Here is a 66,557-nt window from a genome sequence, read left to right on the forward strand (position 1 = left end):
CAGAGCTTTTCCCAATAGTTCTCCTAAGGGTAACGGGACACAAACTAGCGTCCTCCCGTCACCCAAAGCTCAGTATACCACAAGCTACAGCTCGCGGTATACTGAGACGCCGCAGCCGGAACGGATCCCGACAATGTCTGGATCCACCCAGCTGCGTCAGTGCCAGCTGGCTCTGCCTATCTAGAAGCAGAGCCAGCTGTACCCGCCCCCACTCCTGTCCGTTCCGCCAGTCAGCGCTGGAGGATCGGACGGGGGGAATCCCTGCAGGGAGCCGTGAATGACGGTCACTCTCTCTGCAGGGATAGATCGAGAAGTGAGCAAGCGCCGGTATGTGTTTGCTCACTTCCCGATCTATTGAGCCGAATGAAAATCACTCGCCTCATAATTCTCCTTTAAGCCATCAAAATTGTCAGAGTGCACTAAACCATGAATGTAGTAGCATCTTAGTTGTTGCATTTATGGTTCTGAAAAGCAAGTATGAAGGAAAATCATGAAAAACAGCACATGTTAATTTAGGGCCCATTAACACCAGAGTTGCAATTAATGCGTGATAATGCCCAGCGTACATAGTGTGCAGTCACATGCACTAGACGCATTGCCATTTTAATGGTATGCCAACACACCTGGTTGCCCTGCATTGCAACCCGATGCAGTGTATTGTAATAACATGCGTCACAGTGAAAAAAGTAGTGCAATGAAAATCAGCCAGTTAGTGTTGCTGACGAACCTTAATTGTGCACTACATTGATCTGTGTATGATGGGCTAGTTCAGGGGTAGGCAACCTCGCCTCTCCAGCTGTGCTGAACTACAAATCCTATAAGGCATTGCAACCCACATGCATGACTCCCAGAGGCAGAATCATGATGGGATTTGTAGTTTCAGCACAGCTGGAGAGCCAAGGTTGCCTACCCCCTGTGCTAGTTGAACAAAAATTGAACGAGAGTGAGGAACAAAAAAGTTGTACAATGGTTGTAAGGTGTATGGCCACCTTGCTCGGATTACAGTATGCATGTAAATTCTAATTTGTACATGCCTACAGCATAAAATACACTCCATATGCAGATCATTCCACTTTGATTTTGCGGGTCTGAACACATGCAAGGGCCCATAGAAGACACTACACCTGCATTCAGATCCATAAAAACAAGTTATTCACTGAAGCTGGCCATACACCTATAGATTATCTGCAGATTTTCTATGGTCAGATGGAAAAAGTGCATCAGATTCCACCATTTACGCTAAACTGTGTGGATGGAGGAATCTCCCGCTGGGCCAAGCTTCAGTATCTTACTAGTCGGCCCCGCTGGCTCTCAAAATACCTGAACATTCTGATTGGATGCAGGCATTGTTCAGATATTTTGAGAGCCAGTGCCGACTAGCAAGATACAGAAGCTTGGCCCAGTGGGAGATTCCTCCATCCACACAAATTAGTGTACCAGAAAAATGCACACCACAACGCTCAGCAGACTCCCAATGATATTCACCACCAACAATTATTTGCAGGCTGCCGTCATCAAATGTCCACTGGGAAGTATTCCTCACAAAACATGCCAAACAAACAAGACAGTGCCTTGTCCTCGTGTAATACCGTTTAATAATCAATGGACATACAAGCTGTCATAAAATACTACTCACATGGTAATCATTGAATGAATAGTACAAGGCAGACCCCACACAAAGCTGCCTTGCTGCTGCCACGTTTCAGAAATTATACCCCCTTTCTCAGAGCTTGCAAATGTAAAATGAAATACAAATAAATAGACTGGGTGAGCACCATGTGACCCCAAACCCACTCAATCGGATGCAGCTGATCACCATCTCCTCATTATTGGGAAATGCACAGAGTATGGTAGCAGTAGAAAGTGCTGATTTAATACAGTGAAGGGATAGTTAGCTGAATAGTGTACTGATCACTCACCCACTGTTTGATGTACAGCACCATACATTGCCAACATTAAAATTGCCTGCCAAATCGGCAGTATACGTGGGCACATCATCAGCCCGCAATGTTGTGAGCTTCACCTGGTCGTTACATACATGTAGCAAAGGCACCCGATGGCATAATAAACCTGCTATAAAAGCCAGCTCCGTCTCTCAATTCAACGCAGGCAGGCTCAAGCCAAACATCATCGCTCCCATGACCATAGTGATGGTCGTTTGGTTTGAGCTTTTTATGTCAGCTTGTATGTTCATAAATTAATTAACGGTATTACATGAGGACAAGGCGCTGTTTGTTTTACACAGTTTAGTGTAGATGGAGGAATCTGTTGCACTTTTTCCATCTGACCATAGAAAATCTGCAGATAATCTATAGGTGTATGGCCAACTTGAGCTGCCAGAGGATTTAGCCGAATGTTTGGCAAATGCTTTGGCTGCAGAAACCCTTCGGAGGGGCTGCTGTACGAGCTATTCACAATAGCTCATACAGCAGCCAAAGTAACAGGCCAAGCCGAACACACAGCCGGAGCGGGGAGAATGGTCTGCTGAATCCCATTGCAAGTTGTAAAAAAAGAGCGTGGGGTCTCCTTCCCAACACACAGGTCTGGTAGAAATGTTAGGAGGGACCCCCGATGTAAAAAAAAAATATGCATGGGGTCTCCCCTAAAATTCCAAACCAGACCCTTAATCCGAGCAGTAGTCTGGCGGTTGGGCACGCACGCACGCACATCCCCTCCCTGCACCACACCAGGCCACATGACCTCGGCATTGGGAGGGTGCCGATGAGGACAAGGGCCTCTTCCCAACAACCCTGGCCCAGTGTTTGTGGGGATCTGTGGGCCGTGATTTTTACTTAACCCCTTTCTCATTCACAACACCGTGAGAAAATCCTTTAATTGAACTAAAAAACAAAATACATTTTTTAACCAGTCCTTTATTTAAAAAAAAAAAAGGCTCCACCCATGTAACCTTAATCACAACGAACGACGCCTGTCGACTCGCAGAGATCATTTTTCACAGGAGTCGCGCAGCCCGTTTGTTTACATGTCATTTGAGGATGAGCCAAGTGAGTGGTAACATTACGACTCGCTCCGCCCATTTGTTTACATTCAGGCCACACCTGTCATTTTGTGACGGGAATTCAACGGTAGTGGACAGGTCGGCAGGACTTTTTTTTCAATTTGAGCTAGTCGGAGAGCATAGTTCATTGTGATTGATGCTGGATTACAGTGCTGGACGACGTGATTAACGATGAAATAGTGTTGGACGATTTTTTATTTTTACAATAAAGGGATCATAAACCATCTTGTTTTTTTGTACAATTAAAAGGACTTTGTATTATTATACAGGATTTATATAGCGCCAACAGTTTGCGCAGGTGTTGTCTATTTACTTACCCCTACCAGATGTTGCATCGGCTGAAACAAAACAGGTTCTTCCCTTCGTTCAGCCGAACCGAAGGGAGGTGAAGCAGGGGCAAAATGCAGCCGATATATGGCTCAAAATAGTCGTACAGGGCTGCAGTGAATAGCCGAAGAAGATTTGGTTATTCCTTCAGCAGCTTAGTGAATAACCCCCTAAATCATTTGTTCTCTAAGGTACCCCTCGGTCTCATCTCGGAAAATAAGGAGGTGTATAAAACCTCCATAAATAAAGTTTAAAGTAACTCTGTCCCTTAACTACTTCATCCGCTTGAAGTGGTTATACCAACAACATGGCTGCACCTACAGCAGGTGATTGCTGTTTATGTGCAAGCAATCCGGTGTCTGTGCGGTGCTGTCTGCCCCCCATCAATATGGTTATTTGGAGTGGGATAGAACCGATGGCAATTCATTACATATTTATTTTTTTTAAGTTTTTGACCATAGATACCCTTTAATATTTGCCTCCCTTTAGATCTCACTGTGACGGTAATGAGGTCTGGATGGGGACATCCTTAAAACCCTGTATGAACTAGCAGACCACAACTCCACCCTTGAGGTGGATTTTGAGTCCCTCATGAATCCTGACATTATTCACACTCCCCTCAGACCCAAATCCACTTTTTTTCCTGTCCAATCGAAAGGTCAGTTTATTGACACTTTCTATCATGTGGCTTATTCGGATCTCCTTAAGGTATGCAGCAATGCAAAACACCACCCCAATTTAACTCCCAAAGAGAATAAGGCTGTCAATGATCTAGTTTCCAACCATGATATTATTAATCAAGCTGACAGAGATCGTCATCCAAAATCGCCCCTCCTACATTACAAAAGGTGCTAGATTACTTTTTGATACACTCACGTACCAACACCTTCCACTTGATCCATTGCCAACTTTTACGAAAGAACTTGACAATCTCATCACGGATGCTTATAACAGGGGTATTATCAACAAGAAAGAAGAGGTCCTTTCTACACCCCAGATTTCACAGCACTCCATATTTTTACCACCTGCCTAAAATTCATAAAGATAGTATTAAGTACTAGCAGTCTCACCAGTGGTCTGTCTATGTACATCAACCAATTTCTCCAACCCATTGTGACAACACTTCCTTCATACATTAAAGATTCCGGTCACCTCATTCAAATTGTATCAACCTATCAATGGGACTCCTCCTATTGTTGGGTCTCACTTGACATTTGTTCTCTTTATACGCCCTTTCCCCACTCAGTTGGCCTCAATGCCCTACAATTGTATCTATCCAACTCTTGATTAACCACAGCCAAGCGCAGTTCATCATGAACTGCACTGAATTCACCCTCACACACAATTATTTTTCGTTCCTGGATAGATTCTATTTACAGATTAAAGGGACAGCGATGGGCGCCAATTATGCTCCCAGTTATGCAAACCTCACTATGGGGCACTGGGAGGCTTTACATATATGCAAGAACAACCCCTTTGCCAAGCAACTAGTTTTTTACGGGAGATATATTGATTATATAGTGATCATCTGGGATGGCCCTCCCGATAGTGTGTCCAATTTCCTTTCCCACTGTAACAGTAACAACTTTGGACTTTCTTTCACCCATGAAGTCAACCGCACTAAATTGGTTTTTCTGTATTTGGAACTTTACTCTATAGAAAATCACATTATCACCAAAAATCATGTCAAACCCACGGGTGGAAACTCCTATCTTCATTATAACAGTTGCCACCATCCTAGATGGAAAAATAACATCCCCAAAAGCCAATTCTGTAGATTGAAAATGAATTGCACCATAAACACAGACTATACCACATCGAGTCATCTTCTCTTGGAGAGAGAGAAAGAATACCCTGAAGACCTCATTACAGAGGCTTATTCCACCTATCTAGGACAGAACGGACCCACAGCTCCCAAAGACAACCCCACCCCCAACAATGAAAATAAAGTTAGATTGGTCACAAAGCCAGAGGGTGGTACAGAAAAACTGGCATATCCTATTAAAAGATTCAAAGTTAGGTCCCACATTACCATCCAAGCCAATAATCAACTTCAGGAAAACAAGGAGCATTAAGAATATGGTGGGACCAAGCAAGTTATCCCAGGCCCCTGCGACTAGTCCAGGTCAGACCCTGTTTCATGATCACCTTAAAAACTCTTATAACATCAAACAATTTATCACTTGTGCCCATGACCACGTTATATATGGGCTCACATGCCCATGTGGCATGATCTTAGCCGGCTGCACTATATGCCCCTTACGTACAAGAATTGGGGATCACAGGAGATTAATTGGAAAAGGGGATTTAAATCATAGTGTTCCGAGACATTTCAAACTAAAACATCATTTTAGGACCTCTGGGTCTTCGCCATAGAATACATATAACCACATCTCACTCCATCTGAACGTTTCCAACTTCTGTGCAAAAGAGAGACTTTCTGGATATATAAACTCAACACCTTGACACCAATAGGTCTCAATGAAGAAATAGAAATACACACGAACTTATAAATCATCACTTTTAAGTCACATCCCTTGGTGAGACAGTGTGTTTAGAAATAAAATTGGTATTAAAATATAGAACATAAAGTTCATAAAACCTTTTTAAGAATACCTTTTTTACACAATCTACTAGTTGCTTTATTTGGCTCATTTTAGAATCTTGATCCTCCATTCCCCATACTTCCTGGTTGCAGGGGAGGATACTGGCGGCACAGGAGCCATAGGCTCCTTCTGCCATCAATCAGAGAGAAGGGGTGTGGCCTGACTATGGACACACACACAGAAGGGCTGTGACCCACTTGAAAACTAAGAATTTTAAGATTTTAAAGAAAAACATAAGGCAAAAGATGGGCATCCTTATAGCAAATATAAAAAAAAGGAAAGGTTTAATATTGCTTTAAATGAAATTCTCTTATCACGTCATTGCCGATTATTCGCCATACCTTGACAGTCAGGTAATTTACTGTTGGTTGCTGTGCTTCTAAAAGCACATTCACAGCCTGAACATTCACATTGTTCACTGGTAAGCATAGGTATTGGTAGCATTCAAGTGTTAGCTGCTGGGTCCTAGCTGTCATTTTACATTAACATGCTCAGGTAGGGCAAATCATACGTTATTTTAAAGATTTGTCTATTTCTATAATGGGTCTACCACCCTCCTTCACACTCACTCCCTTGCAATCATCTGCTGTACACATTTGCCAGGAAGATAGTAGATTTAATCGAAGATTTCCACCTGAATGAGCAGGTGAATGAAGGAAAATCTGCGCCCCAGGGATGTACATAGATTATCCTGCCATTGATAGATTTGCCCTTTGGAGTTATAACATATTTATAATATTAATATCATAATACGATTATGATAATTGCCAGCCTGAAAAGCTTAAGCTAACATACTAATATTTTATATACGACGGTAATTGCAGAGATCTGATGTAGACACTTTTTAAAATCAGCCCTGGTATCACAAACCTGTATTTAATATATTTAAGCTAAGCATATAATTACAAAATTGCATAAGAGTTACCATCCCTGAAAGCGACATGTCCAAGTGAGTATGAACAAGCAAGGAAAAAAAGAGAAAGAGAGCTACAACCTAGTGTGATGGTGTGTGTGTGCTGGTGCAGATGGATGGACAAAGGATTGATTAAAGGTGTCTGTGAAGGTTCTCATTTATCCAGGCCATGGTATATTTGTAAAACTGGTAAAAGTCAAGGCAACTGGACTTGCTGTATTTTTCTTGAAGATGTTTCACTGGTCATCCGACCAGCTTTCTCAAATCAGAATGGCTTGTACAAACATTCTCTGGGAATAAATATTAATAAATATTCCCAGAGAATGTTTGTACAAGTCATTCTGAATTGAGAAAGCTGGTCAGATGACCAGTTGCCTTGACATATTTTACAAATATTGATTAAAGGTGTTAGGCACTCGCAGTTGGTGGGATGGGTCCTGTGGGGTTTGTCTCCTGGTTTGGTCGTACTGTTGCGGTGGAGGAGCAGATGAGTTTTGCGAGTCCCCAGAGGAAACGGAGTGTGACGATCGATGTGGAAAACAATTGTGAGACTTTCTGAATATAGGTTAGGAAAAAAGTGAATTCTTAACTCACCAACTGTGAGTGCCTAACTCTTTTAATCAATCCTTTGTCCAAACATCTACACCGCCACACACACACCAGCTTGTGGCACTCCATCTCCTTTTTTTTCCTTGCTTGTTCATTATCACAAATATTAGACACCTCGGTCTAATACCTTTAGGAGCCACACACCAGCCCTGAGACACCCCTCCCCCACACCAGAAGTGTACTAGAAATATTGAACTTCATTGTTTGCATGATGATAGCCTACTCACTTGGACATAGAAAGTTATGAGGCATGCATAAGGGGGAGTACCGCATCCTAATCAATATTATACAAAAGAGAAGAAAAAAAAGGTACTTCAAGGATCACAATATAGTATTTGCATAAAATATAACACATTTTATTTGAACATATGTAAAACACATGCTTTAAAATGATAAACACAAAAAAGATAAAGCGCACTCCTGTGGGGTGGGCAAACTTCAATCAGTGGCTGTTGTGTGTAGGTGTGCAAAGCTCCTCAATTTAAGAACATTGGATGTAGTCGCATCTTAGTGTTAGCAATACTGTTCACAGTATGTTACATATCAGTTTTCTTTTCATGGTGCAATCCAGTGGGAGGACGACAATTAATTTCTCTCTATGCGTTTCACGGAGACCCGCTTCTTCAGGAGTAGGCTATTCTCTCTCTCTCTGTGTCAGTACATTTATTGGTCATTACACTTCATCAGATTAAATAGATTTACAATAGTCTCTTAAAATGGCAGTATCACTGATATCCATAGGCACGCACGGATAGAGAGGGACAAAGGGGAGTCAACAGGACCCCGGAGAGCGAGAGACATTCAGATAAAGCCATATATTGTATTGGGTAATAACACATCAAGATCTTCCTTATATCATATAAGCCAGACCTATAGATACATGCCCTTCTCATGTGGCCCTAAAGACCACAATGTATTCCATTACCTGATGGTGTCCTTTTAAATCATCACTGCATTGTCTATAGTGAGCAATTTTAGCTTCAAACAAGCCCTACAGGTAAAAACATTATATATTAGCCCAGTGTCTTATTTTCAACAAATACCTTGTCTTACACAGTTATAAGGTATAGTAATTCTATTTGTCTAACAATAATCTCTTTTTTTTGTGGTGCCCACATATAGTGTATAGAGCTTCTCTACATAAGTGTATCCAAACAAAAAAATGGACAATACATACATATACATGCTATATTTATTAACCTGTTATCAAAGTTAACGATTAAAACTTTTAAAGTGAAAGTTCTGCTCAAGAGCAGAAAGTTGCCTGACATTATCCTAATTGGCCAGGAAAGCCTCTGTGTGCCCTTTTGATCCAGGTTTCAGTTTGTTACTAAAGGCTTGCTCTCACGGATGTCAGAATAGCCAGTGAATATTTGTCTCTTCTAGTATGTGTTGTGCAGAGTACTTTGTATTAAGTCTGGTGGTGTCTGTGGTTACCATGTGGTATGGAGGGGGTGTCTACGGTCAGGCTGTAGGGGAGAATTTTATCCGTGGTCAGACAGTGGGGAGGGGGTGCCTGTGGTCAGCTTCTGAAATGTGGTCACTGGTCAGGCTGCATTTTGTATAATGTCTTGCTGAGGTTTATAGTCCTCTATACAGTGGCGGAACTACCATGGTCACAGCGGCAACCAGGCTCTGGTGTTCCGCCACTTGGGGGAGTAGATAGGAGAAAGAGGGCCCCCGGTAACTGCTGACATTGCTGGTTACCGGGTCCTCTTAAAAAAAAAAAAAGAAATTAAATAAATATCTAAATGAATTTTTCTTCATTTTTGAATCTTCTGTGGCGGGAAAACTGTTACTGGCTATCCTACATGGGTGGGATTTATTTGCATCCTCACTGGTGATATGCCTATATATGTGGGTTTCACTGCACATTGTGCCATTCTGAGCCTGATGACGGGGACCCTGCGAGGCCCTGAAAGTACTTGCTATTGGATGACATTGTCTGAATTTACAGTTTGGTGTGTTGGTGACATCTTTTACAATTTCGTATTTTGGCATGGCGCCCCTGTGGTCACTGCGAGCACCCATTCATACCATTTTTTAAGAAATCCGGTAAGGAGTGCAGCAAGATACTTTTACTTTCTGCATGTTTTGGCAAATTATTGCATGCTCCTCCGGTTGCGATTTATATTGCTCCCTCCCGTCCATAGCATCAGGATATCGTCTATGTACCTGTGCCAAGAAAGTATGTGGCACAGGTACATAGACAAGTCCTCTCTAGCCCAAAGATCCTGTTCCCATCCACCCGAATATACTGCTGTATTAGGTCCCAACCCTTTGACTTCGTGTCTTCACTGCAGTAATGCCTATTATATGCAGAATTAATGTATATATGGTTTACATTTCATGCCTATATCTAATATAATGTACTTTTTTGCTTCTGTATATTGTTTTACCACACATCTGCATAATTGATACACAGTGGTGACCTTAATATATATATTTTTTGTGTTTAACAAATGTGAATGATTATATAGCGTCATTAGCGGCACACAAATCCGATATGGGGATTCCAATAAAATGTTACATAGTTACATAGTATTTGAGGTTGAATAAAGACATTAGTCCATCAAGTCCAGTTAATTGAACTAATCAATGAGCGATATAAATCACTCCTGTTTAAGGGATGAGTTCACACCCCTCTGAAGAAAATACGTGGCATAAATCTATTTATTTATTATGGATAAATAAATAAATTGCATGTTATTATCATTACATCAGTTACCTCCTATCCCCTGAGGAAGCAAATATAGCAAAACGCACAGTAGCTCGTGGTAGGGCAGTTAGTGTAGGGTCCTGCTCAAAAGAGTACCTTGTCGTGGTGTGAAAAATTAAGAGTTGCCCCGTCGTGAAGTGCTTCTCCAAGGGGGTTTTTTTTAAGGGGTTGAGTGGGCAGGGGGAATAATCCAATTTTTTGTGCAAAAATCAGGAAGGGGAAAAAGAAAGGACAGTTAGGTGTCTTGTGCTAGTGTGCGGCTTCCGTTGTATCCGGACCGGGGTGTCCGACGTGTGTGCTGAAAAACAAAGTAGAAAATGACTGTGATTTCTTCAACGACAATCTTAATAAGAGGTGGTAATGGGTAGCTGAATTTGGAACCAACAAATGGTTAGAAGTATTAACCCCTTCGTGACTGACGACGTACAGTGTACGTCGCCAGCATCAAAGAGAAAGGAAATTACAAAATACCAAAAATAGATGAAATAAATACTAACATCTCCAACAAATACGGGCACCACACGTCTCTTCCCCAAATGGTCATCCACTCTAACCAGGAATCAAACCAAAAATGGAAATATCATTTTGCATACTAAATCCAAAAAATTGCACAGAGATCTAACAGATTATGCAGAAGGCAGAGTGTTTGTTTGGAAAAGCTCAACATGTTCCAACCCACCACATCCACTACCACTCATGTCACTATTACTTCACCCTTTCAATCACATTACCAGACTGGTGTGGGACGAGTCCCAAACCAAGTATATTTCACCACCATCACCTCCACACTCACCACAACCACCCGCCTTACTCCACAATTGCACCAAACCCACCATTACCCACGCTTGCGCCCAACCCTCAACTCCGGTTGTTCCACTAGCCACAGAACACTCTAAATCCACCCCCGTTAAGGCAGTCACCTCATCGATAACAGCACCACCCCCGCACCTCTACCCCCCAACCGCAATGATGAAGACTCCACATCCGGCTCACTCCCTGACTAGGTCACACTCCATCCCACCACCCCTGGCCTGAACCTACCCCTTTCACAGCATTTTTTAGAGGTGGGCCCCCCAAAAAGAAAAAAAAAACGAGGAGGGGCAGAAGAGGAGGAAAACTTTTGACTCATTACAAAGAGAGAAAGACAGACCCCAAACGTTCAACAATAAAGATTTTCAATCTTTCTAATCACATCCTGACCCCTAATGAAGAATCACTACTCAAGAAAGGGTTTGAATTTTGCACCCGATATCAAACCTAACTCCTTTACCCTGTTCAAAGACTTGAATAGATTTATCCGCAACCTTACCCTAAAAGACACCACAACAAACTTGCACCCCTGGACACCCAAACCACACCACCTATTGCCAACCCGCCCCCACCCAAGTCCCCGGACATTGGACCAGACACGGACGATCAGACCCCATCTACCCCCCGGAGTTCATATTAGAAAATCTATCCAGCCCTAGGTACACACACACACACACACCCTTCACACCCCCTTCTCCAGTTTCTACCGGCAGAAGTCCAAAAGGACCCTATATCGAGACTTTCTACCAAGTCACAAACACAGATTTTGTCAAATTATGCGACACCCCACAGACCACCACGTTAGCAACCACCAATAGCCAGTTGAAGTACTCCAACAAAACAAACTTAACCAAGGCGGAACACCAAGCATTAAAAGAACTGACTAAAAACAAACAGATTTCCATATGTCAAGCTGACAAGGGCGGTGGTATAGTCATCCAGGACCGTGATGACTATATTGAAGAGGCCTCACGTCTATTGTCTGACACTACTACTTACCTAAGATTACCCACAGACCCATTACCCCAGTTCCTCATCACCTTAAAATCTCTGACAGAAAAAGCCTTTGAAGATAAGATCACAAAAAAAGAAAAATTAGTTCTATGCCCCCCAGTACCAAGAACACTGTTTTTTTTACCACCTTCCCAAGATTCACAAAAATGTCACACATCCCCCCAATCATTTCCAGTATTGACAGCCTCACTAGTGGCCTTTCCCGTTATGTCGATCACTTACAGCCCATTGTAATCACCCTACCATCCTGCTTAAGAGACTCTGGACATCTCATTGAAATGCTACGTCACTACTTATGGGAACCTACATACCACTCCTTAGATGTATGCTTACTCTACACCTCCATTCCCCACGAAATAGGCTTACAAGCATTACAGCAAAGCTATAGTGGCGAATTATGCCCCCAGCTATGCTAACCTAACCATGGGTTTCTGGGAAGAATTTCACATTTGGCACAACAACCCCTTTGCCAGCCACCTCATCTATTATGGCCGTTCACCGATCAGTTCCATTTGGTCTTCTTAGACCTTGAACTCACACACTCTGAAGGGGCAATCATCACCAAAACACATTTTAAACCCACCGCTGGTAACTCCTACCTTCATTTCAAACGCTGCCACCATCCCCGCTGGAAACACAACGTCCCAAAAGGTCAATTTTGGAGAATCAACAAAAATTGTACCAACAAAGAGGATTATATCCAACAAAGCCATCTCCTGAAAGAAAAATTCCTGGAAAAGGGCTACCCTAGGCAGCTCGTCACCAAGGCTCGTGATCAATTTATCACAACCGTTCCAAAACCGCTCCTCAATAAACCTGATCACCATCACCCCATTCAACATAGGTACAAGACAATCAACGCCATTCTCAGGAAGAATTGGCACCTACTACTCTGCGACCCCAATTTAAGCCCCCCACTCCCACCCATACCCTCTGTTATCTTAAAAAAAGCATGCAGTATCAAAAACATAGTGGCACCCAGCAAAGTAACCACCTCTAAACCCAAACAAACATTCCTGTTCAGTAACAGGATTGGTGTACATAAATGCAAGAAGCGGAAATGCCTCACCTGCCAATTTATTTCCCATGGCCAATACTCCTTTCAAGACAGCTCCGGTAACAACAATTTATCCGATGCGCCCACGTTATCTACGGTGTCCAATGCTCCTGCAACCTCCTGTACATAGGCCGTACCATTCGCCCCCTCTGCAAACGTATTGGGGAACACAGGAGGTTCATTGAAGGGCTGTATCGAACACAGTGTCCCACGCCACATCCTCTTATACATCAGAAAAATAGTGCACCCCCCCCCAAAAAAAGATTCCATCTTCTTTGTAAACTGGAAACCTATTGGATTTTTAAACTAAACACATTGTCACCACATGGTTTAAACAAAGAATTAGAAATCAACACCATCATCTGGTTACTCTTCAAATTGCGTCGCTATCAGGACTTTGGTATTAGAATTTGAGTGTTTGACACTCCTCCCTGCTGTCAGGTTCGTGCGGCCGCTATTTCCCACACACCACGCTCCACGTTTCATCCCACCAGCGCTTGTCTACCACAACACCCACCTGCTCCCGGCGGACTAAGCCCCTCTGCATGGCTGAGTGCCCTGACAGCTTCTTCACCTCACAGGACGCCCGGCCCCCACACGGACAGAGGACACTTCTTGAGCAGCCGAACACCAACACACCACGGCAGCTCCTCTGCCCATCCGCCCCTTCGTCTCCTGGCAACGAGACTGCCATACTTCAGGGTCCCGCAGCACCGCCACACAAGCCGTCTGGTGCCCACCAGTGGAGACTTCAGCCTCCCTTCCTCCTCCACAAACATTTTCTTCATCAGGATCGTCCACCAGGATCTCTGCATAGACCAATCCAGGAGACCACTTGCTGTACCATCACCAGCCCCACACCGCATTTCCGTCGATGATAACGCATCTTCACCAACCTAAAAGGTGAGTTACAGAAGTCGATTTTTGTTTGTGCCTCCCTCCAGTCTCACCACCTTTGTCATTCCTTTTCCACCCATTGCATCTCGGTCCATCACGCGGCCGCCCAATAAGAAAGGATACGGCCTTATCGCTCTACATCATCACATCACGCTCTTCTCCTCTGCATGTTGAAGCGAGTGCTCACCCCTATAAAAGGTGAGTCCAACACCTTGTTGTGGTGGCAGGCTTCCTATCTGTTGGCCAAAATATTTTCCTTACTCTCAAATATTTAATGCACAGGTGACTTGGAATACACATTTCAACTTCATTAAGTTATAAAAGTGAGTGCACTGAAGGACCCGGAGGGATAGCCAGTAGGCAGGCCTGCGGAGTGTTGGTAGGGGGCCAAGCCTAAAGCTGTGTAAGGGGCTCCAAAATTTCTGATAGCTGCCCTGTTTGGTGTGAATAGGGCTTTAGAGCTGTCAATGATGGCCCTAGAATTATTTCAGGGGGAGCCTTCCATATCCAGCAGGTGAACTTTAAAACAACCTCAACTGTGAGTTTGATCAGAGAGGCCAGCCATCACATTACAAGACCAATAGGTGAAAAAGGAGCCATGCCTAGAGCTATAAGGGTGCAGCATTTACTGTATTTTTCGGTCACACCTTGTACATGCCTTCACATATTTATACGCATCTAAACCCAATCACTGTAATGATCATTAATGCAGGAACTTTTGTGCCGGAAAAAAACTTGTATATGATCAATACAACTCTTACAGCCTTGTGCTTAAAACTATAGGTTTTGAGGGGTTCTTCCATGGTTTTTTTTTTTATCTTGGTGCTAGGTAAAGGGAGGATGAAAGATCCAGCTTTTCTTGTTTTGCTCCCCTGATGTTGTTGGTTATTTTACAGCCACTGAACTTTTGACAGCTCACTGTTTACATACGGATATGTGGCTTGTTCTGAAGAGTGCTTCCCTTGGGCTCCCCAACACTGGACAGCTCAGTTGGTTGCCATTATCTGTCCTTCTTCGCGCCTATTGATGGGCTTGTACATTACCTCAACCTGCACGCTGATGAATGTGCCCCAAAACATGTTAGTGGAGATACTACTTTTTTTCCAGGGTACTAGTCTTGTCCTATTTTTGACAATTTTGTACATGCTGGTAAATTTACACCTCATGCTCTTGTGTAGTCCACTCAAAAGATTATCACCCCTGCCGGCATCTCACTATGGCTGACTACCTAGTGAGAATGTTTGTCTGTGTCCTGTTGGTGTGATCTGCAATTTTAACAATTTGTATTTATTAAAAGGTGTTTTTAGCTGCACAATCCAGTGTGCTCTGTTTTGTATTTCCTTTTTTACATATTTATATGGCCTCTGGATGTATACAGAGCTAGCAAGGATCAGTGGATTCCATCTGAAGCGCAGTACATTTGAAGACTCCACAATCTCAAATGCACCACAATGGGGTTGATTTACTAAAGCAGTAAAGCATGTTCACTCATGGTCGACCAGAACCTGAAGCTCATCTCTGCTGCCTAAATTTAATAAGGAATCAAAGTTGTTAGCCAATAACTAAAGAACTGAAATTGAAATTTTATGGTTGGAAAACCATATTAGGGGTTTCTAAAGGACCACATACAACAGTTTCTGCTAGAAAACAATATCATAAACTATAGCCAGTATGAATTAATCAAATTCCACATTGGTTGAACAAATCTCCTTTCTTTTTTAAAGGAAAAAAGCAAAGTCTTAGGCAAGGGCTGAGGATGTAGCTTGGACTTTAGCCGTTTGTGGGACCTCTATAGGAAAGAAACAATTTAGCAAAGTCTTAAAAAAATTTAATCTGTAAAAATAAAGAAAACTAGCTTTACAGAATAATGATTCATACTCTAAATGGTCGAAGATTATTAGTGGCATACTAATCATACTTACATAACTGTTCCATTTATTGTTTAATAAGTAAGATTTTTAGCGCAGACAAGGGATTAAAGGAGGGACATTTTTAGTGTTAATCCAAATTTGTGTACACATTGAGGTGTGTCTGCTTTACACCATCTTAATGTAGGTGGGTCTTCTATAGTGATATACATATTATATATGTATATAGTGTAGGGTTTTGCTTTCCATTTCTTTCAACAAAGGCTCTCAAGGAATACGTCCTCCGCGATCTTTGAATTTTCTTCACATCAGCAGTAAGTTACAAACAGATCTCCCCATGTTATATTGTTTTGTTTTTTTTACACATTTAAATATTGTTTCCATTAATAGCTACTGCTATTGAAAAATGTTAAGCTCTATTTTACAAATATGTGTTATTGTTATGCATTACATAATTGTCATACAATGGTTTTATATTGATTTTATAGCTGTTTTATAAACTTTTGACTACTGATTTACGTTTCTCAAAGCTAATATGGAAGTGGGCAATCAGATCACAGTCATTGGTAGAGATGGCTGGTTCATAGAAATGAATGAATCATTTAATTCATTGCTCAGTTTTGTCTAATACAAAATATGGGTTTTAGTACAGAGTTGGCTGGTTCATATAGATGAACAAATCATTGATTAATTGCTCAGTTTTGTCTAATACAAAATATGGGTTTTAGTCCAGCATCTTTAGAGATGCTGAATTAGTTATTTTTTCCCCACCCTAGGTGTATTTCTTTTTTTTTTTTTTACAATTTTGTATAGCAGAGCAAGATGGGGAAGGGGGTTCTTACTGGATATGCAGACCGTGCATTAAATGCAAGGTCTGCTTTAACAGTACAATGGCTTGGTATACAAGTAATTGCATAATTTGTGCTCATTCCTTCACTTCTAAAACAATGATGTTAATGTACATATAGAAAAAGGAGCAAAGTAGCAACCAAAATATAGCAACATGCCTCTGTCTCCATGGGGTTTGGGCTACATAAAAATACTTTGTACGTACCACCATATTTCTTAAAGACAAAAAGAAAGCATTGACCTCAAATCTTAAGGAATTGTGCATGAGCGGTACCAACTTGTATGACTGACTTTACTTAAAGCTGGCGATCAAGAAGCTAGATTTTTCTTGGCTTGATTCATTGTATTTGGACATTTGTACAACTCAGGTTCAACAAGCTGTCAAATTTCAAAGTTTCAGTGCTACATATGGGTGTAGATATGAAGGCACCTTGGATTGTTGCTACTCTGTAGAAACAATGATTCAAAAAATAATTTATAATGGGAAGAGAAGATGCTGAATATACTAATGTTACCTTATGAGTTTATGTCAAATCGTCATAAGACATATGTATATAGTTTTATTTTTGTTTTTAAATATTCCACATGAGGTGATGGAAGCTTGCAATTAAATATGTTCTTTGTTGTGGGTTATCACTGTTCAGGGGAGTTGCATACCAATGAATTGTAAATGTAATTATGAATCTGTCCAGGTGTAGCCTGTTATTGGGTAAATGGTCAAGACAAGAGACAATGAGATCCATGAACACTTCGGAGCCGAGACCCTTGATTCTTACAATAGGTACATACTTTCTTTTGTCTCTGGCCAATATCTTCAAAGGTTTCCTCGTAGGTAGTAAAACAACCAGATTGTCCCCCTGGTATAGATAAATCATGACCTGTGGTTAGCCTCGGGACACCTGACCACCTGGAATGTTCCCAGCATAAAAGTTGAATAACAGAGTGCAATTAAAGATTCAAATAGAAAGGGGTTGGAAGTTCTAACAAAGGGTATTTGGAAATATCCAATCCCCAGAGAAGAATTCTAATCTGATTAAATTAAGCATTGGGAAGGCATCAATCAATGGCTCTCAATGCGTCCCTATGAATCATTTTCGTCTTTGGAGAGAAAGTTAGTCTTTTAGACCACCAGAATGGGGCCCTCGTGATGATTAAGGGCGTACTCACACCAGATGCAGTCCGTTGCATTTTTGAGCTGCATCAAAAACGCAGCACAATGATTTCCAATGGAATTCTGTTGTTCTGTTCACACCAGAATTGTCCGTTCCGATGCAGCCATAAAAAGTACTGCTTGCACTATTTTAGCTGCATTGGAACGCATCAAAAACATATGTGAATGCAACACAACTAAAAAAAACCACAGATTTAGTGATGTCATCTTCTGGGGACTTCCTGTGAGTTGGTAGAGGATATTAGGAAGAGAACAGCTCTGAAAACATGGCAGACATGGATGCTGACCTAATAATCAAATATGTCGAGGAGTTTCCCCTCCGCTACGACCCTAAACACCCCCTTTATAAAAACAACAGGCAAAAAATGGTCAAATGGAGGGAGATCGCTGGCAAACTTCATCCTGATTTCTACACTATGCACATGGTTCAAAAAGATAATTGTGGTAAGTTATTTATCTGCTTTATTTTTATATACTACTCCGTTACAGTTGGAAACTATCCATATATGCAGAACAACCCCACCCCCCTTCCCACATCAACACTCCTCACATGTTTGTGTAGAACAATGTCTTTCACTTTGCAGAATCCTCAATAAGCACCCCCTTGTCCTTCTAGGCATGCTGCTGTTGATACCCATGGACTGTCCTATTTTATTTTTGTTCACATAATGGTAGTTATTTTACCCAAATGATGCCCTCATAATGTTGCTATGTACATTAGCATTAAACTAAATGTTAAAGTTGTGCACATAACTCTTATGAATTCTAGAGAATGTCAGTCACACTTCCATACCCCCCTTCCTGGGCAATCCTACACATGTAGTGTGTGCAATTAATTCATTGTAATGCAAAAGTCACTTCCAAATTGCAAATGATGGTGACAACACCAATAATTGCATTTCCTGTGTCAGTAGAAAAACTCATGGGCCCCACAACCATATAATAAATACGTAGACATACATAAAGCAAAAAAAATAAATGTATTTACTTCATATGTACAGAGCATAGTTATTTGACTTTGCATTACAGGTAAGTATTTCAAGCAGCAGAAAATTAAAGATAAAGTACATATCTCCAACATTGTAATAACTTTACCGTCAGTAAATTCTATGCCATGCAACGGCACTGTATTCTCCACAAGCCTCACTCCACTATACTATGCAACTTTAATGATTATATGAAAATGTGGAAATCTCAATCACAAAGAGAGTCCAGAAACTGAAATGTCAAGAACAAGCACACATTTTTAGGTCAGAACTAGACATGTGCGATTCGTTTCGTTCCGAATCGAAATTCGGATGAATTTTCGTAAATTCGGACATTCGGATGTATCCGAATTCCGAATTACAGACATAACGAATGCAAACGAATCCGAATTTCCATTTCCGAAATTTCGGTAGCGTTCGCACGAACGTTCGTTTCGTTTTCTGTTCTTATTCGTTTCTTATTCGTTTCGTTCGTTGGAGCAAAGTGACATTAGAGAAGGAGAAAAATATTTTTTCCCCCTCAAATGTCACTTTTGCTGCAAACGAACGAACGAAACAAATAAGAAACGAACAGAAAACGAAACGAACGTTCGTACTAACGCTACCGAATTTCGTCCGAATCCGAATTCCGAATTCACTTTCACACCCGAATCCTGAAAAACAAAATAACACAAATCCGAATTTAAAACGAAACAAATTTTTGGGCAGTGCACATGTCTAGTCAGAACCGCTCGCAAAATGTTCCGCCATGAAACCTCACCAGCAGGTGTCATAAAATATTGGCCCAGATCATCTCTCACATGCAGGGAACTGTTGGTTCCCCTTGAAAAAACTTTCACTCTACCTGTTCTAGGGGGTTTTGCAAGGAGTCCTCAAAGTTGTAACCATCCCTCTCCCTTACATAATTGTACAAAATACAAGCGGCCTTAATGACACTGGTGGCATTTTCTGGGGTCATTTGAATGGCTGTGTGAAGTACACGCCATTTATTAGCCAGTATGCCAAATGTGCACCCCACCATCCTATGTGCACGAGAAAGCCTATAGTTAAAGATGCACTTAGTGTGGGTCAGGCCACGTTGTGAGTAAGGACGCATAATATGGTTGCCTGTTCCAAAAGCTTAATCACATAGGTGAAGCGATAATCAGCATCTGCTACTGCCAGTAGGACTAATGAGAAATATTTTTTGTAGTTGAAATATTTACTTCCACTGTGCGGGGGCATTCTTATGCGGATATCAGCTATTTCTTTCTATTTTTCCTCAGTTGGCCGTGGCATGACCTCTTTATTCAGATTTTTCAAAATAGCCTTGCATGTTGATTGTACAATGTAATAGATGGTAGATCTTCCCATTTGGAATTGAAAGTGCATTGATGCATACAAATGTCCTGTTGCTAGAAACCCGTGAAGAAGAAATTCAACAGGTTATATTATGGTTGTTGTGCAGTGGAAGACGTCAAAAAAGGTGGCGAGGTTACAGGGAAAGCTAGAATAGGGAACTACGCTTACAAAGGCAGGAGGGACGGAGTGGAGCTGTCAGGCCACGGCGACAGGAATATGTTTATTTTAAACTGCTTTCTTTCCTTCGCCCAATTACGTCGGTAAGTTGACACACATAGAGGCTACATAATTTATTTTTGGGGGGAATAGTTCTACATGTCTAAATTACATTTTTTATTTAAATAGAACACAGAGTAATTGGGATAAGGGGCAGGAGGAAGCTGCAGGACCATCAGGGAGAACAAAAAAAAACACGGGGTGTGTGAAGTCGATTATTTGGCCTCTGCAGGTGCAGCTGTTGCGCCATGAGAGGGTTGGAATGCTGCTGAACAGGAGCGGACGATAGAAGAAGGACGAAGATCCGACTCAACAACGTGGCCCACCGCAGGAGTCCATGCCGGAGACCCAGTCTAGTTTGGATCGTGGGAGTGGAAGTACCACAACACACCCACAACCATCCACCATAAGGCGAAGTAGTGGACGAGTAGCTGGACCAACAGCTGCCATGGAAACAGTTAGATTTTTCATGCAGAAATTTCAGGAAGCCCAAAACACACACAGAAATGTGGCCTTGGCTTTCGTTCCATTTTTAAAGCTGGTCCCAGCTGAAAAGCTCAGTGCCTGTGTGACGGATATGAACCGGGTAATAATGAGGTACCAGCAGGACAATTCCCTCCTACTAATAGAGAGGGAAAAGCCCTCAGTTAGTCCTTCCGCAATGGCCACCTCACATCACTATGCTGTACCAACACCACCGCCTCCCCCACATCCTTATGCACAAGTCACTCATACACAGAGAGTCCATCTCCCACACCTACCTCTCCCTTTACAACCATATGGGAGCTACATGTCCAATCTCAACTCTGGGGAGGGCAACATGATAGGAGGGGAGCAATACCCTACCAATCAGAGGCAATCAGGATCATGGCCTTGTCCAGATGACACTGCCTCTACTCCATACTACAAATCTTTAAATTGTGTGTGTAACAATCCTTTATATGTACTTTGTTGCTTTTTGGCACTGATGTTTAATAAAGTTTTGGGTTCTTTTGTTACCAAAAATGTGTCCGTTGTTTGGATTATTTCAGCTGGATCAGCTGCTAAAATTAGCAGATTGAATAGAAAAACAAACGCAAACCAACACTTCCCCCCTATGTTGGTGCAATTGCCAGGCTGCTATGGCCTTCTGCTAAAAGCAATAGTAGGCTGTTTTTCAGCACACTTATCATTGTTATCATATCTGTCATCACAATTTTTCTCAACACTGGAGCACACAAAATCTGAAGCAGCTGTGCAAAATCTGAAGCAGATGGCAAAATATTAACTTCCAAATTTCATTTGTACAGCTGTACACAATATAATACCATTTATTTAAAAAAATATAAAAGATGAGGCTATGATGAGTAAAGAGATGCCCATGTTAAAAATGGTGTGCGTTCGTAAAACGTCGACAAAATATGGCACCCAAAATTGTCCCTAGGCGATGCTTTAAAAGCACATACAGGTCATCAGTTTAATGATATCCGTGATTATTGGCCCTATATTTATTGCTCTCTGCCGCAACATGTGTAGTGTGATTGTCATTTTCATGCGTAGACGCACCTAACGCATTTTTACAAAAATATGTGCGCGGAGGACCTAAAAATAAATGTTTTACTATTTTTACATGTATTTTATTTTTTATTTTTCTTACACTTTACTTAACAAGCCCCCTATGTGATAGCATACTAGTGGTGAGAGGTACGCTTTAAGGTGACATTAGGGGTCAATTAGACCCCTAATGTCACCTTTCCACTTCTTTTTCTGCAGCCAAACAATGACAGCTGAGGGACCTGCAATCAGCGTCGCTTCCGGTCCTATAGAGCATGGAGATCAGTAAATGAATGTTCCCGCCAGTAAACCGAGGTATCCCCTGCAATGGAGACAGTTGATAGTGATGGTGCTTGTAGTGATGTTCATGGATGGAGCGCAGCAGGAAGAGCTGTGTCCCCGGCTGTGGATCACAGAGCAGCTGCGCAGTGTTAGGACGCTACCCTCGTTACTAGGCGCCCAAGTGACTGGCGAGCTCTGCCTCGCTATACCAAAATAGTGGCCAAAATAAGCAATAAATGCAGGTAGAACGTGTGAGATAGGCAAGGCGCCCCCAGAGAGGGGGTAGGGGGAGGGAAAACAGTGACTTTCTAGTACAAATATTACAAAAAAAGGTAAACAAACCAAAAAAAACACCAAAAAGAACCAAAATTATGCATGACAATAATAAACGCATTTGTATACGCATGGAAGGCGATTGCATTACGACCGGAGGGCGTGGCTACAGTACCATTCACTTCAATGGCCCACCATGCCCCCTCCTGCCCCACTAAAAAGTGAGCTGGCCGCAATGTTAGGCAGTGCGTTCGGGGCGGAAAGCACTACAACTGGTGTAAAGGAGGCATTATGGTAGCGCACACCCTGATAAACTGAGGGACACGATTATCAATCTCCCAGTTCATCAGAGTGATGCACATCTGCTTTGACCCTGTTGATTGTCAAAACACAATTACAAAAAATGTACCACAGATTCCTTGAGAGGGGTTACCTCTTGCAACATACACTAGAAATGGCTAAAACAAGATTTGAGTTCCCTGCGGGCAAAAGTAATGACACCCATGGTGTGTTATCACTAATACAATCCGCATTCTGGCCATATTGCACGCACTTTACACCAGAACCTGATGCTGCAAATGCTTTAATTGCAGTATTTGCAATTCACTGATCACTGGGGAATAATGTTGCCGTCCCCACAATGGGAAGACATATCACATTCGGGGTTACCTTAGTTGCGTTACAGAATACTGTGTGTATATCCTAAAATGTCCCTGCTCTCTTGTATATGTTGGCAAAATGATCAACCAAATCCGTAGACGCTATCAGAAACACAAGTCCGACATTAAACAGGCAATTGAATTCAAATGATTGGGCCAGGACATTCACAATCACAGAGGTGACAACAGAGACAATATTCTGGTATGTAGAGAAGAGTTCTAGATCCATAAATTAAACACTTTTATACCTAACAGGTTAAACACCATGTTATCTCTTACATGTGTAGCGCTCACCCCCGAAGGAGCCGCTGAAATGATCGGGTCTTCCATAGCCTGTCTAGGGATTTTAAAAAACACATGGCTGCCCCAATAGCACTTACCACCTCCAGTGGTTACCGACAGATTGAAGTCCAGACAATAGCTCCAAGATGATTCTCTTTATTTCTGAACTCCAGGGAGAGAGGGGAGAGGGTCAGGCACATCCAGCATGAAGGTAGACTCCTTGTATTTGAATCAGAGCAAAGTAACTGCTGCCACCACAGACTTGGACCTTTAAGCCATACAGGCAATCTGTGTGGAGAACGTCTGGCAAGCAGTACTGTCAAGGGTCTTGTTCAGGTTCAACTCAGACATGAGTGGCTGACCACTGGGCCTCCAGGCTCAGGTCCCAGTGTCCAGGCCTAGGCCCCTGGCTTGGGCCTAGTCCATTCTATCTCTTCAGCAGCAAGCGTCCTGCCCCAGGCCAGGAGGGCCCTGGGGCGGGGAAGGAAGAGACCGTTGCATCAGCCACACTCAGCATTATATCCTCTCCCAGCATGCATCACTGCTACTGTAGTACAGTGATTGGCTGGGAGACATAAATGCCCAAAGCAATCCTCATAGGCTGTTCTGCCCTGTGTGGTAACACACCCACCCACAGGCAGACACAGCTTCACAGATAGTTCTGTCACAGTTGAACTCTACATAGACTATAGAAATACTTTAGCACCCCTATAAGTAGGGTGCTACACATGCTACCTTAAGGTGCCCACACACCTTACAATTTATCTGCAGATTTTCTGTGGTCAGATGCAAAAGGTGCAACAGATTCCTCCATCTACATTAAACTGTGTGGATGGAGGAATCTCCACCTGGGCTAATCGGTTGCACTTTTTCCATCTGACCACAGAAAATCTGCAGATAAATTGTAAGGTGTGTGGGCACCTTTACACACTGACAGTTTTTCCACTATATGCATTTATATGCTTACCTAACTCGTCACTGTGGCTGCATACATGTATGGGCACCTATGATTACCCACTTCACTGAAATTTTTCATATTTTTTTATCCCATGTGTATACAAATGTGTTTATTATTTTTAGTTATAATTTTGGTTATTTTTGCTGTTTTTTCGGAATATTTGTATCAGATAGGATGGTGCTATTATATCATTATCAATGTTTTTTGCATTCACGGGAGGTCATTACCGCTACCTTTGCATAATTTTTTACATCCATTAATGTCGGACATTTTTTTTTCCACTTTCCCTAGTTCTGTTAGAGACTGGATCAGCTTTGCATTGTCCTTTTTGTTGGCAAACCTGTTTTTCTTTTTCTAATTGGTTGGTGCACGCACAGTTTTACCTCCCCTACCCTCTCTCTGCTGCATGTATTGTTTATTTTGGCCACTATTGTGGTATAGCGAGGCAGAGCTCGCCTGTCACTTGGGCTCCTAGTAACGAGGGTAGCCTCTTAACACAGCGCAGCCACTCTGTGATCCCCGGCCGGGGACGTAGCTCTTCCTGCTGCGCTCCACGCATGCTCTGCTGTCTGCCTGACTACCTATGACGCGTCTGCAGATTGATCTGCGGGACTACCTATTCTCTTCACCCGCCTGGCTTCATTTGGACGGCTGTTTTTACCCGTTTTTTTGGCCAGTCTGCCCTCGATCCATCTGACACTTTGGTGAGTGTGCTACACACATTATGTGCCTCATCTGCTTTATCTTTATATACTGTCATGGCTGTCAATGTTGCTGTTTTGGTTTACATTATTTTGACATCTGCGCGGGCTGTGACGTCATTATGCTGTTTAGGGGAGGTACCTAGCATTATATAAGTGGTTTGGGGGGGTGTGTATATATATTAACGATGCACCGATACCACTTCATTAAGACCAAGTACGGGTACAGATACTTTTTATCAAGTACTCGCCGATACCAATTACCAATAATTTTTCTTAAAGGGAAAGGTCAAATTTTTTCTGAAGCAATACAAACTAATGATTTTAGGTCAGTTTTTTTATATTATGAAGAACTGCAACTTAAAAGACATGACTATCAAATAATAAGTTTACTTTGCTTAAATTTTCACAAAGTTGTATTACTCAAAGAAATGTATCATAACATGTTTGTTAATAATTAAATATTACACAAACAATAACAAAAAGGTGCAATACAGCAATATGTATAGGTGCAATACAGCAATATATAACAGTGCACTCACTGTGTAATCATGGGGAGCAACACTATGGGCTAGATTACACTTCTTTGTTAAGCTTTACCAATGCTCTCATTACATTTCCAACCCCATTAAAGTCTATGGAGTGAGAAATGTGAAGAGAGCATTGGTAAAGCTTAGCAATCAAGTGTAATCTAGTCCAATAATTAATTATAGGAGGAGTGAATTAACTTCTATAATTTTTCTAAAGTCAGTGGCAAGTTTTTTTTAAGGAACAGAAGCATCTCTGCATGGTCAGCTAGAAGTCTGTTCCTGCTATCAGTAAGGACATGTGATGCAGAGCCAAACAATCGTTCACTTTCCACGCTACTGCATGGCGCTGAAAGATATATTTGAGCCAGAACTGAAAATCTCCCTTTATTAACTGCCCAGTACTGGAGGGATTTCTCTGAACGAGAAACAGTGATCTCCCCCAGATATGTGTCCAGCTGTTGGAGCACTGGTTCCAGAAGTTGATGGGAATTCAGCAGCAATTTGTGCAAAGACACTGTCCAGACTTGTACTTGGCTGGTCACTGCGTGGTCTTTTGGCAGATGGTTCCCCATGTATCTCAGATGTCGGGGTCTCCTCAGAGTTTTTCTGCAGTTCCAGCATTAACATTTCTTTGAAATGCCTGGCATTCTCTGCAATAGAAAGGAATCGCTCCTTATACCTAGAAAGAACAAAGCAAACAACAAAGATGAATGGTATATAATTAAGAAGCATACAGTTCTTCCTGTGCATTAAGAAAAAAAGACAAATCAGAGCACTTTTTAAATAAAAACAAGTTAAAAATGATAACTACTCCCTAACATTTTAGCTTTGCTATTTCATTATGGGAAAATTAAAGATTATTTATGTTATTAATTATAATGAATAGCTAAAAATTAAACATAATTACCTTGGATCAAGTAAAGTTGCTATGCCATAAAGAGGGTTTTGTTCTGTGTCAGTGAAGCGCCTCTGCAAAGCGGCAAGTAAAGTGTCTCTCATCGTTTTGATACCTTGGTCCTCCTCAGCCATGTTTGATAGAACTTTCTGTACCACAGTGACAGATGGAATAACATCGGATGCAAAAGCGTCAGACGAACTCATTTGACGAGTCAGCTCTTCAAAAGGGAGCCAAGATGTTCAGCACCTTCTCTATAAGATTCATCTGGTTTGGGGTAATAGTAACAGGGAGCTCATATTCTGATGCATACGGGTTGATTTACTAACCTTATAAACACACCATGAACATGTATACACCTCTGTAGTGTGTTCCCTCCCAGCATGATCTATGGGTGGAATCTAAACACCTTTGTAGTGTGTACACACCCAGCAGGTGTGTTGTGCAAAGCCAAGCATGAATTTGCAAGGTGATGTTGTGTAAATTAGCTCTACGTTGTGTTGCTTGCGTTGATGAATGCAGGAATGTAAATGCATGAGCTAACCATTTTTGTCTAAACTGTGAAGCAGCATTCTATATGCATCATGTGCATGATTTTTCCATACATGGCATTAGTGGAAATATGCTTATAGAGACTTTTTGGTTGATAAATACGCTTTGCTGTGTAAAAATCACACGACTCCCACAGCTTCTGCAACGCTGCGCTGTCATAGCAGGCCCTCAGAGACAGCCAGCTGCAGTGTATGTGCCACACATGAAATACTGGGAAGTCCAGCATCTTCCATGCTTTTTGATCATGTTTTTGGTATTGTCGCGGACCACAACGTGAACAGACATTTTGGGAATCGCCCAAGTCTCAAGCATTTCTTCTAGCATTATTGCTATTGCTTGACAGGTGTGAGAGCCCAGAATTGTTTTTGCGCGGAGCATCACTTGCTGCAGCAGAGTGAAATCACCAGCTATCCACTGTGCTGTTAGGCTGATGAGAGACACTGGACTCACACTACTGCTCCAAATGTCAGTGGTGAAGCTAATTGCCTTCATCTCCTTCTGCAACATGCTGGAAATGTGCTTCTTAACTGCGTCGTGTATCTGCGGCAAGATAACATCTGTAACGTACCGGCGACTGGGAATCTTATACTTTGGCTTCAAAACATTCAGAAAAATCGACGAAAACCCATATTATCAACTAATGAAAGTGGTTGATCATCCAGAACAATAAATTGGCTAAGCGCCTCGGTTATTTTCACAGCTCTCGGGTTTTCTCTTGCCATTTGATCTCTTCGCCATATTCAGCTTTATGCTTCATTTTCAAATGCTTTATCAGATTACTGTTATTGAAAGAACTTAACTTTGATCCACCTCTTGGATATTTTTGCAGGGCAAAGTTTGCAGTCTGCCATGCGTGCATTGTTTTTGTTAATTTTAAAATAGTTCCACACAACTGACATACTGCTGATGTCTCTGAAAGGCTCCAATATATAATGCGCTCCACCTTGGTTAAAAACACAGAAAATAGAAAATGATGATTATTAGAACTAGCAGAAAGTACTATCCACTGTTTATATAACCACTTGGCTGGGGTGTTAAACTCCCTTCCTGTCCCGGCCATTTTTCAGTATTCAGCACTGCGGTACTTTGACATTTATTCAGTTATGCAACACTGAACCAAATGATTTTTATATCATTTCTTGGGCACGGTTAGAGCTTTCTTTTGGTGGTATCTCATCACCACCGGGTATTTTTTTTTTTTTTTACTGTATAACGAAAAAATACTGAAAAATTTGAAAGAAAAAACTGCTTTCCCTATGTTATGAAACATTTATTATTATCCAAATTTTTGGTAACATATAAAAGATGGGGTCACATCGGGTAAACAGACACCAAACATGTCAAGATCGCGTATGGATAGGAAGCAGATGGACTTGTGTAGAAAACCATAATTTAGCTTAAGGCCTCATTCACACGACTAATAGCCGACCCATGTATTATTAATACAGCATGGTCAAAGATGAATGAATCTTTACTTTATATAATCACTATTCAGCAATGGGGAAAAATTTTTTTTTATTTATTCACGCTGTATTCACTCAGCTATGAATCCCTGGCTGGAACCCATAGTTTTGCACCTGCAAGTTGCAATATCACAGGCAAAACATCTGCTTTTGCTCCAATTATAACTCCACCAAGCTTTTCTAAAAGTAAAAAATATAATCTTGAACTTACATTTAGGCCTCATTCACATGACTAGCAGCCGGCCCGTACAGATCCATGCTGCGCACTGCGGGTGTCCCTGCTCGGATGCAGACAGGATCCATCCCCAGCACGGATCTGTAAATTAAAAAAAATTGAAAAACATCTGCAGCTCAGCTGTACATTTCCCTCGTAAAGGGTTCATTTGTATAATTATAGGTTGAAATATCATTTTTATTTTGTTAAATTATTTTTATTTCGTTACATAATAATTAAACTTTTTTTTTTTAACTTTTTGATTGTTATTAGGCTGCTTAAAACTTAGGAATAGCCAATAATAACCTTAGTCACACTAATCCTGCAGCATGTCAGATTCAGATGTCACTAAAGACTTCTGATGTTCTCAGAACAATCAGAAGTCTGATACAATGTTTCATTGTGCTACATATTTCTATGAAGCATAGAAATATGTAGCACAATGAAACATTGTACACATTGGGATCTGTACAGAGCTGTCAAAACAGATCCCAATCTGTCAAAACAGTGATATAGCAGAGCCATTCACATGGCTCTGTTGTCATTGTCAGATATTCAATCACTGACAACGATCAGGTAATCTGTAAAAGCTTAATTCTTTCATCTATGAAAGAATTAAGCTTTTACAAAAGCTTGATTCCTTTATTAATGGATGCCTCAATACTGAGGCATCCATTAATGAATGGTAACCGTTGATCTCAGCGGTTACCGGCTTTTAAAAGCTCCAATAACTGATCAATTACTGTGTACGTGGTCAGTCAGTTGGGCACTTTATGCTGGGGACGTAGAGTTCTCTTTCATGAAGGGGTTAAAAGACTAATGGCTGCAAAAATATGTTTTTGTATTTGGTTTTCTATTCTTTTGTATTAATTATTCATACCTTCATCTTCATTGCACTCATTGGTATTACATTTTTGTCTTAGCCCCATTGCAAGTCTATAACTTTTGTATACGTTTTTCAAGCAATGCTCTAAATAAGAGCTTTGTTATTGTTTAAATGTATTCATGTATGCCACCATTTTAATCATATGGTTATTTATTATTTTATTATCTATTTTTTTTATCCCTGTACCTTTACATCGGTAATTTACTGTTATGTCTGCAAATAATTATTCCTGCAAGCAGCCCATAGCCTTGTTTTCTCAACAAAAAAAGTGGCTAAAAACATTTTTTTTTTCCTACTCTTCACCGTCTCAGATATCCATACTTCTAGGTTTTTTTTACTTGCTGATACAGATGAGACCGCCTCTATCACTTCCCCCACTCTCTGCCCTTTTCCCTTATTAAAGTTTTTTCTGTTGCAAGCATACTTTTAAAGCTTTGGCTCCTTACTGAACCTTACATTGTGAAATGCTCTGTCTTAGGTATTTACTATTACTATAAAATCTACATATATATAGCCACCTCATGCTCATTTTACAATGTCATCTGATCACGCAACAGGTCATTCAAGATAACAAAACCAGTTGTCGCCGTGTATACCAAGCCTTTGCTAAGGTAGGCCGCTTTGAACTTTAAAGTAATTTTTCTTCCTTTCTGCATATGTGTTTTTTACTTTTCCTAATACGTAAATATATAATTACTGTTTTTATATAAAAATTACAATATTTTGAAATATCAAGCTGTTTTGATGACATTATATTGAAGTCCTGTTGATTTTAAGGGAATATGTGTTTTGGGTGGCTCACAGCTGACACCATGTTTACAAATGATTTTTCTCTACACATTTCTTAAAGTTAGTTTCCACATTATTTTCAGGTTGAAAATCTGATTTAATGATCAAAACATGATCATATGCATGAAGTTAGTTGTTTAGGGGCTCATAATGTTTTGTCAGCTGGATTGAAAATTGTTACTGAGAAATGCAAAATTCTGAAGATTTAAGATTCTGAAGAAGTATTAAAAATGATATTAAAGTAAAATGTTTTTAAGCTATTTCAGATGTTGAATAATCCACTTTCAATGGATGCTGCTCCTTGATGTTTAAAAGTTTTAGCTACCTGCAGAATCAGTTGGAGCCACCCTTGTGTGTTAGTAAGCTGTGTGTCAACAATGAAAATGTCTCCACTGCACACCATACTGGTAGCTCCCTTCTGTTTAATTCCTTGGGTTCTGGAACAATCGGTGGATGGCACCACAAAAAACACTGAAAGATAAGTTGTCCGCACACCAATCTGCTTCTGAATGTCATCTTTATTGTGCATTGACTTGTATCATGCTGCAAGTACGTTAATTAAGATGACATTCGGAAGCAGATTGGTATGTGCAGAACGTATCTCTCAGAGTAAGCTGTGTGTGTCTCCACAACACACAGGCACAGCAATGCAATCTACTCTCCTCCTCCTTTCTCAGAGTTATTATATGGACAGCTGTTAGAGACTGCTCTGCCCTGTGCAAAACTGCAAGTAAATACCTTATTGTATATTTGTTTGATCTAGATTGATTGTTGAAAAAAACATTTGATAGATTATTACTACTTTAAGTCACTGCTGCACATGCATAATGTTGCTAGCAATATGGTGATGAAATCTGATGCATATACAATAGTGACTAGTCTTCAAGGTGGAAAGTGGCCACATTGCAGCTCCCATTGCCACACATAGAAACACATAGCCCACCAAACGTGTTGCAGCTCGGAGAATAGAGCTAGCTGTCAGACACCTGCAGTCACTGTGTGCTACCATTCCCCGACTGGGCAGCACAATATGCTTCCATTGTGCCTGGGTCCCTTGGATTGTCTCTGACTATAACAATCCTCCCCTCTGCCTATTCTGGTATTTTATTATTGGGGACACTGCATGTTGGCATTGTACCTGACTGGTACCTTCTGAAATATTTTGGCTCTTGACAAACTCTGCACCCTCACCACCACGAACATGCCTGAAATCCCACACCACTACATCTGCACCCCCACTACTGCACCTGCTCCCCTCTCTCCTACTGTGGCTTTACCCCATCGCCACTACACCTGCACCGCCACCACTACATCTACATCCCCCTCCCTTGTCACCATTGTACTTGCATCTCCCCTCACCACTGCACCTGACCGCATCCTCTCTAACTGCTCACATACTGCCACTGCACCAATACATGCATTAATGCACACTTCTGTGCTTACTGCCAATGCACGTGTGTGTGTGTGTGTGTGTGTGTGTGTGTGTGCGCGTGTACCTTCTAAAATGTAATTATTTTATTAGGCACACAACTGTTTAAACAATTGTTGCATTATAACAAAACCACTGTATAGAATTACACATCTACAACCACCAATAAAGTAAAAAAAATTGCATTTTGCATTTATGCAGACCTGTCATACTCTCATTCTGTCAGAATTAGCATGGTAGTTTGTTTTGTTTTTTATTAATCTTAATTTGAAATTTATATTTTTTTTAGAAATCTTGCTTGGAAAATATTAGATTCCACACTATATACATATTTGCCAATAAGCAAATTAAGATAAAACTACAGAAACATGCAGAAGCAGGGAAGTACAAAAAGATCAAGGTGAAATAGAGACAGAAACATTAAAGCAGTAAATGTGACATATACCAAGCATTTATTGTAGGTGTATCTTACAAATGCATGTTTTTTAAGTCACCTGCAGTGAATAAATGGTGAATGTCACATTTGCTGTTTTATAAAAATGCCCCTATTGGTGGTAATAACAATATTTCTAGTTGTCATAGTTATTGCCACATAGCCTCAATAACGACATCATCTAGCTGTGCCCTTACTGACTTCACAAACACCATTAGGATTGTCGATCAGTTTATGAGCACAATGTACCCAAAGACATGTTAGTCTAAACTCTGTTATTGGGATGTGATCTCTGTGTATAGAGACCAAGGGCCCTTCTGCCCGTTTACTTCTCGAATACCCTTTTGGTGCATGAAGGAGTTCCATTCCTTTTCCAAGCTTATTGATCCTAAAAAATAAAACATTTCCCTATATCACAACAGGACACATTTGTGAGATTGGGGTCTGCAAGAGGAACCACAGTACCAAGAGCTCTGCAACAGACTGGAGATTCCGGTTTAACACAAGCTGGGAGGCAAGTATAAAATGTCTTCTTTCCAAGAGTGAGCTAATAAGGTCTCTTCAAAAATGTAGTTTAATTATTAGTATTTTGTTATATCTGCCTGGAGTTCAGCTTTAACCACCTCCCGTCCAGACGGGAGCCTTGTAGATGAGGGTGGGCGTTTTAAGACGTCTTTCCCCACTCCCACTCATGTGCGGTGCCAGCTGGGAAAATCACCAAAACAGTAAAAGAGCAGGCGATGGCTATTTAAATACAAGCGTTAAGGCGGCTAAAGAGCCCCCCTGCCAGTGGTGTAACAACCGGGGGCAGGCAGTGCGCTTGCACCGGGCGCAGAGCTGAGGGCGCTGTCACCGACCCCCGCTAAACGAAGCCCCTGGCCACAGGTGTAGTGGCTCCCTGTGCAGCCACTACACCTGATTTAACACCCTGGTCTTCAAAAATGTGATAAGGAAAAGTCAAGGCTTTCAATGATAACCTGTGCTTCTGAAAATACAAGCTCTCTGGCTGTCAAGCTAATCCAATGGCTTCAATAATTGCTTAGCATGCATAATACAGCAAAGCAACTAGCATTTATATAAGGAGGATAGAACGGGAAATCCCCATATTTATACCATAGCAGGTATAAAAAAAATAGGTTTTTTATCAATTCATTTGTCTTAAAATGTTGGGAGCCATGACAAGGGATTCATTTAATGTCTACATTTTCTAACACATACTACAAACATCATAACTGTAATCCAATTTGTTGTTGTAGGTGACTTCTTTTTTTTTTCCATTTTAATTTTTAGATGGAACTATTTGGATTCAGTGGAGTAATGGAGTTAGTGAATGGGGTGTATTCGATCCCTGTGTTGATATCCAAAGGGATGTTTCATATGTTTTCAACTCACTTGGAGATCCTGGCTGCAGTTGGAGTCTTTATCATCATGTGGAACATTTTCCGCCTCCTTCATTTCTGGTATACAATGGTACAGCAGTATGTCACTCCATGTCTTTTAAGCAGGACCAAGCATATCAGACAGTATGGAGAATGGGCTATAATTACTGGTGAGTGAAAAAATCTGCAGAATAAAATCACATAATGGAGTTATGTTTGGTTTTCATAGTGCCATTTTCTTTTATGTATTCCCTTTTTTTAGTTTAATATATTTTTATTCTTGTTTCATCAATATACACTTATTTGCTTTCAAATAAGCATTCTTACATATCATTAGTACTATAAAATGCATATACATTTCCATTACTTATTCATACATTATTAACAGAAATAGATTGTCAGACACCTTTCATTTCATCATCCTACATCCTATCCTCTCTCTTACAGTTACTCTCCTGAGGGGGGGTAGATCAGTCTTATAGACCTGTGTCTCTATGTGAACCTTTAGTGCAAACACCAGAAAATCAAACAAGTCCTCAGACGAACCCTCCTATTATCTTACCTCAACCCATTCTGGTTACTCAGCTCTACTCTTTCCTTCTATTGTTGATATAGAAGTGATCTTAAATCTACAATAACATTGCTACATCTTCCTTACTACAAATAACTAGTGTATTGTACCCCTACACCCCCTTTTCTCACTTTCCTGTGTTCTTATTATGTTCATAAGTTCATTTGTGTTGATTTTATTTATAATCCTTTTCTCACCTTTCTGTGTATAATCTCTCTCACTCCTCCCTGTGTTTAAGGATGCCCTAGGTTGGGAATCTATGTTATTAATTTATTATTACACCCTTATTGAATTGTCTCTCTATGTATTCCTACTTACCATGGTTCCCTGGAATATTCATAATATACAGAGCAAAAAAAAATTATCTGCCTACAGACTATCACACTAGGTATGGATTTCCAGCCTGTGTTGTGGTGCTCGTTCTGTTTGGAATTCTGTTCGGCAGAATTTCACTGGCTATGTGATTGTACAGATGCCCAGTAACATTTACAAGATATAGACCTAACATAATCTTCAACATATTAATCTAATTTTAACTCTAAAATGTATTTTTAGATCTGCAGCTTTTAAAAAATAACACATGACAATCCTTGAGGTGAATCAAACAGGACCGCACTTTGCGGGATGTTTATCGGGGATTTCTGGGATACAAAGTAAGGTGTTGAGGCCGGGGTTATGCCCTGAGGTGCAGGACAATACGAGAACAAAGCCAGAAGGTAGGCAATGGGGCACAGGAAAGAGTAAGTCACAGAGGTAGCAGTGGCAAGAATCAGAGGTGCAGCAAGATTTAATCCACAAGAGCGTCCCAAAGCAAAATATGGGTAAGTCCAGTAAGGTCAGAACAACAAGTCGCTGCAGAACTCAGCAGGGAGGAACATCAAATGCAAACCTCAGCAGCAAAAAGCAGGGAGGGACAACAGATCCCAGCAGACCTGCTGAGCAGCTAGCCTCAGCCCCCCATGTGTCTTTTGTTCTGGGTTGTCTGCTTTGGCGGGGTGTGTGTACCGAGGCATCTCAGTGCCCAGTGTCTAGACCCCTGCTGTCAGGAGCACAGCGGGGCTCCTGTGATCTGAATACTTGAGGGGGGCCAGGAGGAAGATCACTGTGGGTCTGCTCAGTGTACAGCCCAGAAGATTTACAGACCTTTTTGATCTGCTGGCTCTGTGCCAAAGATCAAAGCCCAGGCTGATGTAGCCATGGAGAGGATGGGAGCCAGGAAGGAGGAACCCACAAGGACCTGGGAAGGATTGGAGAGCAGAGAGAGGCTCAGGGTTGCAAGGAGCCTCCTTCAAGTACTTCTTGGTATGAAGGGACAACTCTTTTTGCAAACTAAGAGGGTTATTCATAAAGCTAGCCAAAGGATTAGCCGAAGCATCGGCTGCCACTTCGGCTAGCTTTGGTTGCGGGAGCCCTTCGGTTCACTTGAACCAAAGGGCTGCTGTATGGGCTATTCACAATAACCCTTACAGCAACCGAAAGCAGCCGAGCTGAAGGCATATGCCTTGGCTCAAATGAGCCGAAGTGTCAGCCGAAACGTGGCGAACGACCTGCCGAAGGGCCGGCCGTAAGCCCCACAAATGACAGCTGGGGACGCTGAACTGTCATGAAACAATAACTGGGCGGGGCCGCCTGTGACGTCACAGCCGGCTCCGCCCCCGTTATTCATTCGGCCAATAGGAAACAGTTGGGAGGTGCCAGCCGTCAATGCTAGCTCCGCTCAATTGTTTCAATATTTACATTTTTTAAAATATATTTTCAACTTTAAAAAAAAAAACTTTTTCACTATTTGCTATTCTGCTCTGTACCAAGCAGAATAGCCGAGCCAAATGCCGCTTGGTGGCATTCGGCTATTCACTGTCGTTCAACCTCCATGTGAATAGGGGCGAACGGCAGCGGGTGAGCTGCCGAAGCTTTATGTTAGTCGATCCAGATGTTGGATCGGCTGAGTCGAAGTACTTCTGCACTTCGGCTGACCGAAGGCAGCCCATGTACGGCTGAAATCAGCATTACTGAGCCGTAGTGAATAGCTAAACTTTGTTCGGCTCACTTCACTACGGCTTGGGTATTCACTTGGGTGCCTCCGACAGCTTTGTGAATAACCCTGTTAATGTCCTTCAGCTAAAGTTTACTGCTACCCACTAAGTTGTTTTCTTTTAAAAGTCATGGTCATGTTTTAGATTAACTCTGGAATCTGTAATCCTTCCAAAAGAAAAAAAGGCCAATACATTTAACACACAGCAGAACTGTTGGAATCCAGAATACTTCCAAACATCTTTGTGACATAGCTTCCAGAGTCTGGAAAAGTGGAGTTTATTTGCAATGTCCTAGTAATGGCTGATCAGCTCCTTCCAACAGCTTTGTGAATAACCCTGTTAATGTCCTCCAGCTAAAGTTTACTGCTACCCACTAAGTTTTTTTTCTTTTAAAAGTCATGGTTATGGTTTAGATTAAATCTGGAATCCAGAATCCTTCCAAAAGAAAAAGGGCCAATACATTTAACACAAAGCAGAACTGTTGGAATCCAGAATCCTTTCAAAAGAAAAAAAGGACAATACATTTAACACAAAGCAGAACTGTTGTTATGGGGATCTTAAGTATATTTACATCTGCTTCTAATAGCAATTAGCAACAGATGCTAATAAAATGACAGAAAAAAAATACCTACAAGGTAAATGAACAATGCATGACTTTTGGCCAGGGTACTTGGTTTTATATCTAAATCATACACCAATATCCTTCATAAAATGATATATATATTTGAAATCTATTGTAAAACATTTTACATAGGTATTCTAGGAGACAAGAAAATGTTTTCTCCTGCCTGCAGCAAACTGATGGCAGTCTAGGCAAATGTACTGCTTTTTAGTGATAAATGGTAGAGGTTATTGAAAATTATAGTGATGCTGTATATTATTACATATCAGGAATGTGCTCCTGCAGGACCTGTAGAGTTCCCTTCAAAGCCAAACATTTGGATACATACCTTTTTCTGTGGGTCTATGATTTGGCCATTTGACATCACAGATTCTCTTCCTCTGACAGTGGTTGGGTCCTGAATGCTGCAGAGAATAGCACCATATGATGGCATGTTGCTATTTTCTTCTACATTCTTCTGTGAGCCACAGGTTCTGGAAGACCACCAGGGCTAGACCTCAGAGTGGTTAGTGCAGAGGACAGCACCAGACAATGGACAAATTTAGTGTATTGGCTTGACTTTATGACCTGAAATAAAAGAATCTCACCACTGCCACCATTGTAGTGCTTGGTGCTTAGACTCTTAAATGAACCACTTCTGGGCCGCAATATGTATATATACGGCGGGTCGCAGAAGTTGTTAAATCAAGAACACAGCTGCAGCAGCCATGTTATTGGTGTCATTTTTAAACAGCCAGCGATGGCTGTTCATGTGCAAGTGATCGTTTGTACCGAGAGGCGCTGTCTTCCCCCCTTCCAGAAAATGTACCCTTATATCCTAGCTGTATGAACCTTTAATAACTTCAGCTTGTGTCCTATAATCAATATCCCTAGTGCAATTCCTCTTTACTCTAAAGAACTGCCCCTAGAGATATTGAATGGTGGCAACTTGTGGTCGGAATAAATGTGTTTCTATCAGTTGTTTTTTTAAAATAGGTTTTAGTATATAGATGGCCATTTTCTATTTGTATTTCCATATCTAAAAAGTGTATTTTAGTCTGATTTTTTGATATGCAAGCATTATATTTTTACTATTTAACCCTTCCAGGAACATAATTCAATCTTCTTTCCTACCATTCCATAACATTCATATACCACAACATCAATATACCTCTTGTATAATAAAAGTTGCCCAGGTTTGTTTTTCAAGATTGTTTCGGTGTCCGACTTCAGCATAAAGGCATTTGCCACACTCGGCGCGAGTTTAGCGCACATTGCAACTCCTTTACTCTGTCTGTAGTACTTATTGCCATAATAATTCCTATTTAAACTAACCTCGAGTGACTCCAGTAAAAACTCCTTTTGTGCCAGTTCTAAATTTCTATCCCTTTGAAGTTATATCACTGCTGAGGGCTTCCAGATGATTATATCACTGCTGAGGGCTTCCAGATGATTATTGTGTATAAGGAGCTCACACCAGCAGTGACTAGATACCTTTCTTGTTCTAACCGTAGTCTTTCTACCATCTTTATAAATAGCTTAGAATCCTTTAAATAGGGCTCGCTACTTTGTATTAACGATTGTAAGTAACGATCAACATATTCTCCCAGTCTGCTCATTACTGAACCTATCCCCTTTTACTATAGGTCTCCCTGGAGGTTTAACTTGATTTTTATACATTTTTGGTAGATAGTATAATCAAGGCTCAAAATTGCCTGCTTGCATTTGGAGAGAGGAAATGCAGTGCAGGCGAGTGGAAATTCAGATATGCAGTCACGGACCGCATACCTGACTTGTGGGAGCAGCTACTTCTGGCTGGGCTGTCTGTTCCTTGCAGCCGCAGCTTTTCACTGAGCTCCGGCCGAAAAAGAATGGAGCAGACCTTACTTATCACCACTTGATCACCAGGGATATGCATAAAACATGTAACAGTGTCATTTATAAGATTATTTAAGAGGGTGTGTTTAGGGGCAGAGTTAAGGCTGGGGCAGGGTAGGGGTTAGCTGGGGCAACTGGTGGCGAGTAACTCTTAAGGCCTGGCTAGTAGCTCAGGACTTGAAATTCTGACCTCTAGTATAATACTGGTAAACAACATTCTACTGACGTCAATACTTACTTTCTTTTTTAGTTAAAATTCCCTGGTTAGAGCCTTTTTAATGAGATTCAACAATTTTTTAAGAATATATCTTAGTGCGGTCTTTATAGAACACCTCAAAAGTATTAGGGTCCAACAAAAACCGTTCCATCTCGATCTGGTTTTCCTTTTTATTTATTATTATTGCCCTTCCTTTATCCGCAGGTCTAATTGCCAGTTCCTTATTGTTCTCGTTGGCTTAATTTGCAATTTATCATCATTCTGTATTACCATTTTCTTGAACATATCTACATATTTATTATTCTTGATAATGGGATTACAAGTAGATTTACCAGGTCCGTATGTTTAAATTTAGTTCTTGTCTCTTGATTTATTACCGGGTTGGACGAAAATTATTTTTCTTATTTAATTTCCTAAAATATTTATGCACATGGCTTTAAGTTATACTTATATGTATCACTATAACATGTTTAATTGCAATTTAGATTGTAGACACTGTTTTACAGCGCAACACTATTGGTAAATAATTATTCAATTTTTTTTCTATTCATATCAATATTAAATGGCTGCTCTAAGGATGTCTTTTCAGTATAACATTAGTATGTCTGGCAGACCATTCTTATGTATTACACAACAAACCACAGCAGTCCCTAAAAAATCACTGCAGCTCACAAATTCTTTTCCACAGGGGCCACAGACGGCATTGGTAAAGCATATGCAGAAGAGCTGGCAAGTCATGGTATGAACATCATCTTGGTCAGCCGCAACCCTGAAAAGCTTAATAAAGTATCTGAAGCCATTGCTGCGACATACGGAGTGAAAACTCGTTTCATTGTGGCTGATTTCAACTTGGGACATAAAGTATATTCTCATATTAAGGAGGCTCTAAAAAATGTGGATGTGGGCATTTTAATTAACAACGTTGGAGTGTTTTATGATTATCCACAGTTAACTGCAGATGTTTCAGAAGATAAACTATGGGAAATTATAAATGTCAATATTGGAGCAAGTGTCATGATGGTTAAGATAGTTCTCCCAGGCATGGTACAGAGGAAGAGAGGAGCCATTGTCAATGTGTCTTCTGCGACATGTGTCAAACCCATACCTCTAATTAACATATACGCATCGTCCAAGGTAATGTAACTGATTTACTGTGAACACAGCTTGAATGGAAGAAGTATAACTAATGTTTACAACTAGGGAGGCGCTCAGGTTCGGCCGAATTCTAGTGTGAACCTAAGCTCCTTCTAACACAGCAGGAAGCCTATTCTGCTGCTGCCGAATCAGCTGCAACCAGTGAATTCCCCACCCACATCTGCATATAAGCAAAGGGGGAGGAATGGTGTGATGTCAATTAACTTATATGGCCACAGGTCTATATTTGGTCAATAACATTATAACCAGCATATAGGATCAATGACACCAGGACATGTAGTTATGTGCAACTTTATTTAAAATTAATACCTAGTGATCCTGATATGAAGGCCCTTCTTGTTACAGGGTGACAACACTCTGTCCCAGTCTCCCATGTGTTTTCCTGTGTTGTCACAAGCAGCCGTGCTGACAAACACTGCACATACATATGTTCCACTGTGGAAAATCACAACATGCACCCTGAGAATGACATGCTAAAGTGCATGCATGTGGACAGGAAGTGATTGGAAGAAAATAAATATAAAAACAGTTTTTTGTTGTTTTTTTTTGTTTAAAAAGGCCTTTGTGTATAAAACACAGTGTTTGTACTTTAAAGTGCAACTCCTAGTGGATATAAAACATAACCCAGTTATGTATTAATTGGAAACGTTTTATTAAATATATTTTTACACCGAGTTAGTTTAATTGAGTTCCAGGTGCCATGTCAGGCACTTACAGTGGGTATTCTGCAGCTGCTCTTTACCCAAGCATATTTTTTCATCCAGCTCTTACTTTTCATAAACCCCAACCCTCAACAACATGCTTATAGGAGTTCAAAAAGTCCCATCATATACTATCCTGTTATAATATCAGCATTGTTATAGGAATGCATACTAGAGCTATTTTTGATCATTGAAAAAAAATCACTTTAATGTAGTCAGTGCTGCCTTCCGTCTGCCCAATACTTTGCTTTACATGCATCAGGCAAAGTGATACAATCTCAATTTTTCCATATTACATATCTCATCATGCTTTGCTTCCAGCAATGTTACATTGTTGGAAGTTCAGACATTGAGCTGTAGTTCAGAAAGCAAGCTTAGAGTGGTGATACGAAAAAGTGCATATTCAGTGAAATAGTGTCAGTGCATTGAGGAAATACATTCTATGGACATCTTTAATAAGTGTATAAGTAATTTCTAAATGCACATGGTTATTAGGAGTGTGATAGAACTTAAAATTAAAAATGAATGTATGTATTTCTGTATTGGATTTTCTTAACATGAGCTTCCTCACCGGTGCTGACATCTTCTTCAGGGTGCCATGTAACTCCCAGGGATGCACATAAGAGTTTGTTTATTCATTCACCACACAGAGGCTTACTGAGAGTGTTACACTAAGCTGTGCATACGCAGCTCAGTGCACATTCTAAAAAGAATTGCATACAGGCAGGTAACCTTGTTTTATGGGGAAAAAGACATAGTAGTAAAGAGCCTACCAGCTCACAATTCTTTATTATTTACCTTTGGTTCCATTTTAACGTAATTAATCAGGAGCAGCAATGAACACAATAAACATATCAAACATCTGTCAGGCTTCTTGGAAACTAGCAAAAAAAGAGGGTGGCTAAGCACAATCACATTTGTAGAAATACTCAACTGAAGTACTTTTTTTTTACTGATTTGCTGGGTCACAGTAAATTGTGCTACAAGTGTAACCCTCAGTAGACATAATGTGGCCCCCTCAAAATTTGTAGTTGTGGATTGAGTAGAGAACAGTTAAACCCTTACCCTCACAAAAAAGAGCTTGATATACCTACCATGGAGAAGAAGTATAGTTTATTGTGATATAAACCCAGTCATTTTAATTGTCTGCTGTTCTTTTTTTTTCCAGTCTTTCATGGATCACTTTACTCGAGGTCTACATTATGAATATTCTTCCAAGGGAATCTTTATTCAGAGCTTAGTCACATTTTTTGTAAAGACCAATATCACAGCATTTAGTACATTCTTGAAGACAAAACCATTACTTGTTGCTGATGCAAAGGATTATGCTCGTCAAGCAGTAAGGACCATTGGTATATCACGAAGAACAGCAGGACACCTGTCTCACTCTATCCAGGTAAGTTTTACAGGAAGGACAAATAAGGGTATGTTGCAACATACTTTAACACACATACACATGTATTAATGTATTAGTCATCAAATAGGCACATAAGGCCTTAAAATTACAAAGTGGGAGAGAGAAGGTTCAGGAATTCTAATATGGAGATCTTTCAGGCAAAGTTTCTCAAATATACAATAAAATAAACAGTAATTCAGCCTGCCTAACATTCAGCTAAAAAAAGTAAAATAACAGCGTGGCAAAGATGTGTACTTAAGCCTTTAAAAGGAGAAGATATATTATCCCACAATGGTTTATGGTATTATTTGGCTTTGTCCTAAAAGCTAAATTCAGACATATAGTCACAAAAGGAGGGAGGAAGATCTAACACAAATGGAAAAGTGGCTATTACCTCAGAGAGGGATTGGGACTATCAAGATCTTTAACCGTTGCCAATATGTATTAAATAAATATCAATCATAATAATAACAACTTTCTATCTTAAAAAAGGACTGAACTTTGCTCCCAACTTCATTCCTGACCAATTACAGCCATAAATTGAGATTTATCGACATTCCAATTGTTCTTTGATTCCTTAAATCCTAATGAATATAATTTGACATTTACAAGTAATATCAGTATCAATGTCCAGTTTTTGGACCTAGATATTTATAAGAATTAAACTAAATTTATTACCAAGACCTTTTTCAAACCAACGGTTAAGAACAGATACATCCCCATATGCAGTTGTCATCATCCTAAGTGGCTAGGTGGAATTCCAAAAGGACAATTAACCCGTATCAAACGGAATTACACGGAAGCAAAGGACTATCTGACACAATCTAATATCTTGATGGAGAGATTTAGAGAAAGGGGCTATAGGGATAAAGATTTAAATAGGATAAAAAATGTTTTAGGGAAGGATAGAAATATATTATTAAAACCCTCCTTGAGGAAAGAAGAGTCTTTTGCCATTTCTTTCTTCAGAAAACACTGGTATATCCTTAAAAAATAAACTTTTGGGCCCCTTACTCCATGATAAACCAATTATCATATATAGGAGAGCACCTGTCCTAAGAAATAGATTGGTTAAAAGTGTCTTAGACCCGCCCGTACATTACGTAAAATTTTTTTAAGGGCAAAGGTTTTTTTCCCCATGCAGAAAATGTGTGAGTTGCAGAGCTACAGGGACCAAAAAGAAAATTGTTGTTTAAATCTAATATTAATAAGGAATATAGAATTAATACATTTATATCTTGCCTGAGTAAATTTGTAACATATCTGTTATAATGACCATGCGGGCTACAATATATAGGACGGACAACTAGAGAGCTTAGGAAAAGATTGGAAGAACATATAAACAATATTAAAGGGGACTTTAATAAACATGGCTTGTCCAGACACTTTAGAATCTTTCATAATCGGGACCCCAAAGGGCTAAAGGTTATAAGTATTGATAAGATTGAAAGTCATTGGAGGGGCTCTAACCTTACCAGAAAAATATCCCAGAATGAATCTAAATGGATTTATCTATTGGATTCATTGCCCCCTAGGGGCCTTAATATTGATTTTGACTTAAATAGTTTTCTAAGCAATAAATAAAGTGTGCTGATACTGGATAGATTGAGTATAGGGCTCTGACCTACCTATATGACTTAATCAATACCGTTCTACACAGGCTATCTTAGGTCAATCGGAGATAAAAAGGGATTATATACTAATTTTTGGTGTTTGGAATTTATTAATGATCTCTGATGTCTGGGATCTATGGATATTTGTTAAGTATGTTCATATGTTTATTTATATGCTTTTATGGCTTTTTCATTGTATTGTTTCAATTGGATATCATGTTCTAAGTGGATATTATGTAGGGGATTAATTATGACATTATTGTTAAGCAGGGGCGTAACTAGAAATCAAAGGGCCCCATAGCATAATTTTGTAGAGGGCCCCCCCAACCCGCACCCCCCGCTGGTGCCTGAACTACAGCATATATTATTATACAATATGATTAAATGTAGTTTGCAATAGATCACTGTCCCTGAATGCAGGATACGTACATCCAGAGACAGTGATCTATTCAAAACTGCATTTAATCATATCACGCACATTACGTGCGGACTGCCGCTTACAGATATGGCCGCTATCACCTGGTCATTAACTTCAGTGGGTACAGCAGCCACATCTAAGTGGGACACCTGACATTCCTGTCACAAGAATCTGTATGTTTCTGCTGCAGGAATGTCAGAACGTCATGTGTAACAAGGCCTAATTCTTTGACAGTTCCACCAATAAGGCTGGGAAAATGGGATTTACAATTACACAAGGGGGGTTCAAATTATAACTTAAAATACCACAGGGGTTCATCATTTGTGACCCCACTTTCCCCGGCTTCACTGGTGTGGCAGTGTTATTTTAGGTTATAATTATACTGCCACACCACAGAAGGTCTACACAGTGCAATATAACCCACTTTTCCAATAATGGTGGGTGACAATAGGCGGGTACAAAGAGTGGGCAGTGTGGATGCACAGCATCTCACCTCTCTTCCTCTGGCCAATTCTAAGGGCTTGAACGCACTGTATGGATTTTTTCAGATGGCACTGGACCGCAACAAGGCACTAATGTGCCACTATGGGCGGGGGGCGTGGCGGGGGTGCCATTGACTTCAGTGCACTACCACACCCCTTCCTGCTCCAGAACGCAAAGGGGAGTTTTCTATGCGATGGTGCGTTACAGCAGCTAACCGTACTAAAACACACTGTATATGGGGTGAACAAGCCGTGCCCCCTTTTTCTCTACGCAACTTTAGGACCCGACTTCCCCCTGTCCCACCACCCTCATTAAAGGAGAACTATGAGGTGAGTGATTTTCACTCACCTCATAGTTCTAGCCGACCTGTGACAATGAGACTAACAGGTCGGCTCAGTAGATCGGGAGGTGAGCGAACACATACCAGCATTCGCTCACCTCTCGATCCTGTCACAGCTCTCTGCCGTGACAGGGGAGGGGCTGGATTCCCCCCCCTCCCCGCTCCGCCAGCGCTGACTGGCGAAACGGACAGGGGAGGGGGCAGGCACAGCTGGCTCTGCCTCTAGATAGGCAGAGCCAGCTGTCAGTCACGCAGCTGGGCGGATCCCGGCATAATTGTCGGGATTCGCTTCAGCTGCGGCGTCTCAGTATACCGCGAGCAGTAGCTCGCGGTATACTGCGGCGTCTCAGTATATCGCGAGCTACAGCTCGTGGTATACTGAGCCTAGGGTGATGGGAGGACGCTAGTTTGTGTCCTCCCGTTACCCTAAGGAGAACTATGGGGAAAAGCCTTAACCCCATAGTTCTCTTTTAAGTGGCCTTGGAGTGGGGAGGGCAATTTGCATATTAATGAGGCATGGCGGGATTTGCATATGAATACCGCGACTCATTATTATGCAAACCTCCTAATTAGCATATGAATTAGCCGCGGCCAGTGTTAATGGCTCCTGCAGCTCATTGAATGTGAGAACAATGGCTTCAGTCCCTGCCACTTTTGGGAATGAGTTGATATTTATTTAATAATCTTATTTTGAAGGCTTAATACATTATACCCGCAATTACGGGTAGATGGTGATGTTTAGGGGTTTGTGAGGTGATAGTAAAGTATTTAAATAGAAACATTTTCCCTGCGGTTGAACTGATCTAGCACCTGAAGGTGTTTTATTAGATTGCTCGTAAGCCCTGGGGTATAAATGAAGACTGGAGTGTGACTAATCAGACCTGCTATCCCTTGACAACGTTGTAACGACGAAACGTGTCGGAGCGGGCTTTGACGTCACACTCTCAGTCTAAGGAGACAGACTTTTAATGCGGTAGCCAGCCGGCTGTCACTGTTTTATATGTGAGTTTCTACAAAAAATTTCAATAGTGAACAGATTTAGTATACCATATACCAGACCAAGGCATTTCAGGGCCCACAGGCCACATCCAGCCCTTGGCTGTCTCAGTCTGGCTCATAGTCCTGACAAGGACCATTTGCCTACCTGTGCATGGTTATGGCTGGCTATCAGTGGATGTGCCGGCCTCCAAGGCTGGATGATCCACTGAAAGCCATAGCCCAGTGCAGGCCTATTCTGCTTTAGTTGCCAGTTGCTAGGACTACAGGTGACCTAGAACCCAATGATGTCATGTGCCCACCTTCTCTGCAGTCGTAGGTTGCTAAGACTGCCAGGCTGTCCTTCCAACCAGTGCCATCAAATATATTCCCCACCCCAGCATTACAGGAGGATTGAAGAGCATCTTGTTCCATCCTCTCCTGCAGCCTGTTCCACCTCCTGCCTATTGTAGGGACTTCAGATGGATGTCTGGTATCTGTCCTGGTTTGATCTTGTCTATCATTTGTTGGCCTGTCGCATTGGGTTTGTTGTTAGCTCATGTTTACAAAAGAGAGATAGAGAATGTAGAGTTTTTAACAAGACATGGACTTCTATTTATTTACTGTCAAATGTAAAAGCTGTGTGCTTAGTTTGTGGAGAACAAATTGCTGCGTTTACAATCTCAATAAGGATTACAATTTGGATTGCCACTGATGCAGAGCATGCACGGGTATCTGCTGCTTTGCTAGCTAAGCAGCAAAATCAAGAAGGACTTTTTACCAAGCTTTACACATCCAGGAATGGAGCAGTCAAGACCATTTTTCTCATATCCCACAAAGACTCCAAAAAACAGTTAACCATTTTCTGATGGGAAGTTCTTTAACCACTTGCTGACAGGGGTGTTTACACCCCCTTCCTGTCCAGGCCATTTTTCAGTATTTAGCGCTGCGGTACTTTGAATGACATTTATTCAGTCATACAACACTGTACTGAAATACATTTTATACAATTTTTTGGGGACAGATAGAGCTTTCTTTTGGTTTTATTTTTTATTATATAATGAAAAAAGTACCGAAAATTTGGGGAAAAAACTGTTTTCCCTACAATGTTATCAAACAGTTATTATTACCCACATTTTTGGCAAAATATAAAAGATGGGGTCACGTCGGGTACATAGACACCAAACAAGCTTTCAAATTGCGTGCGTCCGCGAACTCACAAAAACTACCATACCCAAAATTGGTCATAGCTTTAAAAGCTTTTACCGCTCATCAGGTTAGTGTTATCAGTGATTGATGGCCCTAGAATTATTGCACTCACTGCAACGTTTGTGGCGATATGTAACATGTGCGGTGTAATGGATGCAATAGTCGTTTCCGCACTTAGGCGCATGTTTGCATGTGTATGTGGGGGGCGGGGGACTTAAAACATTTTTTTACTTTTTTTTATTACCTTTATATGTGACTTTTTTGTAACTAATTATTTAAAAAAAAAATTTCACTTAACTTTATTGCTATCACATAGGGGACTAACAAGCCCCCTTTTGTGATAGCCAATTTTCAGTGACAAGTCCTCTTTATGGAGACATCAGGGGTCTTTAAGACCCCTAATGTCACCTAGGGACCCCCAGAGAAGCTGATGATGAAGCAAACACTTGCTTCACCAGCTTCTCTCCGGTTTCTGTACCGGAGAGTGACACTGAATGCAGGCAATTATGTAATACACATCACTGCCTGCATTCCGAAGAGGAGATCAAACGGAGCTTGTGTACTGAGCTCTGTTTGATCTCCATCCGAAGAGCTGCAGTGCTGGTCCCAGCCTCACACCGGGCACAGCGGAGCTCGGGATCGCCAGCAGCGGCTGCAACGGAAGGGGGCGCACACCCGCAGGCATAATACAAGCAATTGGGCGTCTCTACAGACGCCCGAACGCTTGTATGTAAACAGCATTCGCTGGCTGTTTACATTCTAGGCTGATTTCCAGCTCGTGCCCGCCGCAAGCGGGATGGGGCGTTTAAAAACGCCCACACGCATTCAAGAAGCCGCTGTCCGGCCGTTTAATTACAACGGCCGGAAAGCAGGTGGTTAAAGAGTGTTTGGTGTACTCTGCAGTTGTAATATGCCCTAGGAAAAAAGAGGCTTTGGAGAATGGGCCCCTCTACATGTAAAGTGAAGAATGGAGGACATTGCAGAAAATCTGGAGCTTCAGCTGCAAAACAATTTTGATTTGTTATCCTCGGCTTTGAATGAGAGCTGTGATGTCCATTTTCGTCTTTGCATGTGGAATAACGTCAAACTTTAAGATTATGGAGGAGCTGGCAGCAATGCAGTCAATGAAAGGGATGACAACAGGGAGTGCAAGAGCATTCAATCACAGTCCGTTTATTGCATTTTAGAGGAGCAGGAGACTGAACATCATGACATTGTCTACCACCAATTTGTCAGATAACTCAGGCAGCCTATATAGTTGATCTGTCTGTGTTGCTAGCTGCAGCTCTAGACCTCACCTGTGGGTTTTTGAATCTGGCCTTGTGGGCTGGCTGCAGATTTACCTCTCAGCTGTGCAGTCTGCTTCTGCCTCACGCCCCCAGCTGGGATTGGCCTGTGTCCTTGGAGGCGCTCTATTTCAACATCATCAGCCTGTTCCACAGTGCTTGTGATAGCATCTCTTGGCTGAACAAGTGCGCTCTCATTTGCTTTATGTCTGAAATTGACCTCGGCTACGTTTCTTGGATTCTCTCATGTCTGCTTCCTGCCCTGACCTCTTGCTACGTTTACCGGATACTCCTTGTATGCTGTCGGCCCTGACCTTCGTTTTTGGATTCCTCTTAAGCTCTCACCTTGTACTGCCCTACAATCCGTTTACTCTGTGGGTCTGTAGCGACATCCACAGCCAGAGTATATCGGCCAAGTCCTGGGGGCATCCGAGTATCAGTAGCCACGCTAGTCTTAATGGGAAGGCGGCTGCTATAGGTGAAAAACATCATCACTATGTACTCGGACCTGGGTGTTTGCTTACATGACCTTACACTCAGCCTGAGCAAAGTAAAAGAGTATGGGACCTGAGAGCTAGTGATGGGAAGTCAGTTGTTAAGTGAACAGAAGCTCAGGAGCTGACTAACCTGGTATGAAGATTCTAATTCCCTGGAGGCAGGCAGAAGGATGGCAGCTCCTCCCAGGGTCTCACAGTAACTCACTGCCTGGACAATTAGCCCCACTCACTGCAAATATCGTCTACTCTTTTAATATCATTGGGGGCAGGCAGAAAGTCCATAGCTCTTAGTAGGATCTCCTCAGGCACTCCCTGCGTGGTTGAATAGCCCAACCACCTACAAGTATATTCTATGAAAACAAAGACCCTCCTCCTTATAATAATATACACTATCCTATTCAAATAAAACAATGTTTAGGTAGAGTTTGCTGCTTTGATTATTGTAACTTTTGTTTCCCCCACAATTACCACCCACCAAAGCAAACATATACTGTAGATAGCAGCAAGTAGCCTTTAATAGTAAGGATGGCTTCAAGAAAGAGAATATATGGATTCATTTTGAGGAGGCTGGTCCGCAGGAGGCAAAAATGCTAAATTTGTTGTCAGAATGTTTTTGTAGAGCATGGAGGATCACCTTCAAATTTTAGATGACATCTTCAAAACAAACATCCAGCTGAATTGCTTATGCAAGGGAGACCAGAGGGTCCAACAGAATCCACATCAGCATTGTCAACACCCCTACAGCTGAATCATCCACCACATAAGGAATTGGCACCATTGTACAATGGTCTAGGCAAAGTCACATTATGAGGTATGTGAGCATCAATTGGCCCCATCAGACAGAGCAAAGTGGATGAGCAGTTGGTTAACATGGATGCTCTGGATTTACAACCTTTATCAAATATAGAGGACAAGGGATTTAGGAATTTTGTGAGCGCCATTGATCCATCATACATTTTGTCAAACAGAAAGACACTATTGGCAACTTTGTTTCCACAGCTGCATGACAACATAAAAGCCAAAATGATGGTGAAAGGAAGCAATATTTCTGCTGTGTGTCTGACAACTGACTGCTGGACAAAATGCACAACAATTATGGCAGCCACTTGTCATTATGTTGATAATGACTGTAAACTGGTTATCGCTGCTGGACTGCTTCTCATTAATAGACAGGCACACAGCTAAACGTAAAAAAATGTAGAAGAGTAGGGCATCACAAAACAGAGTTGTTACTTGTATCTCTAACAATGCCAGCAACATAAAAGCAGCCATCTTGGAAAGTTGGATGGGAGCACTTTTATATAACCCCACTCATTATTCACACTCCATTTCAACCTCCCTCAAGTTTCTATCCGCATAACATCACAGGGATCCTAAATCAAAACATTCTATCAAGTCACTTACTCGATTGTTAAACTTTTGACAACAATAAGGTTCTATCCAAGAACAGGAAGAAACCCAACCTCTTCTTCTCTGAATGAAAGACCCCCAGGGAATTAACCACCGGCAAGCTGACAAGGGAGGCAGCATAGTCATCCAGAATCATGTATCAGTAAAGTATTATGTTAACACATTAGACAGGTAAGCATTCTTTAGCCCTGTTGCTGTTGAAGGTCCATTGATTGTGATATAATGCTTGTTTAGGATACATATATTTTATGTTTATATAAGGATATTGCGGTCTGTGAGTGGAACTGTATAAGTACTAAAAACCAATAAAAATTTTGAAAAGTCATCCAGAATCATGAAGATTATATTGAAGCCTTCCGTCTTCTGTTTGACACTTTAAACTATCAGTCACTTCCCCTGGACCCGTTACCCCAATATCTCTCAATGCTTTGAAGAAGGGTTGATCATGAGAAAAAGAGAAGGCTGTGCTCTGTCCCACTAAAAAACCCTGTTCTTTTATAATTTACTGAAAATCCATAAACACAAAATAAAATGTCCTGGTCGCCCTATCATTTCCAGTATAGACAGCCTCACCAGTGGTCTCTCTCTCAGTGCATTGATTTTTTTCCCCCTGCAACCCATTGTCACCTTTTCACCCTCATACCTCAGATACTTCGGTCAGCTCATGGAAGTGTTGTGCCAGTATGCTTGGGAACCCACTTACCATTGGGTTTCCCTGGAGGTATGTTCTCCCTACACCTCAATCCCCCATCGTGAGGGCCTTCAGGCGATACATTACCACTTGTCACAACTACCAGCTCTCAACCACAAACAAGCCCAATTCATAATGAATGGTACATGCTTCACTTTAGAACACAATTACTTTTCCTATCTCAACTTCTACCTGCAGATCCAAGGGACGGCTATGAGGGCAAACTATGCCCCCAGTTATGCCAACCTGACTATGGGCCACTGGGAGCAATTTCATATATGGCAAAACTACTGTTTTGTGGAACACCTGGTCTATTACGGGCGATACATAGATGATATCCTCATCATATAGAACGAATCCCCAGACACCAAAATTTGTGTCACATTGCAATAACAACACTTCAGGCTTAAAATGTACCCAAGCACAACATCTGGTGTGAGTGCGTATACACTATATTCTACTACAGTTAAATCAGTATCACAATTTGTTCTTTTTCTCTTTTCTGTGATCTGGTTTATGCATTTCCACGCCAACCATGTTAGCCAGTACAATCCCCCACCAATGGAACTTCATCAGCTTCTCCTAAGAGATGACTCGCTGCTTCATATGGTTTTAGTTCACTGTGCCCAATCAACCCTTTCACATGTGAGAGTGCAAATGCTGTTTTATATTCGTCATTCCTCCCATACCCCATTTATTGCACTAGGTTGTGGCGCTGTGACCCTTCCTTTTTGAAAGAAGCACTTGGAATGCTTTGCCCACACACTTAACCCAATTGTGAGGGAAAGTTTTAAAAAGCATTCAGGAGATGGTGGCAAATGTGAACAATATTGTGGAATGTGTCAGATGCACTGTTGCAACTGAAAGACTAAAATCAACACAAAGGCAATGGGCCTTGAAGAGCCAGGGCACAAGCAAGATGTAGCAATTCTACTTATTACATGCTTGAAAGATTTTTGGTGCTGAAAGCAGCAATTATTGCCACACTTGCTTTGGTCAGCCCCAGCCTTTAAACTCTGACACTTGATGAGTGGGATGTAATGAAAGATACGTGTGAACTAATGAAGCCCTTTGAAAATGATACTGCCCTGTTGGTGAAGCAACTTGATGCAGTGACAGAAAAAATGCAAGATTGCTTTCACCAAATTGAACAGTTTCGCTAGCTGGCTGAGGCAGCGCTGCTGGACCCTAGATTTAAGCAAAGGGCATTTCATGATGTAGCAGATTAAGCTTCCAAAAGTTCAACTGCAGCAAGAATTAGGTCCAGTACCCAAGGGGATTAATTGCAAGCTGTCCTTGTGGACCCCCAGCTCCTCCGCAATCTGAACAACCACCTTCTTTCTGGGCAGACTTTGTTGAGTGCGTGGCTGATGCACTTACTGTCTGCAACCCTACATCCACTGCAGTGGCAGAAATGAGATGATATCTTGCAGAGTCCCTTATTTCAAGGACTGAAGACCCATTGGCCTGGTGGAAAGCAAGGCAGACAATCTATGGAAGGCTAATAGCTGTTATGAAGACAAGACTTTGCATAGTAGCGTCCTTTGTGCCTGCAGAGATAATACTTTCAAAAGCTGGCCACATAATTTCAGAAAGAAGAAACAGGCTGAACCCACAGTTAGACAGCTCATTTTTCTGAATGCAAACATCACCTCTCCTGAAGCACAGCTCTATAGAGAGGGATGCATTCTCTTTTTTCCGTTTACACAATTGGCAAACTAATTTTGCACTTTCTTCTTTTTGTCTATTTATCTCCTTTGTTTGTTAAATAATTTGTATTGTTGTTTTATGAATGATTGCCTAAAGACAGTTCAATATTTAGGTTCAGTTTTAAATTTTTATTGTCATTATTTTGGTACTTTAAAATATGTTTGATACTGTTCTATTAAACATTGTTAATTTTAAACCCTATTTGTAAATGTGTCATTATCTACACCAGTATATAGGTCATGGTTGTAGCAACTAAAAAATTATAGGGGCAAGGGGGATTAGCCATCTCACTATCAGAGTTGTTTACTTTTGGTTTGTTTTTTCTATTACCACAATAATGTAATGTGTACCTTTTATGTATATTAAATGTACATGAAGGCTTTCATTAAACAAGTTGCAGTTGCAAGCCAAATGGAGGACAACATTCTCACCCTCCTACCACCAACTAAAGGAAACCAACACATCTAGCTGACCTCTGCAGGTACTCATCCATGTTAGGAGTACTGCATAGTGATTTTTCAATGCAATTTCAAGACTTCAAAACAGTTATGAATGAAATGCACATGATTTTTTCCCCCTTTAACTGCAGTGTGGATAATATACCCAGCGACACTCAAACTCATTGACCTGCAGTCTGATACCCTACTGGAAGGGCACTTTAGGACAGTATCACTGCTAGATTTTTATTCTTCTTTCAAAGAGGTAAGCTTTCCACACATGAGGAGGCAAGCTCAGAAGAAGTTATTTCTCTTTGGATCTACCTACATATGTGAGCAAATATTCTCAGTGATTAAGTTCAACAAATCCAGCTATAGATTCTCTCACACTGACAGCCACCTATCAGCTGCCCTTCGCATATCCACCTCAGACATTCAACCAGACTTCAATGCACTTGTTCAAGCCCAAAGGTGCCCACAGACCTTACGATAATCGCGGGAAATCCCGCGATCATACGATTATCGTAAGGTGTGTGGAAGCCGTGCGACCTCTACTACTGTAAGGTCGCACGACTTTTAACTTGCGAACATGTTTGAAAACCTGCCGAGCATCGCACGATGTTCGGCGGGTGTGTAGCATGTTCGTAAGATAAAAGCCGGACGGGCCGGTGTGCGCAAGCGCACACTGCCCGTTCGGCATTGCGGTCATCGGAAGCCCGCCCCTCAGGGGGGCGCGGCTTGCGATCATCGCAAGCACGATCTGCCTATCCAAGATAGGCAGATCGTACGTTTTTTTTAACTACCTTACAACCATCGCAAGACAAAGTCTTGTGATGGTTGTAAGGTGTGTGCCCAGCCCAAGACAGACTGGATTTTTCTCACTCAACAAAAAAAAAAAAAACACCTAGAAAACAACAAAAGCACCTACTGCTTTTCGTACAACATTAATTATTTGCTGGTCTGAAACATACACATTTTCGGTACTGTTTTTTCTGCAAAACAGTTTTTACCAAGGTTAATATTATGTTATGGTAAAATTAAAGAGTAACATAATGAATGGCGTTTTTTCTTACCAGTAGCAGATAACTAAAATCATGTAATTTATTGCTTTTTATAAAGCATATATTGAGCAGCCTATTGGTTTGGCCATCCACAACAGTCCTAGTTTCTCATGTGGCCCCTCGTGAAGATTAATTGGCCACCACTGCCATATACAGTTACAACCCAGTTATTGATGGTGCTCTTTTAGGAAGTTGTCTTTGTACTGCCATACAGGGTAGTGGTGTTGTTCCCTCACACCAGGCCAGCTATTTCATAGGCAGCTGTGGGGAATGGTTCATGTTAGCTGGGTTGTAACGCTACTCCGTATACTAAATCTGTTCACTATTGACACTTGTGTATTTAACCCTATTCATTTACATGTCTTCACTACCTTTAACAAAGTCCATTTAAATTATTAACTGGTGTGGTCACTCGGGGACAGAGTTGGTCATCACTGGAAACAGGGCAGGAGAACCAAACAATTCAGTGACTTCTTTGGGGGTGAGCACTACAGATGTATTTTAACTGTGTATTTAGGTTTTTGCCTAGAGTTCAGCGATAAGAATAAAAGGTTTGCAGACATTCCATCAGATGTACTTGCACTGTTAAAAGACAAACTATTCAAACAGCAGTTTCATATGTAAAAAACTTTTTTTTTCCAGGTTGCCTTAGCTTACTGGATTCCAGAATGGCTTTGGGTATCCGCATGGAGCTTTATCTGCAACATCTTTCGCAAGGAGCACAACCTCAAACCACTGAAATTATAAAAATCCATGATTCAAATTTTTCTACTGCTGAATATGTTTAGGACTCGTGGAAGAGGCATTATTCTATACTCATATTTCCTCTTTAATTTTACGACTGCTAATGCATATATATATATATATATCTTTCCACTTTGTAATTATCCCAACCACTGGTGTTATTGGCTCTATTTAGTTACTTTTACTATATTCTGATTGTATTTTACACTTTCACTGCCTGTATTTGTTATTATTGGCAAGATTGCAAATACATTTTGTTTAATTATGGCCGTTTTTTTATTATGGCTAGGTCTGGAAAATGATACTGTAGGATGCTCCTAAGCTAATGGGGGCCATGAGTCTTCCTGGTCCACTGCAGTAGACGAGAGAAAGGGATTGTTTGGGTCACTAGGGGAGTAAAACCTAAGGGTCCCCTTCCAAGACAGGGAATGTTAGTATGTGGCATGAAATCTTTTTTATTGCAGGACAGAAGCCTCAGAGTAAAAAAGAAACTGAGGGGAAGAAGAAGACGACATAGGAGAGGCAGAAGAGTGGGTGAAAAGGTCGAAGCCAAAAGTATAAAAAAAAAACTCTCTCTCATTTAAGGATAATACTATTAAAATCTATAACCTGTTTAATTATGTTTTAAACCACATCGAGAGGGCACCTACCACCCCCTGACGAATTTAAACTATTTGTTGATTTAAATAAATTTGTGAGAAAACCAACACTGCACAGGCATTATCTTACAGGAGAAAACAAAGAGGTGAAAACATATTTCCACCTATGCAGTAAATCAAGTTTTGCGGACTAATTGTGAAGGAAATGTGGATCTTGACATAGATTAGCCCTGCTCCGCTTGGAAGAATTGTTGGATAGACAGTGCAATATTAAGGAATTTAGGTCTATTTATGATCCCGATATTATACACACCCATTTTAAACCAAAAATTACAATATTTTCCCCCGACAATCAAAAGGCCAATATATTTCCACTTTTTTTTTTTACTTGTCTATTTAGATTTCAAATGGATTTGTGCAGCTAAAAGGAAAGACAATGCAAACCTCTCCAAAATGGAAAAAGAGGCTATTAAAGCTTTTAAAACAAATCATGATTAGACAGGCGGACAGGGTGGAGGTCTAGTTGTACAAAACAGAGAACTAAGTGGATATGGCACATAGATTATTATCTGATGTAGACACATACAAAAAATTGGTGGGATGTCATTAGGACTAATTGATAAGACAGTCATTGATGGAGTTATCTCCAAAACGGAATAGAAATATATATGGGTTCAACATGCCACAATACCATATTCCAAAAATACACAAAGATATCCACAGACCACCAGGTAAATCATCCATAATATCTGGGATAAATAGCTTACAACCTTGCAAGACATATAGACCACTTCCTTTAGCCAATAGTTTGGGAGTTACCCTCATATGTACCTGATTCTTCCCATATGTTGGAAATCCTGTCCCATCTCTCCCTATCCTGTCTCTTCTTCCGCTCCTCCTTTTCTCTATCTTTCTTGGCTGTCTGTCCTCTCTCATCCTCCTACCTGTCTCACCTGGCCATGCTTGATCCACATAGACTAAGTGTTTTTTGTTGGGTTTTTTTGGGGGTGGGGAAACATGGGAGGAATTTATCAAAACGGGAGCAGACAAAATCTGGAGCAGCTGTACATGGCAACCAATAAGCTTCTCTTTTCAGTTTGGTCAGTTAAGAATGGAAAATGAAAGACAGATGCTGATAGGTTGTCATACACAGCTGCTCCAGATTTGATACATTCCAGTCATGCTGTCTGGTCCTATGCATATCTTCCTGTGTGTCTTGTCCTGTCTGTGTGTAGTGCTAGTGCAGCTGAATGTGTTGAAAGCGGGTTTTCACTTCCTGTCTGCAGCTTTCAACAGATATGGACACACTAGTACTGCCGGAGCACAACAATAATGCCATAATGTAATGAGATGTTCCATAGGTGAGATTGCCCTGCCGTAAGCAGTGTCCTGATGCTACAGGTCAGTTTTCAACATCTCAAGGAGTGAGTGTAAGCTAAAAAAACATACAAAAAAAAAACAAACAAAAAAGTTACTTGTGAAAAATACTAGGCACATTATACAATACAGGACCAGTGTTTAAAAGGTTAACGAAAAGACATAAGTGAAAAAAAACTTTTCTGGATGTACATGCAAGTCCTCTTATAACGTCCAAAAATGACCCTTTCATTCTCTTAGCTTCAAGAGTGGGTGCACCCAAAAATTACATCTCCAGTGATCCTTCTTTAAGAGCCATCACAAAGAACATGCCTGCATATAAATAAAACATGTCTACTCATAAGCTCAAACAAGAGGAAGTGCTACGAAATGGAGCAGGAAGTGACCGCAGAAATTAATCTCCATGAGGACGTGCCCCCCCAAAAAAGCACCAAAAACGCACCACACCGTGTTTCTGCAAACACGTGTAGATCTGGTCCAGACATGGTGCGACAGGTCTCTAAAACCAAAATGATGGTGAAATTAAGCAATCTGCTGTGTGTCTGACAACTGACTGTTGGACATCACGCACAACAACTAGTTTTATGGCAGTCACTTGTCATATTTATGATGATTTTGAACTTTTGTCATCTCTCTTGAACTGTTTCTAATTTGCAGACAGGCTCACAGCTGACAATCTGGCAGCTGAACATAAAAAAAGGGGGCATCACAGAGTTGTTATTTTATCTCTGACAATGACAACAAAATTAAAGCAGCTATCTGGAAAGTTGGATGGAAGCACTTAAAATGCTTTGCTCGCAAACTAAACCCAATTGTGAGGAAAGTTTAAAAAGCATTCACGAAATGGTGGCAAATATTGTGGAATATGTCAACAGAAGCACTGTTGCAACTGAAAGACTAAAAGCAACACAAAGATGAATGGGCATTGAAGATCTGAGGCTCAAGCAAGATGTAGCAACAAGGTGGAATTCTACTTATTACATGCTTAAAATCTTTGGAGCTGAAAAAATTAATTTCTGCAACACTTGCTTTGGTCAACCCCAGCCTTCCAACCCTGACACTTGTTGAGTGGGATGCAATTAAAGATATGTGTGAACTACTGAAGCCTCCACTTAATGGAGGGACAGACAGGGCCGGTGGTGGGCAAAGCTGGCCCGTGCTCTAGAGAGGCAGAGACAGTTGTCAATCAGGCAGCAGTGTGGATCCCAACAATAATGTTGGGATTTTTCCCTGGCTGCAGTGTGGCTTTGCACTGTCAGCTTATAGTGGGCAGTAGCAAAAGAACTATAGCCGAAAAAAGGAGTACTTGCCTTTAGTCAGGTTTGTGACAATAATAAGTTAAGATGAACCCCAAACTAAAGTAAAAATGTGGGATTTGTACTGGCAAGAGTGCTAGGAAATTTTCCCCAACATTCACAAGTCAGTGACAAATCCTCAGAACAGTCAGGTACAGACATTCAAGAAGACCCTTTTCTCACTAGCTCCCAAAAGACTTACGGAGCTCAATAGCCCCCAGCAAGATTAAAACATGCAAAAGGTTTGTATCAGGGCAAGGGCCTTTTTGGCCAAACTGGTTGCTTCAAATGCAATGTACACAACTGTGGCGCATGCCCTTTCCTTTGGCATAGGAAGAAGGAGTTATTTGCCTCTGCATGTTCTCCATTAAACAGTTTATCAACTGTGCATCAGAGTATGTCGTTTACGGCATCCTGTGCCCTTGCGGTAAGCTTTATGTGGGTCGTACCTCAAGAACGTTGAGAGTGAGATTTGGAGAACACAAGAGAAACATCTTAAACAAGGTAAATAACCACTCTATACTGAGACATTTCCTGGAAGTCCATGTGTCCAACCCTGAAGGACTTAAAGTCTTTGGGATAGAGCTGATCTCATCCACCAATAATGATGGTAATAGGTTAAAAAAAAACTTTGCCGTAGAGAAGCCTACTGCATCTACTCATTCAACAGTCTGGTTCCTTTAGCAGGTCATCAAGAGCCCAAAAATGAGAAAGAAAAAAGGGAACTAGACGGTTGCGTAGGAGAGGCAAATGGGGTGGAAGAAAGGCAAAAGAGGGAAAAAGATACAATAAAAATGTACAACCTTTCTTCTTATATACTAAATGATATAAAGAAATAAGGACTTAGTTTTTCCCCACGGCCCATCTGAAAGAATATGACCTCTTGGTAGATTTGAATAAATTTATTTGTAAACGGACTCTGCACAGGCATTTTCTGAATACTCTGGAAAAGTGTAAGGTAGAATCCAAGGGCGATGATGGGCATGGAAATGAGCGAGAGATTGATATAACATTGTCTGATCATAATGAAGATACTGAGATGGATAGACTGGCACTGAAATGTTTACAAGAATTGTGGGATGCAGAGATTGTAAGTGACCTAGTGCCATCCACTTATGATCCTGTTATTCGCCACACTGTTCAAAACTAAGTTTATGTTCTTCTCTCATCATTGGAAAGGTCAATATGTGATAGTTTACCAGTTAGTACAATATTAAATCATTGTGTAAAAACAAGTGAATGACCAACCCGAATCTGTCATCTAATGAAAGGTTAGGTATAAAAGACCTTATGGAAAACAAACAAAGATCTTATCATAAGGCAGGCGGATACGGGTGATGTATTAGTACTACAAAATACGGCTGATTTTGAGGCAGAGGCACATAGATTGTTGTCAGATATTACTTATTACTTGCAATAATAAGAGATTTTAGAAAATTATTCTTGTTAAAAATTTGTAAAATTAGAATATGTTCTTGAATGCATTCATTGAATAAAGGGAAGATAGCATTTCTCTTCCCATCTCCTCTGCAACAGGAGAGCTACTCCTCTCCCTACCAGCCCTTTGAGCGGGAGAGAAGCCTTTCAGACTGGAGCCTAGTCCACTTGGCAAATGCTCACTATGCCCAATGACCAGTCCAGCTTGTACCCCATAGAAAAAGCAAACATTTAATTAGGTCCCCATCCCGACGAATCCAGCATCATATCTATTTAGCTTCCAATGGCAAAATGACTACACCTATTAGTCACCACATCGGTCTACACATAACCTTGATCCCATGGCATTATTATTTTGTTTGGAACAATTATGGCCACAGACTCCTCGAACCCTTGCAACACCCCTTTGCATCCTAATAGAAGCAGGAGAAGTTGTTGGCTCTTCCTGCACAGCTGTATCCATGATATCTTGGCATGCCACATTAACTGGAGCAGCACAGTTTGCAGGACTTCCAACAGGCTGCTCTGCATCCTGAGCAATGTCCAGGTCATCCGCAATGTCTGGTTCATCCACTGGTTCTTGTTGCTGCAGAGTGGCTGCGGCAGAGCTGCAACCCCATGAACTGTCATTGCTAGATAACAAAAATTGGGTATCTTAAAATGAGGCTAATAGAATCATCATTTTTCACAGCTACAGGACACAAAAGTTATTTTTTGAAAAGGAAAATGCAAGTAGCATGCTGACTTACCTACACATTTCAAGGATGGGTAGCAGGAAGGAAAGCTCCTTTGCATGAACATATTCAGTCAGGTCTTGACCTCCTGATCCGCTTCTGCAATTGCTCAATAGTCTTCGGTAGCGGGCAAAGGCATCTTTGAGATTTTTCAACTTATCCTTTAGAACTTTACCTGTAAAACACAAACACATATTTCATTTAATTCTTGCTTTCTTTTTTTTTTTCTTAGGTACCTAGCCACTGGCCAAATATTGGCAAGTCTACACTATTCATTCTTGATTGGAAAATCCTCGGCCAGTTACATTGTTCGTGAAACGTGCACTATGATATGGCAAAACCCATGACGGAAGAGTGGGTTATTATTGCACCTGTTTGAGGAACGTTGTAACTTTCCCAATTGTGTTGGGGCCATTGATGGAAAACCCATTTGTATTATAAAGCCCGTTGCCAGTGGAAGTACATTTTTTAATTACAAGAAATATTTCTCCTTTGTGCTACGGGCAGTTGCCGATGCAAACTATTGCTTCAGGTACATAGATGTGGGGTCCCATGGCAGTGGTTCGTACTCCAGTATCTTTGGCCAATTCACTTTTGGAAACGTTACGTGAAAATCTGCTTGATCTACCTGATGACTTCCCCATGCCTGGAACCACCATTCTTACACTACCTTATGTTTTTGTGGGGGATGAGGCCTTTGCCCTTGGTGAACACCGTGTGAGGCCCTATTCCAGCCGAGGCTTAACCCTGGACAAGAGTGTGTTTAATTATAGACTCTCCAGACCACGAAGAATGGTGGAGTGCTCCTTTGGTATCCTCAGCAACAAATGGTGTTTTCTGCATACTCCTGTCAACTTGAATATGCAGAATGCCATTGGTGCTGTGAAGGCCGCATGTGTTTTGCACAATTATGTGAGGCAGAGAGATGGATCACTGTGCGATGATGCCATGATTCATAACCTGGGAAGGCCAAATTGTCCTGCAACGGGTGGAAACACCCAGGGATCTACTGTTAGGGACCAATTTGCCTCCTACTTTATGTCCCCAGCAGGTCAGGTTCCATGGCAGATGCAGGCAGGTGAGGATTTTGCATAAAAATGTTCTCCAATATACAGTTATATTACGTTTTGGTGCTTTGTGATACGGATATTGCCAAAGAAATACTGCAATGATGTTACCTTGACATCAATTCAATAAAATAAATGTATTACGATTTCTGAATGCTTATTGTGTATAAAAACATGTGTGGTATTGTCCTTATCACCTTGTGTGTATGTGACAAGTTTTGCATTCCTAACCCTGCTGAGTGGGACAGCTTTTTTCCGAGCAAGTTAGCAGTTCATTTTCCGAGCTGGTAAAATATGTAGGTACACATTGCAGCAAATTATCTTCTTTCTCTCATTAACACATCTCATGTGACCACAAAATAGATTAGGATAATTTTGAACCCATGGCCAACAAATGGGTGGATTTGTCTCTGTTTGCCAAAACTGGGCATTCTATTCGTACATGGGTCTATGCTGGCTACATATGGTCTTGGAGAGTGGGAGGGGGGGACCCCTATATAACGAACCATAGCAATAACGACCCAGGCCACATCCAGCAAACCATGGATCTGTGACTGTGGTGGTCTGTGTACAGGGGGCCTTCTTTGCATCATAGTGCCCTCGAATGCGCCAAGGAGGATGACAAGCCCACCTGGCCGCAGAAAACAGGGCCAGGCTTATGGAGAACACTTTCAGTTTCAGCATGAATGCATTAACATACATGCAGAACATGCTGAACTTCTATGCAGACCACCTTGCCAGGCTAATGGAGAAAAACACTTTAAGTTACAGCATGATTCATTACCGTACATGCAGCACATGCTTACCTTTTGCAAATTGATCGGAGCTGCTAAATTTCTCTCATTCCTCTGGCCACATCTGCTAATGGCGCGAAATCCATGGAAAAAAGGGTAATGTATGAGCGACAAGCTACAGGCGACATTGAGCTGTGACATGTGAACAGCTCTATTGAAATGCATTGGACAAGCTACAAACGGCGATATCGCGGCAAAAATCGCGCAATTAAACGCTCAGTGTGAATGGGCCCTCACAACACTAAATAGAATGCCACCAGAATATGTGAAGTAGAAAATTCAAAAGCTAAAATGACTGGAACAAGGGCACAGTCTGGATGAAAATATGCCAGCTATAGTAAATAGAATGCCACAAAGTTAATTTCCTCTTAACTGAAAATAGGAATTATCTAATCCGATGTGAATTAGGTGAACTAAAATCTAACTGACTGGAGCAAGGATACTTACAAGTGCCAGTAAACATATGCCGGCTACACTAAAAAGAATACCACCAAGGTCTCTTTGTTCTCATTCAAAATAGGAATTATCCAATCCAATGTGCTATAGATAACACTTAGATTACTGGTGAACATATGCCGGATACACTAAATAGAATGCCACCAGGGTCTTTTCCTTCTCATTCAAAATAGATCATCATCTGATATGAATCAATATGAAGAACCAAAAACAATAATTTTTCACACGCACACTACAGACATGGACACATCAGTTTGAGATATTTAACATGAAAATGTAAAAAACAGCTACATTTTACAAGTTCAACTGCCATTGTTATGATTATTATGTTTAATATTTGCATTATTTGTTGTATCCTACCTAGTAACATCATGGGTCCCAAAAAACTCTCTGGTGCCCAAAATTGAAAGTGGAAGGCACTTATGAATTTAGAGGTCCAGAAGAGTGCCAGGGCTTTAACCTTTTCTCTGCCAAGGACGTATGGCATACGGACCTACAAAGGTGCTTCCAGCTGGCCAGCTCAGTATGCCATACGGACCTGGCATTTACAGTTCTACTATAAGCTGATGGTCGCTTTAGCGACCATCAGCTTATAGTAGAACTGTTCAGCAGACTGTCCCCTTTAAATTAATAGCTGTCATCAGCGGCTCACAAGCCTCTGATTACAGCTATTATCAAAAATACCGGGCGCCCCCCCCCCCACCGGCACCGCCGCTGCCGGCCGCCGGCATCTGGAGAGCTTGGCAGCGAAAGGGTTAAACAAAATTCTTGGGAAGATCAGCACATAGTGTTTTAAGCAACTAAGCAAGAAAAACGGGATGACGTAAGCCGCAGCAGTCACTCATGTTAAAGCCCATCTGCACTACACGGTAGGAATGTTGGATCAACTGCCTTAAACCTTTAAAAGGTGCCCAAACACCTTACAATTTATCTGCAGATTTTCTGTGGTCAGATGGAAAAAGTGCAACAGATTGGCCCAGGTGGAGATTACTCCATCCACACAGTTAAGTGTAGATGGAGGAATCTGTTGCACCTTTTCCATCTGACCACAGAAAATCTGCAGATACATTGTAAGGTGTATGGCCAGTTTAAGGCATAATCTGGCTGAGATACAGGATGCATTGATTGCATTGTCAGATGAAGAACACACAGAGCCCAATTTCTGTCATGCAGCTCTCACATTATCTCATTGCAGATTGGCAATTTCAAAAGTATTATGTCAAAGTATTATGACATATTGTACCAAGTCAATATTGTTAGTAAGGCAATGCAGCACGAAACAGCGGATTTTATTTTATTTACAGAATGAATAGAAAAATGTAAACATTTTGTGCATTCTTCAGAGAAACTGCATTTGAAAGTGCATTCTTTATCACACAGGAAATAGCTGAAAAGCTTTTTTTTGTGCAATCTACTCGCATTTGAAGGGAAAAGGCTTTATTTAATTATGAAGGAAAAGATAAACCATTAACTAATCCAAAGGAGAGATTAAAAACTGAATTATTCTATCCTTTGGTGTATATGACAATGATATCATTGGATGAGTATTTTGGCCAGTTTAACAATAATAGTAAAGTATTGTAAAGGGAACATTTGAAGGACTGCTGCTTGCTGTTACAGAAGGCTTTAAAAGAAAGATAATCTCTTATAAGTGGAATAGACTTATCAGAGAAGGTCTTATTCCCCAAAATCAACAACACCAATGAATGTACTTAGAGAACTATGGGGTCAGTGTTTTTCCCCCTAGTTCTCCTTAGGGTAACGGGAGGACACAAACTAGCGTCCTCCCGTTACCCTAAGCTCAGTATAGCGCGAGCTACAGCTCGCGTTATACTGAGACGACGGAGCGGATCCCGACATGGACGTTGGGATCCGCCCATCTGCGTGAGTGACAGCTGGCTCTGCCTATCTAGAGGCCGAGCCAGCTGTACCCGCCCCCTCCCCCCGTCCGTTCCGCCAGTCAGTGCTGGCAGATCGGAGCGGGGAGAGGGGAATCCAGCCCCTCCCCCTGTCACGGCAGAGAGCCGTGACAGGATCGAGAGGTGAGCAAACCCGGTATGTGTTCACTCACCTCCCGATCTACTAAGCCGACCTGTGACAGTCTCATTGTCACAGGTCGGCTAGAACTATGAGGTGAGTGGAAATCACTCATCTCATAGTACTCCTTTAATTGTTAAGAATGCACTCAGTTACACATTTCCAAATATCTGGATTGCACTACGCATAATACTAACAATTCCTATCTGTGTCAACAGGGGAATGCAGCTTTTCAAAATGAAATCTGATTAAAACCTACCTCAGGTCCTCTATGAGTGATGAACGACTAACATTGTTATCAGTTCTGTCAATTGAAAATCACGTTTTGAAAACATTGGATCTGAACAGCACCACTGATGAATTTGCAAAGGCAAAAGCATGTAAAGTTGTGTTTTGAGCTTAAGTGTAATCCCTTGTGTACACAGTTAAAATTGGACCAATATTTATTTGCACTTGTACTTTTGCAGGTTTTATACTCTTGTTGATTAAACTTTCAGACTCCTGTTTACTTTAATGTTTCTTTGAAGCTTAACAAAATGGGAGGCTTTAAACTGGGATGCAGTGCGTTTTTGCCACATTTTGGCCGCATTTTTGATGCGTTCCAGTAAAAAAAACAGCCCCACTCTGCTGTTAGTATGTTAGCTGCAGTGCGTTTTTGACTCGTTTCCTGACCGTACAAAATGTGACATGCAGTATTTTTCTGTCATAACCTGAACGGACTGCGCACGTGAGAACTGTAGCCCATAAAACACATTGGGATGCATTTTGAGTGCAGCAGCGTACGGATCCGGTCAGCACACAAAACGGACGTCGTGTGAACAGGCCCTAAAGCTCTATCTCAGAGGCCGCCTAAAGGCCTAAGGCTGGCCCTGTCTGCAAGCATCAGATCAAAGCTTGCATACTGCAATGACAGTGGTGGTTAAAAGCTTGTGCAACTCCTTGGTTTCCATGAGAAATTACACAGATTATTTTCGGTCCATTTTCGCTGACTGTGAAAAAAAGTTTTCAGAAAATAATATTGCCATTCCACCCGTTATGAAGAGCAAACCATTTGTCCTTACTGATGAGGCAGCACAGTTTCAGTATCACTTCAATCTTACCCACTGGTATTGAAAACTGCTAACTTTGGAGATTCCAAAAGGTGATATGGAAATCCTTGCCAATGCTCTCCCACCCAGGTTCATCCTCTACTGGGATGGACGGTCTGGCTGTTAGCAGTAAACCCCCCTGAAGCCAGGCACCTTGGTGCTGGCTCTTTGAAACAGTACAGGCTGAGGATTGCATATGATGCTTGATCTCTATGTTCCTGCTGTGGATATTGTTAGTCCCTTCACTACTCCAGGAGTTCCTGTGGTGGATGGACTCCTCATCTCTGTCCTGGGGCATGCCTCTCGATCCTGGAAACTGGATCATTTTTACCACAGATGCCAGTTTTGCAGGGTTAGCAGGTGCAGGAATGATGGAAGACTCCAGTTCTGAGACATTCCAATTGGTTAGAGTTGAAGGTGGCTGTACTAGCACTTCATCACTTCCAGGATCTTTTGGAAGAGAGGCAAGTCAAGATTCTGCTAGACAACATGACGGCAGTTTCCTATATAATGAAACAAGGCGAGCCTGTTATAGCAGAAATATTTTGCAGAAATTTATGGGTGGAATTACAATTGCATGTTAAAGC

The 66,557-nt window shown here is 41.2% G+C and overlaps 1 protein-coding gene across 1 annotated transcript; it reads left to right on the forward strand.

Moving 5' to 3' along the window:
- The first annotated feature begins 33,577 nt into the window (after positions 1 to 33,577).
- Positions 33,578 to 59,989, forward strand: LOC108800041 (inactive hydroxysteroid dehydrogenase-like protein 1). Its single transcript, XM_018571983.1, has 7 exons — positions 33,578 to 33,830; positions 39,649 to 40,094; positions 41,985 to 42,212; positions 58,691 to 58,967; positions 59,045 to 59,153; positions 59,285 to 59,447; positions 59,894 to 59,989. The coding sequence occupies exons 1-7, from the start codon at positions 33,599 to 33,601 to the stop codon at positions 59,987 to 59,989; spliced, it is 1,551 nt and encodes a 516-aa protein (XP_018427485.1). The 5' UTR covers positions 33,578 to 33,598.
- The last annotated feature ends 6,568 nt before the right edge of the window (positions 59,990 to 66,557 follow it).

This window comes from Nanorana parkeri, unplaced genomic scaffold (assembly GCF_000935625.1).
Source record: "Nanorana parkeri isolate BGI_ZX_2015 unplaced genomic scaffold, ASM93562v1 scaffold1888, whole genome shotgun sequence".
NCBI classification, from domain to species: Eukaryota; Metazoa; Chordata; class Amphibia; order Anura; family Dicroglossidae; genus Nanorana; species Nanorana parkeri.

Bases quoted from the DNA above. Each gene is read 5' to 3' on its own strand.
- LOC108800041 (XM_018571983.1), top strand. From the start codon at position 33,599: ATGGAGTTAGTGAATGGGGTGTATTCGATCCCTGTGTTGATATCCAAA. The intron at 59,154-59,284 runs GTACAACCTTTC...GACTCTGCACAG, and splicing joins GAAAAAGATACAATAAAAAT to GCATTTTCTGAATACTCTGG. The intron at 59,448-59,893 runs GTAAGTGACCTA...CCTCTGCAACAG, and splicing joins AATTGTGGGATGCAGAGATT to GAGAGCTACTCCTCTCCCTA.